General features: G+C 33.2%; 4 protein-coding genes and 1 long non-coding RNA gene across 7 annotated transcripts; 2 read left to right on the forward strand and 3 right to left on the reverse strand.

Moving 5' to 3' along the window:
• The first annotated feature begins 8763 nt into the window (after positions 1–8763).
• Positions 8764–13729, forward strand: LOC131601314 (auxin transporter-like protein 4). 2 transcript variants are annotated; one of them, XM_058873098.1, is made up of 9 exons: positions 8764–8890; positions 9137–9320; positions 9416–9601; positions 9792–9904; positions 10011–10194; positions 10285–10382; positions 10839–11046; positions 11357–11614; positions 12925–13729. In XM_058873098.1, the coding sequence occupies exons 2-9, from the start codon at positions 9162–9164 to the stop codon at positions 13177–13179; spliced, it is 1461 nt and encodes a 486-aa protein (XP_058729081.1). In that variant the 5' UTR covers positions 8764–8890; positions 9137–9161; the 3' UTR covers positions 13180–13729. The 2 variants fall into 2 exon arrangements, with proteins under 2 accessions (XP_058729081.1, XP_058729082.1); XM_058873099.1 differs by having other exon boundaries at positions 8798–8957.
• Positions 13730–29319: 15590 nt separating this feature from the next.
• On the reverse strand, positions 29320–30406 carry LOC131604186 (uncharacterized). Its single transcript, XM_058876646.1, has 3 exons — positions 30322–30406; positions 30144–30245; positions 29320–29931 (listed from the first exon to the last, which is right to left on the reverse strand). Exons 1-3 carry the CDS (start codon positions 30394–30396, stop codon positions 29320–29322), a joined length of 789 nt encoding a protein of 262 aa, XP_058732629.1. The 5' UTR covers positions 30397–30406.
• Positions 30407–30483: 77 nt separating this feature from the next.
• On the reverse strand, positions 30484–31051 carry LOC131606251 (uncharacterized). Its single transcript, XR_009284781.1, has 3 exons — positions 30915–31051; positions 30698–30818; positions 30484–30612 (listed from the first exon to the last, which is right to left on the reverse strand). It is a non-coding gene; the product is annotated as an uncharacterized LOC131606251 (long non-coding RNA).
• Positions 31052–39566: 8515 nt separating this feature from the next.
• Positions 39567–54535, forward strand: LOC131601315 (auxin transporter-like protein 4). Of its 2 annotated transcripts, none has more exons than XM_058873101.1 (9): positions 39567–40136; positions 40634–40843; positions 40942–41127; positions 41330–41442; positions 41537–41720; positions 41832–41929; positions 42100–42307; positions 42401–42658; positions 53867–54535. In XM_058873101.1, the coding sequence occupies exons 2-9, from the start codon at positions 40685–40687 to the stop codon at positions 54092–54094; spliced, it is 1434 nt and encodes a 477-aa protein (XP_058729084.1). In that variant the 5' UTR covers positions 39567–40136; positions 40634–40684; the 3' UTR covers positions 54095–54535. The 2 variants fall into 2 exon arrangements, with proteins under 2 accessions (XP_058729084.1, XP_058729083.1); XM_058873100.1 differs by lacking the exon at positions 39567–40136 and adding an exon at positions 40301–40434.
• A 12264-nt stretch (positions 54536–66799) lies between these two features.
• LOC131604188 (UPF0481 protein At3g47200-like) lies at positions 66800–68210 on the reverse strand. The gene is made up of 2 exons (XM_058876647.1): positions 67444–68210; positions 66800–67334 (listed from the first exon to the last, which is right to left on the reverse strand). Exons 1-2 carry the CDS (start codon positions 68208–68210, stop codon positions 66800–66802), a joined length of 1302 nt encoding a protein of 433 aa, XP_058732630.1.
• Positions 68211–72089: the final 3879 nt, after the last annotated feature.

Here is a 72089-nt window from a genome sequence, read left to right on the forward strand (position 1 = left end):
TATCATACGAAAGTATATTTTTGCATCCTACTGAACTAGAAACAAATGCAGAAACAAAACAGATTTTAAAACAAAGATAAATTAACATTAATAATATAAAAAACGAAACATTAAATAGATTTTTTTTATAAGCAATGAGATTCAATAGAAACAGTTGAGTACAAAATATACTCTCCCGACACATAAAAAGTCAACAATACATAGATAATCGTTAATATAAATCAAACATTACACTTTAACATCAAGATGGATGTTTCAACATCTTCATGATATCTTAAACCGATCTCGTAATCGTTGCATCCAGCTCGATCGGACCTTTTGTTTCGTAACGGTTAAATATATTTCATATAACCCTTAAATCTGTATCTATCTTTAGCTCAAAATTGCTAAAGTGAATCTTCTCTTTGTTGTCAATCGAGGATGAACGGTACTCAAGCTTCATAATGCTTCGATTGTCGAAGTATTAAAGGAGATTCTGCAGTAAAAATTTCAGATCTACAAGAGAGATGTACTTAGTGACCTTAAATATAATTGAGGACTTTACGCCATTGAAGTAGACATATATGCGACATGCAAAATTATGTTCATTGTAGTGTAATGTAATTTATTAAAAATTATGAGATGAGAGACTCATAGTTATACAAGTTGTAGGCCAATATGGATCTTAGAAATTCAATCTCGTACCAAGGGAAATTTCGAAGATGCATTTTAGGAACCACCAAATACTGAATTAATTTCAGAAACAACACATGTTTTGGAATAGCAAATGGTGAAATATTTTGGAAAATGAAACATATATTGAAATATTTGAAAATGTATATATTTGACATCATTAATATTAAAACAAGATTACAGATAAAACATGTATAACCATATAAATACATATTTGAATAAAAACACAAATGATTTGAAACATGTGTCACAGTTCAAATCAATATGTATGAGTGTTTGCGCTTTTGACTTTTGTTTATTTTATTTATTTCAATATTGCTCAACTTGGTGAATTCTTGCATCTTATCCAAAAATTGATTTAGCCAAGTTTCACCTTTTCTTGTTGAATGAGTTCTCCATTTTGATGATTTTAGTGGTATATGGTGTCCTGTTTCAAAAAAACCTAAAGAAGGTGTCTTGTTTCTTAAAGCCATTCAATTATCATAATACGATTATTTGGATTTTGAGGCGGGGCATTGCGTAATGAAAAAAATATTTCTAAGAAATCATATCTTTTTAGTTCAATACATACTCTTTCCTAGACACTAGCTATAAGATGAACCATTTTACAGAAGCACGTCTATTTTTCCTCTGGTTCCGGTTCAATAATGCAAGGAACAAGAGGTTCATGAATTGCATTAAAATTTTAATTTTTTCCGATATAGTTGTGTGTATAATTCTTTATGGCCTTTCACCTCTTTATAAGTTGTTGGCAGACAAATGGATGATCCTTCTCACCTTTACCGAGAAAAATAGAGACATCTCAAAAATCACAAGTACCGTCATCCTCAAAATTGACTATATGTTCAATGTATTTGTGCATAAAATCCAACATCTCGTCGATGAATTGGATTTTTGGTAAAGGCGGTGAAGGAGGTGGTTTGCTAATGCAAACTCCCTTGAAAGCACTTTTTTAAGATTTTGAAGTAGGAAAATCCGAAAAAAGTTAGTCAACATGTTCAAAATAGGAAGAAGACTGCATCAATGAGTTGTCACTCAGTGTTGGTTTGACCTTCTTAGGAGCACATTTTGTTTTTACCAGTTGAGACAGTGATTTAAAATGAGTGGTTCTTGGATAAACACTCTTCCTTGTTTTGTCTTTGATGATGAGTTTCATATTATCATCGAATTTCAAAATTCTCTTTTGTATCACTTATCATTCGTTCAAGATAGAGATATTCGATTTACCATCCTTCATCACACAATCATCATCAAACCTGGGCCTTTTTCAGTGAGTGTAAACCTCATCCATTCGTATTGGGCTATCAAGTTTCACCTTATTTGAAATTAGACAATAACATTGGAGACCCAACATTTTCCTAAATGTGGAGCCACACTTTGAGCTTCCAGAACCTACGTTCTAAGCCCGTTTGACTTTGTGAAAAATAAAATCCAGTCCTGCTCGAGATATGTTGCTGACCAACTCAGGATAGAGATTGTTGTTTTTGAATCTATGTTCTAACATTGTAATGTTGCAACCAAATGATGTTTTTATATCGTTATACTGATTTTGGATAATTTGGCTCACAAAGTCTCAATCTCTACAAAAATCATCCTTACTATTTTCCAACCAATTATTCAGTGTAGTTTGGGCAGACTCAATTCGGTCCGTTGTTGAATTTCCAAGATGTCTAACGTAGTCGGTCCAAGCACAATCAATCTTCATCTGGTCTGGAATTGTACTTTCAATATATTTCAACAAATCTAGATATTTCACACACACCTTCTTGAAATGTATAATAACAGAGACATATAATTATCTTATAGAAGAATGTATTATATAATTCCATGCATTAATTATTCTATCCACTATCACGCTAGGTTTGACAATTATTTTGTCTACACCCTCAATTTGTTTGGTCCCCATTATGAGTTTAACTCGACATTGAACATTCTTTGTGATGCGATACCTACAAAGTAATCCATATGAAGTAAGAAACACCTTTGCAACCAAATTCATCAATGAGGCATCGCGGTCGGTGACAATGATTTTCGGCGTGTCTTCTTTATCCTTAACCATTATCCGACACACTTCTAAGTTCCAAGTAATGTCTTACTCTTAACGGTTACTCCATTCTCACACGTTCGATACCTAGACATAGTTGTTATCACCCAGAAGTTTCAACAATTGTTACATTTCAGTTCTATCTCTCATTAACGCCTTGTTGTTAACGACATGAATATTATATACTTGCTTCATGTTTGGGATATTTTTGAATCTTTTACGTTTCAAAGTTGCAAGTATTTTTTTGGACTAAACCATATTGAATGACATGTCCGAAATGATTTCCTTCTATTTTGACATAAGGCGAAATGCAATGGGATGAATGGCTAACTTGCCACACATGTCATGGTTATGTAAACCAAAAACCACATTAAATTTTCATTTATTATTTTCCAAAAGATAACCACACAAATTAAAGGGACACTCACATTTTCTTTAACCGGTGTCATCTCGTTTGAATTTCCGGAGAGAATATTTGTACTTCCCACTTCTTTCACATCTGATTGTCACAAATGCAACTATTATACCTGAACCATTATCGGAGCTTTCGATTACAACACCAAACCCAAATTTGAATGCCTCAGCGTGAATTCAATGGAACATATGATCATGAAACTCAAACTCTTGTCCATTTATAAATTGTTGGCCAACATTTACCTCCTTCACATCAACACGTTTGGATCTTGTAGACACTATAGGTTTGGGGAAAACATCAGGGTGTGCCATATCTAATCCAAACAATAACAGAAAATATTCAAAAGTAGATTGAAATGAACACTAAACAATTTCAAAAATGCACTTCCGTATGAATTCATCTAGAATTCGGAAATGCATTTTCGAACACAAGATAACCTTTTCAGCTCAAAAACCAAATTAATGTGAGCAATGCAAAATGAAATAATTGATCTTTACCTTGAATTCTAGATTCTTATGTTCCTTTTTATGTGATGATACACGATAATGATGTTTTGGGGTACAAATCTTGATTGAGAATGGAATGATTTTGAGACAAAATTGTGTTTGATCATGAGGAAGAAGTGCATGCAGGGTTCTGTTTCATTAGAAATCACATTTGACAATTTCATAAATGTACTTTTGCAATAGATTGAAATGCAAAGGTGGCAAGTTTTCAAATTTCTGCTTCACAAATCCGAAATGCACTTCCGGATTTATAACTGAGTTGTTACATTAAAAATACTTTGATAAGGTTGAGTCCGGAGAAGGACTATATTTTGGAGATTTTTTGGGTGAGACTCAGTTGGGGCATTTTTTTGGTGAAACTTAGGGTGCGCTCGAAAATACATTTCAGGAATCATAGGGGCATTTTTGGATTTTCATATGGTGTTTTTCCACGACATAAGAAGGCATAAGAAATTTCCAAATATTTTCTCAACTAAACACTTTATACCAGAGAGAGGTTAGCATAGCACAATGGACATACAAGTGATTCATCGAATATCCAAATGACCTAAAGAAACCACACAACCCATCCAAGAATTAGGTGACACAATTATGAGCTTAGACTGATTTTGTCTGGTAAGCAAGTTATCCGGCCGCAACTGCCAAGAGAAGGCCACCGCTTTAGAAGGTCCCAAGTTTTCCAGACCCTAGCCAACCCTTAAATCACCCGAGACGACCTCCCATCCTCACCCAACATCAAAACAGATAACATAGCATAGGTTGACCACACTAAGAGCCCCCTCAAAGAATTTAGAATCCATACCTAAGCATCTGTACAACCCTTATGAATCAACCCTGTAATTAAACAAGAAACTTCTCTAACAACTATACCTCCTATACAAGGAAAGGACGTCCCCACCCAAAAACCCAAAACCAATCATCGCCTACCCAACTCCCAATCAAACTCACTATAAATTAATTATGCTTCGAGATAAGGAACATTCTCTTGAAAGACACGCACAATAGCGATGACCCGGATCCAGACATCATGCCAATCTGGTTTTCATACCATCCCCCACACCTTACAAGAAGCAGTGAGCCAATCTGACAACTGACCAAGAGACAACCTAGGATTAGAAACCTCGCTCAACCAACAAGAGACCTTCTTACACATGATATCACTAACACTTAACGAGGACCTACTCACTTGACCAACATACCTATCAGAGATAATGTCTTTTGACAAAGTGGACCTCTCCTTAATCGCTCTCCACCTCCACTTACTTAAAATAAACTATTCATCGGTTTCATGTCCTTAACCATTAACCTTTCTTCACTATTTGGCGTGCAATCATCTTCCCACTTCACATAAGCAACTTTAGAGCCCCCCTTTTCGACCCTCCTTACAAGAACCTCCTCTGAAGCCCAACTAAATTCTTCTAAAAATTGACTAGGATCTTTAGTAAAAAAAGAGAAATAAAGATAGGGATCAAAATGAGAAATGAATTAAAAAATATCACCCTCCCACCAAGGCTCACAAACGTATTCCCTAATAGGAAATACTTGAGGAAACCATCTTAACCAGCGGGTACCAACTCCCCTCATTTCTAGGGTTTTCTCCCACTAGATGCCCTAAGAACTTAAAATGAAGAACACCATATCTACAATATAAATAGCCCTCATCAAGCTCAATAAATTCCCTCCCCAAATTAACCCCAAAGATACAACTTTTAGAGAAATTTAGCTTAAGACCATAAGCAGACTCAAAACTACTCAAAATTTCCTTAGTAGTCAACTGATTATCCATTGAAGGGACACCTAACAACCATAGTATCATCCGCATAATGAAGATGAGGTACCTCTAAGCTAGCCGAATCGACCTTAAACCCTGCAAACGCTCCCACCAAGCTAGCTTTTTTAAACGAGGCTTCCAAACCCTCCAAAACTAAAAGGAAAACAAAGAGAGCCAAAAGTTCCCCTCGTTTGAGCTCTCTTTGAATAATAACCTCCTCGTTTGGGCTGCTATTAACCAAAATCGAGATATCTCTTGGAAAAACATGGGCTTTAACCCAGGCTCTCCATCTCTCATTAAACCCAAGTTTCCTCATCCTATAGTCTAGGAAGGAAAATCTACCAGAGCCATAAGCCTTCTCAAATTACACTTCTAACACTTAGCATTCCTTCTTAAAAGCTCTCGCTAGTTAAACCACTTCATTTAGAGCCACCACTTCTTCCAACAACATCTTACCTTTGATAGAGGTGGATTGTTCCAGAGAGATGAGATGATCCTTAATTTATTCTAATCTAGAAGCAAACACCTTAACAACTAACTTATACAAAGAATCTAAAAGGGAAATGGGCCTAAAATCACTAAGCATCAAAGGAGAATCCACCTTCCGGATGAGGGCAACAAATTAAGCGTCAAACTCTTTCTCAAAAAACTGGTCAAACAACCCATAAATCTCCTTCTTTAAATGATCCTAGAACTTCTTGTAGAAATAAAAATTAAAAACATTTGAACTCGAACTTTTGCTCCCATCTAAACTAGCAATTGCCAAATCAACCTTTAAGGGGACAAACCTACCAGAAAGTCTCATCACCTCCTTTGAGGAGAGACAAGATTACTAAACTCCTTCAGGAAAAGGCCTAACGACTCTGGTCTTAGAGAATTGAATCTTGAAGTACTTGGAGACCTCCTTACACACTTTAGCCACCTTCTCCTCCCACTCACCCCAACCCGAAGTGTAGTAAACTATTCCTACGAGCTCTTTACCTAAAATTAACAAGCATGAAAATACCTTGTGTTTGCAATATCTTCTTTGAGCTAGACAATCCTCGAGTGTTGGAAAAGCTAAGTATCACTACAGTGCAAAACCTCTCTAAACTCTTGACAAACAACCCCGCCCTCAGATCCTAAATATTCAACTTGTCCAATAACTTCATAATTCTAAACATCACACTACCAAACTCCTCCTTATCAACATTTTAAGCTTATCCTCTAGAGATAACAACTTATCACTTAAAATTCAAGTCATCCCAGTTGCAATCTCACCATACAGGTAACAGTCTTGAACCAAAACATTGAAACCAAAGAACCCTGACAATAAACTATTAAACCTGAAGGGCTTGGACCCTAAAGGCTACCCTGACCGGCCACACTTCCTTCCAACTAGGAGAAAGTATAACCTTATCTAACCTACTCATCGAGACCTTGTTAAGTAAAACATATGAACTTTCTCCTCAATAGTGCCAAGTCCAACAAACCCATAACCTCAACAAAATCCCCAAACTGAAAAAACTCTGCCAAGCCTGAAACACGACCGTTTGACTAACCCCTTACCTTTTATGTGGGTCTCAAGACAACATTAAAATCATCGAGAAAACACTGCACATCCCACTCCAAAATACCACACGCAACAACCAGATGATCCCACATAACCCTCTTATCATCCAAAAAACACTTATCATAAACATTCACCACATAACATGGCAGTCTCCTCTTATCCAAATCTAAACTAACCCCCAGATAAACTTAACCCGAACGACTTTTTCTTCCAATCTAACTAATCTAAGCAACTCCTCATCATTAGATCCTACAAAAGAATACCCTACCACTTTAATTTTAGCAAAGACACGGGCAATATTCAACTAGCCTGGAATCGACCCCAACACACCATCATCACAAAAATAGGAAAGCAATACGAAATCAATGGATGAACCGGAGGGAAAGCAAACTTGATTACCTAGACCCACCCTCTGAAAAGCTGGATCTATCATCACCCACCTTGAGGGAAAGCAAACCTGATTACCTAGACCCACCCTCTTGATTACAACAAAAAAAAAATATCACCCACCTTCCTCCGACAAGCACTTGAGCCGCCCAATCCTCAAAATAGAGAGAAGAGAGAATCGTCAAATAATAATAATAATAATAATAATTATAATAATAATAATAAGAATAATAATAATAATAGTAATAATAATAATAATAATAATAATAGTAATAATAATAATAGTAATAATAATAATAATAATAATAATAATAATAATAATAATAATAATAATAATAATAATAATAATAATAATAGTAATAATAATAATAGTAATAATAATAATAGTAATAATAATAATAGTAATAATAATACTAATAATAATAATAGTAATAATAATAATAGTAATAATAATAATAGTAATAATAATAATAGTAATAATAATAATAGTAATAATAATAATAATAATAATAATAATAATAATAATAATAATAATAATAATAATAATAATAATAATAATAATAATAATAATAATAATAATAATAATAATAATAATAATAATAATAATAATAATAATAATAATAATAATAATAATAATAATAATAATAATAATAATAATAATAATAATAATAATAATAATAATAATAATAATAATAATAATAATAATAATAATAATAATAATAATAATAATAATAATAATAATAATAATAATAATAATAATAATAATAATAATAATAATAATAATAATAATAATAATAATAATAATAATAATAATAATAATAATAATAATAATAATAATAATAATAATAATAATAATAATAATAATAATAATAATAATAATAATAATAATAATAATAATAATAATAATAATAATAATAATAATAATAATAATAATAATAATAATAATAATAATAATAATAATAATAATAATAATAATAATAATAATAATAATAATAATAATAATAATAATAATAATAATAATAATAATAATAATAATAATAATAATAATAATAATAATAATAATAATAATAATAATAATAATAATAATAATAATAATAATAATAATAATAATAATAATAATAATAATAATAATAATAATAATAATAATAATAATAATAATAATAATAATAATAATAATAATAATAATAATAATAATAATAATAATAATAATAATAATAATAATAATAATAATAATAATAATAATAATAATAATAATAATAATAATAATAATAATAATAATAATAATAATAATAATAATAATAATAATAATAATAATAATAATAATAATAATAATAATAATAATAATAATAATAATAATAATAATAATAATAGGATTATTAATTCACCTTTTAGAAGTTATTGAAACAACTTCTTTGTGACTATAAAGTTAAAGAGGATTCTTTCACTTCATTTCTTAGTACTCATTTGATCAACGTCTAAGTCTTTTGATCTCAAAAACTCTACTCTACCCCAAAAATCGTATCAGAATATAGAACAAACAGTGGTATAGATTCTCATCTCTTACTTTCTCCTTTGAGGATAAAAAACACTAAGAAAAAACCATCACAAAGGTTCATTTCTTAATACTAAATCGCTTCACTCTTCCACACAATCACTCTATTTTTTATTTTTTTTAAAGAATATTCTTAGAGTTCTGAAGACGAATTTGAAGCTATCTGAATCTGGGGTTGTGTTATGAGTTATGATCATGATTTTGACTCATCTAGTGAACCTTTTTTATGTGTTTCAGATCCACAAGGATTAAGCCAGTAACAATGTCGTCTCAAAACCAAGCAGAGGAAGCACTAGTAACAAATCTGAATGAGACAGAACAAGAAGATGGAGAACAAGACAAATCCATGTCCAATTTCAAAAACTTCTTATGGCATGGTGGTTCTGTTTGGGATGCATGGTTTAGTTGTGCTTCAAATCAAGTAAATTATCACACACATATAAAAAAAAAAAACTAATTCTTTTTGTATAGTTTTTGCTTTATTATATAAATCTCAATTGTATCAAATTTTTATAGGTGGCTCAAGTGTTGTTGACACTTCCATATTCATTCTCCCAACTCGGTATGGTATCCGGCATTGTGTTTCAGATATTCTATGGCCTTGTTGGAAGCTGGACTGCATATTTAATCAGTGTTCTCTATGTTGAGTATCGTGCAAGAAAGGAAAAGGAAAATGTTAACTTCAAAAACCATGTCATCCAGGTTCTTTTTCTTCATTTAACATGACATCTTCTTTCTCGTATTTTAAATTGCAGCCATAGTAATGGTTTCGCGATAATTTTTTACATTACAGAGAATCGCAGTCAAATACAACTGACGTAGTTTCAATCACGCTTTTTTTTTAATCTAATCTGCGAATAAATTGCAACCATATTTTTTTTGTGAATTTCAGTGGTTTGAAGTTCTTGATGGATTACTAGGTAAATATTGGAAAGCATTGGGGCTAATCTTCAATTGTACTTTTCTTCTCTTTGGATCTGTAATACAGCTTATAGCATGTGCAAGGTAAGATCTTTGATTCATTTTTAAGATGTACTTTTAGTAATAAAAAATTGGTTTTTATTTGATTATTATATGACTAATTTTCTAATGTAGTGATTACAATTTGCAGTAACATATATTACATAAATGATAAACTAGACAAAAGAACATGGACATATATATTTGGAGCATGTTGTGCTACAACAGTTTTCATACCATCTTTCCATAATTACCGTATTTGGTCATTTCTTGGTCTTGGAATGACTACTTACACTGCTTGGTATCTTGCTATAGCTGCGATAGTTAATGGCCAGGTAAATGTTGATTTACCTTAACCTAGTTAAGGATGTTTCAAATGAAAATTTTCATGTTATAATATTTTATTTTTGTAAATCATGTTACAGATAGAAAATGTGGTACACTCTGGTCCAACAAAGCTGATATTGTACTTCACTGGAGCCACTAATATACTCTACACGTTTGGTGGACATGCTGTCACTGTGTAAGCATACTTCATAATTGAATAGCTTACAACAAATCCTTATTTAGTACTATTATTTATTTTTCTTATTTAGTACTATTATTTATTTTTCTTGATTTTTTGGGATTTTTACACTAATGCCACAAAGCTGTAAAAAAAAAATATCAAATTGCCATTTTTTTAAATGAAATTAATCAGATGCCACATATTCCAAGCACGTGCTTGACCATCCATTGGCCGAGCGTGCACTAAATTTATTTGCCTTCATCTGCTCGTCCAATCATTTGTCGAGCGGATAATTTCAGTGTTTGCTCGATCAATTGATAGTCGAGCACGTGCATGTAATGTGACATCTGAGTAATTTTATTTTTAAAAGGTGGCAATTTGGTATTTTTTCCAGCTTTATGGCATTAGTGTAAAAAATCCTGATTTTGTTGTGTTTAAAGTAAATGATGATGACATAAACTTACGTTGCAGAGAAATTATGCACGCCATGTGGAAACCTCAAAAATTCAAGTACATATATTTTTTGGCAACTTTGTACGTTTTTACATTAACGATTCCTTCTGCTGTTGCCGTTTATTGGGCTTTCGGTGATGAACTTCTAAACCACTCCAATGCTTTTGCTCTTCTCCCTCAAAGTGGATTTCGTGATGCGGCCGTTATCCTCATGCTTATTCATCAGGTAAAGTAATTAATCTTATAGTAAGTTTCGATACTCATCACTTTGTACAAAAAAATCATAAAATCCTATAACTATTACCCAAGAGCTTAAAGTAGTGCACTGTCAGTGTAAATTTTTTTACACAGTCAGTGGATCACGACCCTTGAAAATAAATACTTTAAATGTTATTTAAATAAAAAGTCAAACATTTATAAAAATTAACGGTTTGAATTTCACTGACAGTGTAAAACTGCTTTACACTGTCGGTGTATTTCCATTAAATCCATTACCCAAACTAACTTCAACTTTTACTTCCCTAAAATGGATGCAGTTTATCACATTTGGATTTGCATGTACTCCATTGTACTTTGTATGGGAGAAGGCTATTGGAATGCATGACACAAATAGTATTTGTTTGAGGGCATTGGTAAGATTACCAGTTGTGATACCTATATGGTTTTTGGCTATAATATTTCCCTTCTTTGGTCCCATAAATTCAGCTGTTGGAGCCTTACTTGTTAGCTTCACTGTCTACATCATTCCTGCCTTAGCCCATATGCTTACTTATAGAACAGCCTCAGCAAGAAAGGTATGTCCTAACTTTGAAATTGATATCACAAATAAACTATTACGCATTTTTAAATAAATTTTCGTTTATTTTAAAATTCAAAAATAAAATTTTGAAAACGTTTGTAATTTTTTAAAAATTTAAAATGAGATACTATTTTTTAATTTATCAATTTATTTTCATTGAAAATACAAGTAACAGAGCGAGTATGGAAACTTAAATATCGGTAGAATATGGATACGCTTAAATATCGGCAGATATATAATACTCTATCCAAATCGTCATCATTGTCTACCTTAAGAAAAACAAAGCATCTTTCATAGGTTCCACCACCATCTCATGTTATGGTACTTGTACCCTAGTATTAAATAGTGTGTTCAAATTCAGAATAAGATATATCTTACACATGTGAATTTCCTCCACTTATTCTTATGCATTATTTTGTTGTATGATATCTTGCAAACATATGTCACTATATTCACATGACCTAAAGAAAATGGTATGGCAAAAATGTGCAAAAGCATTTAAAGTTTTGATTTTGAAATATTACAAGAATTATGGCTGGTGTGGTGGGTCATTTTCCTTTAGTTGATACAGTTGGATTATTGTACTATGTCTCATGCCAAGCTGGTTGAAGTGACTAATCTCTAATCCATTGTGGTGGAAATGTGAAAAGAAGTATAAGGGGTGTCAAATTTTAACTGTTAATAGAAATGAATCAAACTGTCATATAAAATTAAGTAAAAATATTTAAAAATTATATGATATTACTTTTTCCTAAAAATTGCTTATTGTTTAAGAAAAAAAATTGAACATTTGATTTATTCCTATTAACGACTGAGATTTGATATAAAATTTTATACTTATATCTGGTGTCAACAAATCCTCACTCATTAAGTTATATCTCCTTATTTGCCATCTTTGTTGCTCCTTCTTCTTGAGATTTTTGCGAGAATTACAATAGTAGTAAAAAGGACTCCTAACTTGTCATATGTTTAGGTATATGTAGGGTCATGCCAAGGAAATGTAGGCCAAAAAACAATAATTGTTCTCAAAATAATAGAAATGTGATAATTAAAGAATGAAGATATTCACTTAAGAAATAGTGTACTATTTTATTTTTTTTGGTAACAAGAAATAGTGTACTATTTTTGCTAACAGCATAAAATAGAAGACTCATAATTGCAATAAAACCAAAATTATAAGTGTTTAAGCAATTTAAGTTTTTGAGTAAAAAAATTATAAATTGACATGATATTTGTTTGATAATTGAAAACATTCAAATGTTCCCCCAAACACACCCTAACTTAATTTATCTTCTCATTTTGCAGAATGCTGTTGAGAAGCCTCCTTTCTTCCTACGAAGTTGGACAGCTATATATGTCTTGAATGCATTCATAGTGGTATGGATTTTTGTGGTTGGATTTGGGTTTGGAGGATGGGCCAGCATGATCAACTTTATAAAACAAATTGACACTTTTGGACTATTTGCTAAGTGCTACCAATGCCCACTCCCAACACCTCCCCAAGCACCACCCCCTCGGGTCTATCTTCAAAGTCCAAATTACACAGTCAATTCAATATAGTTAAGTTAAGCTACGATCACATTTTCTTAACACTTTGTATTGTACATGAGGGAGTGAGGTAATAGTTGATTTGTTATATTTGTTATGTGATGCTTGGGGTTTGAACATTTTGTTCCATTGTTATATAGTTTTCAATTCCTTTAAGTTATTAAGTTGAACAAAAGTAGTGTGTCAAATGTTGTAATTCATTTTAGGCTTAAATATAATTTTCGTCCTTGTAAGTTAGCGTGTTTTTGATTTTCGTCCCTGTAAGTTATTTTTTTGGGTTTTAGTCCCTATATCTTACTTTTTGCTTGAGGTTTAGTCCCTAAAGCCAAAATCCGCAGGAAAATCTGCAGGTTACCTGCGGATTTTCTTGTGAATTTTCCTACGGATTTTGATTTTAGGGACTAAAACGAACGCGAAACTAAAATATAAGGACTAAAACCCAAAAAAATAACTTACAGGGACGAAAATCAAAAACACGCTAACTTACAGGGACGAAAAGTATATTTAAGCCTTCATTTTATAAGGAATGTAAAGGTCAATGAAATTGCTTCCCTCTCTCAAATCTCATATTCAAATCTTGTTTATGTTAATAATTGTTTGTTATGTTATTAATTTATATGTTGGATTAATTCATATAAATTTTTGTTTTTGAATTAATCAAGCTTAGGGCTAGGTATTGAAATTAAAAAAGAAATAAAAATTATATTGTGTTTGATTTTAGGTGTTGAAAATTGATTTTAAATAAAAAGAATTTGTTTCGTTATGGAATAAAATTTATTGGTAAATTGATAAGTTTGATTCTTGATGTGGTGGTGGAAGTATTCGGAGTGGTTGGGTAGGGATGGACATGTAAGGTTAACACACCAACGTCAAAATCAGATAGTTAACAAAGAAGGTGTAGTAGGAATTATGAATAAAATCCTACATTTAGTTGTTCATGTGATGGTATTATGTAATGGGCGATTAATGGGCCTTTTTTGCCATGGATTTGAGGCCGACCCAAAACAATTTCCCCTAAGGCTTGTTGTGACGTGGTGTATGAGAAGCCTTCCAAAGAGCTAGGTTAGACATGTCTAGTTTGATCCAGTCTTGAGAAGTAGAAATGATGGGAGAAAATTGCATTAAATGTCCATCTCCTCATAGAGAGTTTCATAGGTTTTCTTCACATGTGGTCCTAAGTTCATAGGATAGGGCGTGTCTCTTTCCAATAGAGTGCATGAGTGCACTCAAGTGTCGTTATAATTTGAGGTGTCATATAGACCGTTAATTTTCTATCGTCCATTTTATCTCAGTCTGTAGTGTTGATTCACTTTGTCTCTTTTATTATTGAAAGTTTCTCATCCAATCCCATTGGGGTCTTATACACCACACAAAATTCCAATTTTGCCCCTTGCTTCCGTACATACACATCCGGATGCACCCCATATTTTGAAAAAATTTGATTCCTTTCGTAGATGCATCTATGGAAGCGTATAAAATAAAAGAAAAAACAATTAATTTTACCTTATTTTCAATTAAAAAATACTTCCGTAGATGCATCTACGGAATGTGGTGAAAATAGAGTGTTCCGTAGGTGCATCTACGGAACAATCTGCTATTTTTTGAATTCATGTCATTTTCATTCAGAAACTCGATTTTTAAAGACATACATTTTCAGATTCAGTAATGCATTTTAAAGACAACAGTAGGTAGACCAATAAAAATACAATATATAAATAATGTCAGTCAAAGTGTCGAGTACATCATCAAATACATACAAAAATAAAATATAAACACATCATCAAATATAACTACTAAGTATGTCGGGTATCATCCTGCGCATCTTCTCTACATCCGCCTCCGCGTCCACCAAGGGCTCTGTTTGCTCTACCCATAGCGTCAAGTGTCCCACGGGTCCTGACACGATGTCGACGGTACAGAAATGCACTCTCTGCCAGCTTGATCATATCATCCAGCACACGCATATAGGAACTGGATGGAAGCTGATACTTGAGTTGACAACGTCTTCCAAACTCGGGATAAAGAAATACGTCAATTTGAAATTAGAAGGTTGAGAGAGTTTGAGTTTGAAAATGTGAAGAATGAGGGAGGGGAAAGGTCTGACACGAATTATAACGTCAAACCTTTTCGTAGATGCATCTACGGCAGTCAAACAAAAAAAAGGTGCTTCCAGAGATGCATCTACGAAAGCACAAGGACAATTTTGTCAATTCGGTGGTGCGCCTCATTCCTATGAGATGGGTTAAGAAATCTTCTTATTATTTAAAGGTTTCTTCAGCCTTTAAAACAATTATGTTTCCCACTTATAACTGAACTCTACTCTTTGCAAAACTTTTCTTCTTCTTCTTTTTCTCTCTTGAACTTCGGTGATTCCTAATCTTGCCACATTCTTTTCCTTTTTGGGTCCATCTTTCCTAGTGTGTCCCCTTTATCAAGTTCCTCTCGCTCTAAGTAATTTATTCGCCTCATCTCTTATCCAGTTACCATTTTCTAACCCTTTACTTTGCATTTAAAATAAAATTTTTTAAAATGCAACCTCATTATTTCTACTAAAGGTAAGCATAAGTAATATATAACATACATAAGATAAAATAAATAAAACTAAAATAAAAATTCATTCAATTATAATAATTTATTGTAAACTTATTTATTTATTCATTGATTTGTATATTACTAATTATAACATAAATTAAATTGCTAATAGCAGCTCATGGAATTATCATGGCAACGAGTTAAGTTGTCATTAATCACCAACAGTCACTATGCTAAAAAGATCTACGAAAGCGTTTTTTTGGCTTTAAAAGCGCTGCTGTAGGTGGCGCTGCTATAGGTTTTAGCAGCGCTTTTTTTTTTAAGCAAAAGCGCTGTCGTAGGTAGGCCTAAGGCATCGCTTTTTCTTGAAAAGCGCTTTCATATATAGGCCTAAGGCAGCGCTTTCCCTTGAAAAGCGCTTTCGTAGGTGGGTCTTTAGCAGCTCTTTTCTTTAGAAAGCGCTTTCGTAGGTAGCCTTTAGTAGCACTTTTTTTTAGCTTTTATGCTTTCTATTATCATTTTAGGCAGCGCTTTTTGTTAAAAAGCGCTTTCGCAGGTATGCCTTTAAGAGCGTTTTTAAAAGTGTTGTCGTTGCTAAACACAATATTTTAAAGTGCAACCTGTAATTTAAGCCTCCCAGTTCGACCTGTAATTTATTTAGAAATAACAACCTGTAATATTTTTGGAACTAATCCCTAAACCTGTAATTCAAGCCTTATATATACCATTATTTCAACAAAAACCCGTATGTAGGACATTATATACCATTATATACCAATATAATACCATTATAATCCAAAATAAAATCTATACACCATTATAGATCAATTCACATATGTTTGCAACATATACATATAAATAAATCATCTCTAACATAACTAAATCAGAATAAGCCCGAAATTCTCAAAATCTGACGAGCGGACGGTCCAGGTCTTGCAAAGTATGAACAGAACAACACGGTCAATCAAATTAACTTTGCTCAAACACAATTAAAGGCTCCAACACAAAGTCATTATCAAAACCCGTCACACAATAATGTATTCATAACACTTTTCACACAATAATGTGTTCATACCTATACGATTCTTTGCTGAATATAAAATTGACACAATTCCTCTTTGATTTCTTCCAACTTATGTCTCGTGTAAGAAGCAGAATAGAATTCATCAAAGTACTACATAACGAAAACATAATATGCATGATTTAGTTAAATGTAATAAATTATAAGAAATTTTCCTAAATAAATCCATACCGTGATTGGAATCTCTAATTGATTCATTTGAAGGATTTCTTTCAAAAACCTCAAAATATAGTATCCGCAATATGTACTATTTCGCTGTTGCGGACACTACTTAGAAAAACAAGTAAGATTTTATAGTTGTCTTGTTTTATGAAGTAGCATAACTATTATAAGCAAAATTGTAAAAATTAATGTACCTGCACTTTGATCTAAGTAATGTTGTTTGATTTAATCTGTGATACATGTGCGTCTCTTTGACTTCAGAATACTTGTATTGATCTAACAAATTAAAAGCATATATTTAGATCAATATCATAAATAATTAAATATATAAATATACATGAATATTTAGAACGATCTCACTTACCTATCAATCATTTTCTTCATATCCGGATAATTAGTCCACTCACCATCTACCAAATTCAGATAATAGACCATTTCTTTTATAGGATCGATAGCAAGCAACAAGCAGTGTGCTCTATAAATTAAATCAAAAGTTTATATGAAAATTTTGCTACGCAAAAAAAACAAAGATTAGATGAACCAAGAATGAAAAACTAACCCTATTGGTCGAGTATTATACGCCCAAAGATACAAGCTTTCTGTATTGTCGGTGGCCATGAATCTCTCAACTAAGCGCTGTCTAACTGAATCCGGTTCTCTATCAATTGTCGCTCCGCTGACATGGGAGGAAGACACGAAATGGAATCTGTTTGACAATTCAGTCCAGTGAATCATTTTGTCATACAACAACCTTAAATAAAAACATAATAAACATTAGACTATTTTCATTGAAATGTGTAAATAAATTTTTCAACTAATTAAATAATATATTCATCGGATTACCGGATGTATGAGTGAATATTACCGACGCCTAATTGTTCATGCTTAAAAATCTCTTCGATGTCCTCTAGTGCAACTCTTTCGGGGAATTCAAAACCAAAGACAACTTCATCCATATTAATTTCACGAATAGTACCTGCCGTCAAATATGACATATCCACAAGTGTTCCAAGCGTCTGCCGGTATCGAGGCACAAAAGCACCTCTTTTTGCCAAGGCCTTCGGAGGACCCTTTTCCTTTTCCTTGGGTGGTACGCTACGAATTTGCTGGCTCACTTGTTGTGACCCTTGAGCAGATACCTAAAAATCATATAATTTAGGTAAATTATAAAATCATGCAGTTTTAGATTCAGATCATATAATTAACATTTTAAATGTACATCTTTTAGTGATGCAACAGACTCGTCGTGTTGCAAAATACCTTTACCCTTAATTGCGGGTTTTGAAGGAGTCTAAAATTATCATGTAAAAAATAATTAACGTAACGGTTCATAATTGACATTTGAAAACTAAATGATTCATAATGGTTTTCAACATACCTCATCATCAATGAAAATGAGTTCCAAGGGCCATGCAATAAATGACCCTATTGCATCTCGCAACAATGTTGTCTCTGAGACCATGTCAGGTACCGGTAGCAATGCATCATGATCTAATACAACATAAACTGATACTTTCAGGTGTCCATCCGAGAGCGGTCTATGGTGAAGTAAATCTCCCAAAGTGTTGTGCATTTTCCCTTACCAACTAGGCAATAATTCGGTGACGATAAGTATAGTTGGCAAGATGAAACGCCCTAAACCAATAATAAATATGTTACTGTTAATTCAATAACAGAAAGAGGTGGAAAAAAAGCGAAACTTGAACAATATAGAGTCATTATCATTACAGAAATAGAACAACTGTAAGAAAAAATAATTTATAATTACCTCGGGAAATTTTTTTTGATTGTTGATACTAGCTTTATCACTAGTTTCTTTCACCGATGAAGTATTGCACTTTTCCCTCACATATATCTCTTTATCAGTTTGCAATTCAGAGACTTGTGCTTGTAAATCCTACAATTTTTGCATCACTTCTTCGTTGGTAGGATTTCGTCTCCTAGGATGCTTATAGAAAGAGGTTGGAGTCACACCATGACCTTAACCCCTCACCCGACCGGGATACTCAGGAACATCTAGTGCTCTACTAAGTATATATGCTCCTATTGTCCTGGTCCTCACCGGTGGATACCGATTGCGACATGGTCTCCTGTAATTCATTTACATTTCGAAAATTATTAGTGGAGATAAAAATCAATTATATATTAATAAACATTTGATTTAATTAAAGACACAATGTAGCTTGTCAACTTTGCAGCATTAGTACCAATTGCTTGGTTATCGGGATTCCATTCTAAATTATATATTAACATTTTGTCTCTATCTCGAATGATTCCCTTCATAATGGTGATGCCTCGTGCAAATTCTCTTGCTGAAGTATCAACTGGAGGATTTTTATCAGGAGCATCTCTATCTTGTGAGTTTTGTTGTGAGTTTTCTTGATTACTAGCCATTTGACCTGTATCAAACAAACTAAAGCACATTAGTACACTATTACTATTTAAACATGTATACAAGTCAAATGGAAGTCAAAGTAACTATGTACAAGTAAATCGAAATCAAAATCGGAATAGGTTTCAAAAAAGAAAGTTGACGGAATTGAACGAAAGTTACATGGCTATGGTAAAATGTCCTCACGAACTAAAAAATGAAGTCGGTTTTCCGAAATTCAGACCCTAAGCCCGAATTTTGATTATGGACAGAAGAAAAACCGATAAAAAACAATCCTGAAATGCAAAGATAAATGCATGAGCAGCTCCGGAATCGTCAAAATAGTAAAGTTACATGTAAAGAAGTCGACAAACGGATACATGGTTCAAAAGCTATGTACAAAACAAAAATATGCACCAAAATTGGATATTTGTGTCATTTTCCGATTATCTCTAGTTGTGGGAAGAGATGAAGATTAAGAGCAAATTCTCCATGAAGAAACTATATGACATGATCATGGTTGAAGATGTTAATGTCAATTAAAGCCATTTGATACAACACAACTATGCAAGACCAAGAGTTGTCCTTTGCTTATGGTTGGCATGTTATGAGAGACTTGCAACCAAAACAAGATTGAAGAAACTTGGTATTCTACTGGAGAAGCAGTGCAGTCTGTACTGTTAGGCAATTGAGACTATATATCACTTGATATTTGTGTTGGGTTAGGTTGATATATATTGAAGAAGTCCCACATTGCTTATTTTTGTGAAGGTGGAGGGAGTCCAAATAATATATATATATATATATATATATATATATATATATATATATATATATATATATTCAAGTTTTTCTTTACAAGAAGCGTCAGTCAAAAGCACTTTAAGTTTGTATTTGACTTTCTCTGTTCTCTTATGCTCTTGTATTAGAGTGTTGTGAGATGTAGTTAAATACTTTAATGGAGGGTGTGTGTATACTAGGGGCATGGGTTAGTGGAGGTTATATTATGTGTTGTAATAATTTTCACATAATGTTATTCTATGGTAGTCATTTGACAACGGTCGTGGTTTTTTCTCCGATTTTAGAGTTTCCACGTTAATATCTTGTATTGTTATTTTGTTCCTCTTTTTTCTCTATGTTGTTATTTTCCCAACATCTGATATGAGAGTCTTTGTTTCGATATGGGGATAAGTGTTCTTAGTATGCTATGTTGTTGCAGCTTTGTCTGATCTTCCACATCATAAAAGAAGGATGATGTTGTGAAAGAGTTGTTTAGCTGCAGTCACATGTACGGCTGTGCAGTTTTGGCTAGAGAAAATTGATGGAAGAATTGTTTTTAACTTTTGGAAAGTTCAAGTCAAGATGTATTGATACAATCAAGATTATACAAAATGGAAGATTATGTTGATGGTTGAAGAGCTTCCTACCAACAAGGAAGTTGCACCATAAAGTTTCAACCTAGTTTTCGGCAAGTGAAAATTCTTGAAGTGGTTTAATTTCAATTGAAGTATACTCTTCTTTAGGTGGAGTATGATAGTTTTTAAAACTATAATTGTCGATGAAGAGAATGTGAAAATTCCTGGAGTGGTGTAACTTCAAGTGACTATACTCTTTATGGTGGAGTATGATTGTCGGTGAAGTCAATGAAACTTAATATATTATTTTTAATCAAGGTGGAGATTACTGAATTTCATTGAAAATATATATGTTGAAGAAGTCCCACATTGCTTATTTTTGGATGTATAGAAAAGTCAAGATATTTGACACTTTAGAGGATAATACAAAGATAGCTAAGAATACCATAAACATTATATTGTATAGAGGGTGCATGATGTCCAAATATAGGAGCAAACTTGCATTACTCATGATGTAAGAATGCTATTTTTTGTCTTTGTATGAGCTGGATCAATTGATCGTGTTGGTTTGTTACTGTTTCTTTTGAAATATATATAATCTTTAATTTATAAAAAAACATAAATTAAATTATTTTAAGTTAGTTAAACATATTTTAACAAGAAAAATGAAATAAAAATTACAAATAAAAATACATAATTATTAAGAATAGTAACATTCATTCCTTCAATTTGTAACAATTTGGTTATTGATTCATTATTGTTGTTGTTGGTACCCTAATATTATGTAGCATTAAATAAGTTTTTGGTCCCTATAAATATTGCAGTTTCATTTTTTTAGTTCCTCCTTGCCTTTAGACAATGATTTTTACAAAAAAACTGTTACGAAAACTCAAGATGGACTTAAAATGAAACTAGAATATTTATAGGGACCAAAATCTTATTTAACCCTATTATTTATTACTTAATTATCCTTCGACTTAAAACGGCTCTAATTCATTATTTTTTACTACAACATTATTCACCACTCTATCACACAAATTATTTAATTCTTTTATTGAATTAATATCTAATAATTTATATTAAATTTAATGAGTAGTCCAAAATATTTCTTTATCAAAATTTTAATTCATTAATTTTTTGAAATTTTAATTCACCAAATTTTTTAACACTCATGGCTTAAAGAAAATTTAGAAAGTAATAATTTTTTTTTTAAAAATATACAACCTCATTTTTATTATTTTGTAAGCACAAGTTAAATAATTCTTTTTTAAAACTACTCCCTCATTGTTATTATTCAATTACATAAATAACAAAAATATTCAAATATCATTGTTTGCTAAAAGTTAATTAAAAAATTAATTAAGTTACCAACAATTTATTACAACATAAATGATATTAAATTTTAAAGGTTAGGACATATTTATTATTTAATATTTAACCGACAAAATAAATGTACTCATGAGTTTACTATAAATAGATTTTATTCTTCTTGCAATTTAAAAATAAATATTTAACAAATAATCTAAATTATATACAAACAATTAATCTAAATGCAATTAAAAATACTAAAACAAATACTCTATTTAGCAAGCCATATTTTAAGCTTATAGCTTATAAGCTTGTATGATAATAAAAGCATATTCTAATTGTTATTTTAGGTCACTACACAAATTCAATGGGAGAAGGTATTGTACCACACACAATGGGCAAAAACACTTTCAACAATTCAATGGATGAAAATATTTTTTAAGAGCTTAAAGGTAGTGCATTGTCGGTGTAACATATTTTACACGGTTAGTGCATCACAACCCTTAAAAAGAAATGTTTTATATATGATTTAAAGAAAAATTCAAACGTCTACAAAATTTAACGGTTATAATTTTACTGACAGTGTAAAACTGCTTTACACTGTCCGTGTATTTCCATTAAATTCATTTTTTTATAACTATTTTTAGTTTTTTCTCAATATTTTACTCTTATATATATTTTAATATAAAATTTTAATTTAAGATAAATTTATTAAACACGGTACTATTAGTATTATCTATTAATATTATGTTATAATTAAAAGCTTATGTCTTTCTTTTAGTTGACACATAATTTTCTAAAATTATTATTTTTGTATTATTAAATAATCATTTTGTTATAATATTTCAAGTATAGCTTTTACGATTTTACCAAAGATCCGTGGTCTTGTATGTCGTAACTTTATTTGATTTGTAATTTCGTTTTATATTTGGACGGTTGTTGTTCGCTTTTGTGTATTAAGGTTGGAGAACCCTTAGTTCTCCTGTTAATATAATTCCTTGCTTACTAAAAAAATAATATTATTTTTTAAAAATATTTAATGTATTATAATCAAGTAGTGTGAAACAATGTTTCATAAAAAAGACGGGGAAAGAAAGGTAAAGGAACTGTCTTATGTTCCATTACCATCTCTTGTTATAGTGTACTTGTAAACTTACATTAATTAGCACATGAATCTCCTTCACTTATCCATTGTCGTATGATTTCTTGCAAACACACTGTCACTATAGTCACATAACGTACGGAAATGGTATAGCAACAATTGAGGGAAAGAATTTAAAGCGTGGATTTGAAAATAGGGTAGGCAATAGAACCATATACTATGTGGTACCCCTCGAATACGTCTTGAGATTGACGGACAAAATTCACTTTGATTATTTTTAAGTGGGAATTGTTTATCCCAATCAAAGTGCTGAAAAAATACTTTAGGAAAATCCTAACATTCGTCGCATTTTGGGACACACTCCTTTTTCACCAAAACACATTCAAATGTGAGCTTCACTCCATATTTTACATAACACAACTCATGTATTTTTCAATGAAATGTTTTCATTTTATCATAAAATGATCTGCAGATGCATCTCGATTTTCACACTAGACAGATCAAGAGATACATGTCTTTATTCACAATAGCCAGTTATTTTTTACTTTGTTTTTGAGATAGACTGATTTAATTAACGATGCATTATAACTATACTATTATAATCAATTTTATATAAATTTAGTCATACACTAATCAAAAGTTCTGGATGTTAGATGTTCTGATGCGGGTTGATCTTCTGATGGTTACTCAGAAGATAGTGTTGACCAGAAGTTCTACCTTCTGGGTCCAGATAGCGTAGCTGTTTAGTTAAAGGGTACTTTAGTATTTGTTAGTATTGTACTGTTTGTACCTTTAGACTTGTTCACTAAGTTTACTCTATTAGGGCTTATGTGACAATATTTTCTTTTGTATAAATAGCCTTGTAGTAGCTATCATTTAAAAACACAAAAATAGAGAACACAATAATTATTCTCTCATTACTTTTGTGTCGTTATTCCTTTTGTTTATTCTCTTTGTTATCATCTTTCATTCTTGTGCACCAACAATTGGTATCTAGAGTTCCGGTTCCAAACACAGGGAAACACGAGTGAACGTGAGTTTGTGTGACTGTGTGATTGATTTTGTTTCTGGGAAACAAAGTTGTGTTGAATCACATTTTTCTTGGTTGTTTGTGGGTTTGGGAAACACTGTGTGAGTGTGAGTGAAATCTATTTTTCTGCACAAGTTTGAAGATGAGTGGAAGCAACTTGAATACCAAACTTCCAGTTCTTGATGGTAAAAACTAGAATAGATGGATGATTCAAATGCGTGTATTATTTAGTGCTCAAGATGTTCTATATCTTGTCACTGAAGGATATGTTCTGGTTGCAGCGGATGCAACTGAAGAACAAAGAGAAGCGCAGAGAGAAATGAGGAAGAGAGATCAAAAGGCGTTGTTCTTCCTCCGTCAATGTGTGGATGTGAATGTGTTTAAGAAGATTGCTGATTCTATGACGTCAAAGGAGACGTGGGATATAGTGGTCAGGTGTTACGGTGGTGACGTATCAGTGAAGAAGGTGAAGCTTCAATGTCTGGGAAAGCAATATGAGAATCTCAACATGAAGAACAATGAGAAAGTTTCTGAGTATATCTCTAGAGTGATTTTGATCACTAATGAGATGAAGGCTTGTGGAGAAATCCTTTTTGAACAAGTAATCATAGAGAAGATATTGAGGTCACTTACTCCTCAATTTTATTATATTGTTGTATCTATTGAACATTCTAAAGATCTGGAAACCATGAGAATAAAAGAGTTGCAAAGTAGTCTAGAAGCACAAGAGTTGCGTCTAACTAAAAGAACTTCTGAAAGGGAAGTTGGGCAAGCTCTGAAAGCTTCTTTTGTCAAGAAGGACTAGAAGCATTCTTGGTCAGAGTCAGAGAATAGACGTGGTGATAGATTCCAGAAGGAAGCCTCAACTTCTGATGAGAAGAAATATCAGAAGGGAAAGGAGAAGAAGAAAGTTCAATATTACTGTTGCAAACAGTTTGGGCATTTTGCTAGAGATTGTTTGGCAAACAAAGGAAGGAAATCAGAAGAAGCAAATATAGGTAGAGGTGATTCAGATAATGAACACTACTACGTAAAAGGGCTTTAAAAGCGCTTTTTTTGGGCTACTAAAGCTGCCGTAGGTAACGAAAGCGCTTTTGATAGCGCTCTGGTAGCCCCCCTATATGAGCGCTTTTTCCAGAAAAGCGCTCTGGTAGCCCCCCTATAAGAGCGCTTTTTCCAAGAAAGCGCTCTGGTAGCCCCCCTATAAGAGCGCTTTTTCCAGAAAAAGCGCTCTGGTAACCCCCCTATAAGAGCATTTTTTTTGGAAAAAGCGCTCTGATAGCCCCCCCTATAAGAGTTCTTTTCCAAAAGCGCTTTCGTAGGTTGCGTTTTTTTTTTATTTTTTATGCTTTTTTTTTTAATCTTAGGCAGCGCTTTTAGTAATAAAGCGCTTTAGTAGGTGGCCCGTTAAGAGCGCTTTTTAAAAGCGCTGACGTTGCTAAATGAGGTATTTTAAAGTGCAACCTGTAATTTCAGCCTCCCAGTTCGACCTGTAGTATTTTCGACCTGTAATATATTTTCAGCCTGTAATATTTTTGACCTGTAATATATTTTCGACGATATATTTTCAACCATAGGTAGGACAATGTATATATATACTAATATAATACTATTATAATATCCAAAATTATATATATATATATATATATATATATATATATATATATATATATATATATATATATATATATATATATATATATATATATATCATTATAGTTCCTGTCAAACAAACTAAATCATGTAAAGTATGAATACAGAAAGTTTCACATGTAACTAACTCACATGTCAAACAAACTAAATCAGTAACATCAACAATATTATACTTCAAATATTGACAACAGCATGAACAAAGTTAGTAACCATCCTAGAGTACTATAATATTATACTTCAAATCGACACAAATCCTACTGCATGAATAGCTGATGAATATAAAATTGACACAAATCCTCTTTGATTTCTTCCAACTTAAGTCTCGTGTAAGAAGCAGCATAGAAGTCGTCAAAGTACTACAGAACAAAATCATAATATGAGTGATTTAGTTAAATGTAATAAATTTTAAGAAGTTATCTAATTAAGTTATAAATCTATACCGTGATTGGAATCTCTAATTCATTCATTTGATGGATTTCTTTCATAAACCTCAAAACATAGTATCCGCAATCTGAACTGTTTCGCTGTATCGGACACTACATAGAAAAACAAATAAGATTTTATAGTTGTCTTGTTTTATCAAGTAGCATAAATATTATAAGCAAAATTGTGAAAATTAATGTACCTGCACTTTGATCCAAGTAATGTTGTTTGATTTAGTCCGGAATACCTGTGCGTCTCGTTGACTTCAGAACACATGTATTGATCTAACAAAAATATAAAAGCATATATTTAGATCAATCTCACAAATAATTAAATATATAAATATACACGAATATTTAGAACGATCCCACTTACGTATCAATCATTGTCTTCATAGCCGGATAATTGGTCTACTCACCATCTACCGAATTCAGAAAATATACCACTTCTCTTATAGGGTTGATAGCAAGCAACAACCAGTGTGCTCTATAAATTAAAACAATAGGTTATATGAAAATTTTGCTATGCAAAAGAAACAAAGATTAGATGAACCAAGAATGTGAAACTAACCCTACTGGTCGGGTATTATTCGCCCAAAGAATCATACTTTCTGTATTGCCGGTGGACAGGAATCTATCGACTAAGCGTTGTCTAACTGATTCTAGTTCCGTAGCAATTGTCATTCCGCTGCAATGGGCAGAAGACACGAAACGGAATCTGTTTGACAATGAAGTCCTGCACAACACTCTATCATACAACAACCTTAAATAAAAACATAATAAGCATTAGATTATTTTCATTGAAATGTGTAAATAAATTGTTCGACTAATTAAATAATATATCGGATGAGTGAATATTACCGGATGTATGAGTGCATATTAGCGACGCCTAGTTGTTCATGCGTAAAAATCTATTCCAAGTCATCTAGTGCAATATTTGACATGAATTCAATACCAAAGATACCTTCATCCATATTGATTTCACGGAGAGCACCATCCTTCAAATCGGACATATCAACAAGTGTTCCGAGCGTCGTAAATGCGATAACTTCTATCAATTCCAAACCGTAGTAAATGCGATGCCAACTTATTCCCGTCTACCTTACCCCCATAACAGCAATCCAAGCAAGGACACGCCATTCGAATCGGGTCTTCAGCATGCGCAACCGCAAACTTAACGAATTGCCATACCCCTTTCTCGTACTCTTTCGACAATCGGTTTGAATTCATCCATGTTTTATCCATGTCTTAATTAAGCTAAACAAATGCTTTTGCTTCTTGGTTTCTCTATCAGGTACTAAGGAATTCCGTTAAGATAAGAAATAGCTATCATCATTATGTCTTGATCAGAATACCTAATGAGATCATATAAAGTGTGAATAATAGAAATAAATCTTGTCAAATCACTCAAGTCTTGAAATAGAATGTTATGCAACTATAGTACAAAAATATACCAATGTGAATAAGCAACACTTAAGTAATACCTAATGAGATCCTATAGCTTTCATATTGGTTAAGTTGGTAGTTAGCTAAAGATAGGAAGATACAGTTGTCTCGATTGTTTGACTCTCTAAAAGAAGACAGTACCTTATTTCAGCCTACCCCTGATTTCTTAAAGAAGACATTACCTTATTTCAAGGTAATATAAGTCCACAAACCAAAAAACTGATTGAGAGACACTAAATTGAAATTAAATAGAAACATAAACAATAAACTATAAGCAGAAAACAACAAACGATAAGCAAGAAGAAAGGGCTAGTAACCTGAGTTGGACTTGATGTGGGAGACGGGTAGGTTTGAATCGGTGTTGTACAAGTAGAAACCAGAGGCTTCAAAGTAACTGTAAAATTAAACACACACGATGCAGTTAAATACACCACTACTAACACAATATCAAAAAAAACCCAATCTAAAACTCAATTATTTAAAATGATATGAAATCAATTATCAATAAGCTAGAAACTACAAACACCCGAATTTACAAAACCGAAATGCTCAAATATGTTCTAGACTCAATTAGCTAGAACTCGATTTTTGAAAAATGCATTAAGTAGTTCATATGTTCTACACTTTTCAAATTTACAAAACCGAAATGCTCAAATATTTGGTTCTAGAAAAGTATGCTTAAAATGATTTTATTACGTGTTAGATTGAACATATTAAAGTTAGTTTCTATACTGCAAAATATCTAGATGCTTTGGCTAGAGTTTTCCTTTCAAAATATTATAACCTCCTCCTTAGACTTGAGACCGGTACACAATTGGAACTTAGCAACTTCAAAAAATTTACACTGTTTCATAAACCAATTTCAACTATTTCAACTATTTCAATATTTCAATATTAGAAACTTGTAATACATTTAGTTTTTATATTCTAATTTTATACGTTGTTTTTTTATTTCAGGTGATTCCGACATCATTAAGTCAATTCCTGAGCATTGAGAAATTTTGTCTATGCAATTTTTGTTTCATTGTGTTGAACAGAGCAAACAAAGCAAAACTCAGCAAAACAATCACTACAAAAAATCACGTCTGTAGCGACGTGGAATCCATGACACAACATGGAAATTAACGTCAGAACCTAAAATTAGCGACATGATCACCCACGTCGCATGGGAGTGCGTGTGAACTTTATTGTGTTGTGTTAATCACGTCACAACTTTGTGACATGGTAGGCACATCGCTAATTCTGCACAATTACCAACCCTTTATCTGCAGCTGGGACAGACCAAGTCTGCAAAAAGCAGGATGGCACAATATACGAAGAAAAGTTGTGGCGTGTTTTCCATGTCACTGACTTGTGACATGTAAAACACGTCGCTAATTTTGAAATTAATTTTGAAAGTTGCGACGTGTTTTACATGTCACAAGTCAGTGACATGGAAAACACGCCACAAATATTAAAATCTTTTTAAAAAAAATATGATTTTTATTATTAATATTATTTGTTGGAAATTAATAAATATTAATAAAAATATTTATTTAGTTAAATTAATAATAATAATAATTGACTAAATACAAAAACATATTAAATTACTAAAATAAATTATATTAATAATATAATATCCAAAATACTACCATATAATAAATAAAATTTTGTTATCTCACACAATTTTAATTTAAAATAAAAATAAAATTCATCCTAAAAAATCATCACCGGGATCGGGATAATTATCAAGGTTGAAATCATCATCATTCTCTTGCTCAGTGTCAGCTGCTCCCACGTTTCCTCTAGACGGTTGACCACCACTTTGTTGAGACTGCATAAATAACCGCATTTGTTGTTGCATCTCTGCTTGCATCTTCGCCATTGCCTCTATTTGTTGTTGTTGCATCTCTGCTTGCATCTTAGCCATTGCCTCTAATTGCTGTTGTTGCCCCTCCACTTGTGCTTTTAGCGCCGCCTCACGTTCATCCATTTGGGCCTTTAGCTCCGCCTCACGTTGCGCTAACTCGCGTCTCGCCTCAGTTAGAGCCAACTGTCTTATTGTTTCCATTACTTGCGGTGCCAATTGTGTTGGACGTGATGATCCTTCCCCATCTCTAACTCTTTGAAATAAATTTCGATCTCCACTTCTCAAGCTTCCCGCCAAATTCCCCGCACCAAAAAAACATCCATTAGGCCCTTTTCCGTCAATGACTTCACTCCAAATATAAAAATCAACATCTGGATGAAGCGGCTCTCCTTCTCTAGGAGTATATTTGGGATTAGCGACCAAAAAATCCACAAGCTTTGCTTGATAATCCTCCTACACATAAAATAGAATAAAAATTATGTATATATAACTTCAATTAAATTATATTAAATAATAAATTGAAAATTAGTTGCCACGTGATTTACATGCCACAACATCATAGTTGCCACATGAAAATCACGCCGGAACTTTTTAGTTGCCACGTGAAAATAACATCACAAAATTGCCATTAAATAAAAAAAAATAATAAAAATTGAATAATTTACCAAAGCTTTTCGAGTACGCTCGTCAACTAAATCACCCGATTTTTTGGTCCTAGTTTCTTTAACCAACTCGATCATGAGTGGTTGTCTCCCCAACCTTTTAGCCTAAAAAATAAAATTAACTTTAATTAAAAAACAAATAATTAATCAAAACATAACTTTAAAAAGTGACAATAATTACCATGCGTCGAGAATGTTCGTAAGTGCTTATACTTCCAACTGCATTAAGGTGACCTCCTTTTTCAGATGCCCTCATTTTTTTAGCATTTTCAGACTTGGCTTTAAATTCCTTTGAATTCCAATATGCAATAAGTTTTTCAAGAACTTCTTGCCCCAACCACGCAGGACGACTACCATCACGTTCCCAACGCTTTCTAACATTTCGCAACGTGTCAGAAAGTCTTTTTGATGTTCTGCTGAAATAATTTTTTTTAACAAGTTTCTCGCTCATTGGATCCCACGTACACTTTTCCTGAATACATTAAAATAAACTGTTAGAAAACTATAGTAAAAAAAATTTTAAAAAACAATGACTCGAAAAAATATATTAATTGTACCTTAAAGCAATTAAACCAAGCATCTTTATTTGTAACATCTCCAAAAGTCGTCCAAGCTTCTTTATACATGTGCTGAATCACATAGTACACACACCTGGCAGCAGTCCGACTCGGCCCAAACCTAAACAATTATGTTAATTAGCATGCATTAAATATAAATTTATATTAAAAAAAGGAAATGTAAACTTAATAAAAATTTAATATATAAGATACTTACGAATTTCCAGCGGGCCAAATATAATATCTACCGTCAATGATATGAATCTCACTCGGATCATCCTCCCCCTGAACATCGTCACCATCAGACTGAACATCATCTGCATCCTGCACAGTATCATCCCCACCAGACTCCACATGATCATCCTCACGTGCAGGAGACTGGCATACTACTGCTCTTGGGCGTCGGGTCTTCTGACCCTTACCCTTCTCAGATCGGGATGACATTTTACCTATTTATTGAGAATAAACAATTAATAAAATATATACATTCACACAAATATATTCAAACATGTTTTCATTAACACATTCAATAGATGGTTCATTAAGTAAAATTACAAAAAACACATTCTCTTATAAATACATTTATTATTCTAAATCTACAGGCTCTTCATACATATCATTATCATCATTTGATGTGATACTATCATCATTTGATGTGCTCTTCAGGATGTATTCGATCAAAGTGCTTCCAAGCCTCGCCATCAGATGGATGTCGCATAGTGCCCGGACTTGTTTTGTTTGTATGATGCCATGTCATCTGACTTGCACTATGCATTGAAGCAAACATTCTTTTTAACCTTGGTATGATCGGAAGATAAAAAATGGACTTCACTGCGACACGTGTTTGCTTACGGTCAATAGATTTACTTTGAATTTGATATCTTGGACTCTCACAAAACTTACATTCCTCCAACAATCCATCATTAGTACCAAACTCATTGTCATAAAACAACATGCAACCATTAGTGCAACAATCAATTTTTCTTACATTTAAACCCAACTTCGACACCAACTTCTTTGCATCTTTTAATGTTGTAGGTAAGTTGTATTTCATAGGAGTTGAGTCCAACATCATTTTTGCGAAGAATTCCAAACACTGATCTGGAACATTCCAATTTGCCTTAGCAGCCAATAATCTCACACACATCGATAATTTTGAATCTGACGACCCCTCAAACAACGGTATATTCATCTCATTCAACAACTGATAAAATCTTTGCGCTTCCTCATTTGGCAACTCTTCTCCATCAAAATCTTCAGGTTGATCATAGGCCACGTTCACGCCAAAAGCATCCTCAACCATCTCACCGATCATATTAAAGTTTTCCTCATATTCCATAGTCGGTCTACTGCTTGAAGCATGAGTATTACTAGTCTCTGGCACGTTCATCGGCAAATTTTCAACGTTAGACGTCCACACCCAATAATTTTTAATAAAACCCCTTCTATGCAAATGACGTGTTACTTCCTCTGGATCACTAATTATACGTCTACATTCACATTTAAGACAAGGACACCTAACTCCCCCTTCACTTCGACAACATTCCTGAACAAATGCCCACTTGATAAACCCATCAACTCCTTCTATGAAATTTGGTTTAAGTGCACGTCTTCCTGGTTCCAATCTATCGTACATCCAACTACGATAGTACAGATAATATTCCATACTGCATATTTGTACAATCATTACACTAATTAATCTATAACATTTATGTAAACTATATATATATATATATATATATATATATATATATATATATATATATATATATATATATATATATATATATATATATATATATATATATATAACTTTTTTATCTAACATATATATTCTCACATAATATATAACATATTCTCACATACATTAGCTATTATACAAAATCTATAACATATAACAAGCATATTCTCACATAATATATAAACTTTATTCTTTTAAAAAAAATAGAATGTATAAATCATGTTTTTAATAACTTACATATAAATAAAAATAAAAATAGAATGTATAAATCATGTTTTTAATAACTTACATATAAATAAAAATAAAAATAGAATGTAGAAATCATGTTTTTAATATAAAAGTATAAACATTATGTTTTTAGAAGTAAAATATATATAATATAAATTGTCTTTATAACCTAATAAAATAAGAACTTACAATATACATATTAAATTTTCTTTTTACCTTTTTAACATATACATATATTTAATAAATTTTTGTTTTAACATTTTAAAAAATATTGTATTTTCCAATACATATTAATATATAATTATATTTTTTTTACCATTTTTCAACATCATAACATACTATATACCAATTAAATTTTCTTTTTACCTATTTACCTTTTTAAAAAATATTTTATTTTCCAATACATAATAAACCTCTATTTTTCATTAAATAATAAATATTAAACTTTTAAAAAAAATTGTATATTATAAATGTTGTCTATATAATTTACATATATATATATATAAAGTATGTTTAATTATATTATATATAATATCTTACATGTATATAATTTTTATGTTTAAAAATATATTTCGTTTTAATAAATTATATATATTTTTTAGAAATAATATTATAGATTTAAAAATAAAAAACATAATAAAATAAACTAAACAAATATTTCTCTATTAAACACAATCTATTTTAATAAAAAACATAATAAAATATATAATCTGTTTTATTAAAAAACATCAACAATTACCATAAATTACTACATAAACATAATAACATTCAATCTAATTAATATATCACAAAAATTTCAGAAAAAATTTAAAATTTATCTACTATCACAAATATTACATATTAAATTAACCTAATAATATTCAATACACTAAATAATATATCACACATATTACAGAAAAAGTATAATATTTATCTATTAACACAAATATCACATACAAAACAATCTAATTTAAATCTACCAATAAATTAATTAATATATCAGATTTAAAATTATAGAAATACCTCAATCTCTAAACTCCTCCAATCTTCTTGTTCAATTTTTATACCTCCTCAATCTTCAAAACATACTTCAAAATCTTGAAAAAAAAAATTAACATAATTTGAATCCTAATCAATACAAATAACAAATAATAAATAAACTAAATATAAAATACAAGTAGAATAAATATACCTTCAAATATGGTGTGAGGAAGAGGAAGAAAATGTGAAGAGTTGAAGAAGAAATTGTTAATGGAGATATGGGAGAGAGGAAGAAATTATGCAGAGGAAGAAGAGAAGTGAAGAGAAGTGAAGAAATATGGAAGAGTTGAAGAGAAGTGAGAGAAGCGCGCTTTTGAAATAATTGGGTAAAGGTTAGCGACGTGATGGCCCAGTCGGTACCTTCCCACGTGTTCAGCATGTCACAAGATCCAACGGTCAGAAAACTTCCGTTAGGCAGACCACGTCGCTAATTTCTGACAAGTAGGCCACGTCGGTAATTCGCAACGGTCATAATATTTACTTTTTTCTTCTGCCCTCACCTGCTCTGGTCAATTCAAAGTCAGTCTTTATTTTTTCCGACGTGACAAACACGTCACAACAGAAAAATTTGAAAAATTTGTTTTCCCACCATTTGACTTTGCTGTTTCCAATGTGTGAATATTTATTTTATAATTTGCGACGTGGCTTGTATGTCACAAGCATATTTTTTTAATTTTTTTTACTGACACCCCATGTATTTATCTGATTGTTATTATTAAACATTAAAATATTTTAGTGACGTGGTATACACGTCGGAACACCCTCTATTTTCCCACATGAGTATCATGACACAAAAAAAGGTCGCTGGGTGCATGTTTCTTTGTAGTGAATGTATCAAAACATATGCCATAGACCCTAATATACAAACAAAGCAAAACAGGGTTTGAAACCTCACACTCTCATCCTTGCTACCTCACTTTCATCTTCAACCTCACATTTCCAAAATTAGGGTTTCAAATAACAGCGAAATAGTGACAGATGATAGAAGATTTACCTCCAAACGAATTCAAAGTTGTTGTTGCTGAGAGGAGATGTTGATAACGAACGGCACCGGCTGTGAACGAAGTAGAAAACGAACGGCGACGGCAGCGGCGGCTGGCAAGAAGAACGATGACGGCCCTGTGGAGGTTTGCGTCGGCGGTGTCTTGTGAAGAACAGTGACTGGTTGTTTGTGAAGAAAAACAGTGAAGAAACGATGGAGAATGAAATACAAAACGCGTTTGTTTTAATTTGTTTTAAAAAATTTAATTTTAAAATGATCTACGCCAGCGCTTTTCAAAAGCGCTTTCATAGGTATACCTATACCGGCGCTTTTTCCCTAAAAGCGCTTTCGTACCATATACCTAATGTGCCCTATACCAACGCTTTTAGAAAGCGCTCTCGTACCCACCCTTTACCAGTGCTTTTTAGAAAGCGCTCTGGTACCCCCCCTTTACCAGCGCTTTCTAGAAAGCGCTCTCGTACCCCCCCTTTACCAGCGCTTTCTAGAAAGCGCTCTCGTACCCTCCCCCTTGCCAGCGCTTTTTTCCCTTGTTTTTTATTTTTGTTTTTTGCGCAACCTATAGCAGCGCTTTTCCCAAAAGCGCTTTCGTAGATGCGCTGCTAAAGGACAAATTTGTTGTAGTGCATGTTCTGGGAGTAATGCACTCTGATGTGTGTGGACCATTTCCAGAACCTTCACTTGGAGGAAATAGGCATTTTGTGTCTTTTGTGGATGAGTTCACAAGAATGACGTGGGTAACACTTATCAAGTTTAAGAATGAGGTGTTCACAGAGTTCCAGAAGTTCAAGGTGAAGGCTGAGAAACAGAGTGGTCAGAAGATAAAGATTCTCAGAATGGATGGTGGGGGTGCGTATAACTCTACAAAATTCCAGAAGTTCTGTGATGATAATGGAATTGAGCATGAGGTTACTGCTCCTTATACTCCTCAAAAAAATGGTCTGGCTGAACGAAGAAATCGTACTTTGCTTGATATGGCGAGAAGTATGCTAAAAGAGAAGAAGCTTCCTCACATTCTCTGGGGAGAAGCTGTTGCTACTGCAGCATATGTGCTCAACAGGTGTCAAACGAAGAGGCTGAAGGAAATTGTTCCTTTAGAGAACTGGACTTAAGAGAAGCAAAGTGTTAGTCATCTGAAGGTTTTTGGTTATGTGTGTTACAAATATGTTCCAGAAGCTAGAAGGAAGAAGCTGGATGATAGGAGCAGAGTGATGTTATTGGTAGGGTACCACAGTACAGGTTCATACAAGCTCTATTGTCCAGGGACTAATAAAGTTGAAGTCTGTAGAGACGTCATTGTGAAAGAATCAGAAGTTTGGGATTGGAGAGAGTTTCAACCAACTTCTGATGTAGAGATAACTTTTGAAGAAGAGTTAGAATCAGAAGATGAAGAATCGTCTAAAGATGAGTCAGATGGTGAATTTGATTCTGATCCAGATTCTGATGATGATCTAGAGTCTGGTGGTAATCATGATTCTGGAAGGGAAAACTCTAAAGATGTAGAGTCTGGAGGACAAACTTCTGGAGATGATCATGAAGGTGGTGACTCTGGATGTGGTGACTCTGGAGTAGCTGACTCTGAAGTAGCTAAAATGCCACAAAGAGTCATAACTATACCTAGAAGGTTTGTAGATTTTGACATGTTGCAAGACATAGAAGTTGACTCAGAGGGAGATGTCATTTAGTGTGCCATGTTAGTAGACTCTGAACCATTGAGTATTGAAGAAGCGCTCAAGAAGAAAGTCTGGATGAATTTCATGAAAGAAGAACTTGAGGCTATAGAATTAAATAAGACTTGGAAGCTGACAGAACTTCCAAAGAAGAAGAAAGCCATTAGCCTCAGATGGGTTTTTAAGGTAAAGCTGAAGCCAGATGGATCAGTTGGTAAGCACAAAGCAAGACTAGTGGCCAGAGGTTTTCTTCAGAAACCTGGACTAGATTACTTTGAGGTATTTTCCCGTGTAGCTAGACATGAAACAACCAGACTGGTGATTGCGTTAGCTGCAAATAGGAAATGGTCCTTGATGCATCTGGATGTAAAGTCTGCATTTCTGAACGGTCAATTACAAGAGGAGGTATACGTGTCACAACCCCCTGGCTTTGTGAAAAAGAATCAGGAAGGGATGGTGTACAAATTACACAAAGCTCTGTATGGATTGAAGCAAGCACCCAGAGCTTTGAATTTGAAGATTGATTCATTTTTCAAGAAGCAAGGGTGTCAGAAGTGTGAGATGGAATATGGAGTTTATGTGCAACATTCTGGAAGCAATATGATTCTGTTGTGTCTTTATGTTGATGACATATTGCTTACAGGGAGTTGTCCAGAAGATCTAATGAAGTTCAAGAAGGTGCTGATGAATGAGTTTGAGATTACAAACCTTGGAAAAATGTCATATTTTCTAGGGATGGAGATTCTGTACTCAGGAGATGGTATCATTCTACATCAGCTGAAGTATGGGTTAGAACTTCTGAAGAAGTTCAAGCTGGAGAATTGCAAAGCTGTTGTTACACCGTCAGAAACAAATCAGAAATTGGGCTTTGACTCTGAAGGTGAAGATGTTGATGCTACGATCTTCAAACAGCTGGTGGGTTCTCTGAGGTATTTGTGTAATACCAGACCTGATATATGCTATGCAGTTGGATTGGTTAGTAGGTTCATGAGTAAACCTAAGTGGTCCCACTATCAAGCGGCTGTCAGAATCTTGAGATATATCAAGGGAAATCTGAAGTTTGGCATATTGTTTCCTTCTGGGAGAAAGGAAGAATCAGAGTTATTGAGTTACTCTGACTCTGATTGGTGTGGAGACAGAGTTGATAAAAGGAGTACCTCTGGATATTTGTTTATGTTTCTGGGAGGTCCTATTTCTTGGAGGTCCAAGAAGCAAGTTGTTGTTGCTCTATCAACATATGAAGCTGAGTACATTGCAGACGCTGTAGCTGCATGTCAAGCTGTGTGGCTTTTGAACTTATTAGAAGATCTGAAGATTAAAGCGAAGAAGCCTCTGAAGCTGATGATTGATAACAAGTCTGCAATCAATCTTGCCAAGAATCCTGTGTTACACGGAAGAAGCAAGCATATTGAGACTAAGTATCATTTCTTGAAAAGCCAAGTCCAGAATGGAACATTAGAGGTTGTGCATTGTAGCACCCAGAAGCAGATGGCAGATGTTCTGACGAAGGCAATGAAGATGGATCAATTTCTGCTCTGAAGGAATGGAATTGGTGTTGTCAGCTTTGATTGAAGAATATGAATTAAGGGATGGTATTGAAGAGTAATTCAATATTCAGAAGATGAGCATCAGAAGCTCTCGATGTTAGATTTTCTGATGCGGGTTGATCTTCTGATGGATACTCAGAAGATAGTGTTGACCAGAAGTTCTACCTTCTAGGTCCAGATAGCGTAGTTGTTTAGTTAAAGGGTACTTTAGTATTTGTTAGTATTGTACTGCTTGTACCTTTAGACATGTTCACTAAGTTTACTCTATAAGGGCTTATGTGGCAAGATTTTCTTTTGTATAAATAACCTTATAGTAGCTATCATTTAAAAACACAAAAATAGAGAACACAACAATTATTCTCTCATTACTTTTGTGCCGTTATTCCTTTTGTTTATTCTCTTTGTTATACTCTTTCATTCTTGTGCACCAACATTCATGATACAAATACTATATACTAGTGCATATGTTGCTTATACCTCCTCCATGATGGCATCTAGAATCTCCCTTGCCTCAGTGCCATCACGGAAATCTTCTCTGTCTACATCAGCATGGTCAAGCTCCATGATACCGCGACATCTAGGCAACACAACAACAATATGATCTGCCCTGTCTTGTTTCTCCTCTAGTATATTCTGATGAGCTGGCCTAGGTGGATCTCCTAGATCATCCTGTGTCATATTTGGATGTAGTCGTATGCAACACTTTAGTTTCTAGGAGTTAGGTACCATGTGTAGCATTCAGAACCAGACGATTAAGGTAATCATCATACATGACATGACATCTCTGCATATCATAACCGAAGGAGCAAACACATAAGGTTCTTTCGAAAAAATTGCATGAAGCCAAACTCCGACATGACACACTCGGGCAGATGTGGATACATCACACATGACTCATAAACCAATCATCAAGAGTAAAAGGTTATGTGTTCCAAGGGATGCCTATCAAGGAGATTTAAGTACGCCTGGAAGTGTATATTCTCTAGTACCAAGTGGTCAAGATACGCTTTGAATGACTTAGTCTCCTAATTCCCTCTAAGGGGAACAAATGCAGAAGCACGTGGCATATCCTCAATGTAGTTCGGAACACATGACCATCCAGATATGCGTGTGAAGTGCTGGAGAATCTGAGAATGGAAATGGTACATATGAATCATTAGTAATGACGAAGCATTAAGGGTATGTAAATGACATGCAAACACTAAAAGATGTAAATGTAATAACAGTGTGCTACTTCATGTCATCTATTTGGTCTTCCAGGTAATAACTTTAGCTAACTTAGAGTACAAGTAGATCAAACAAGCGGCCTCACAGTTGTACTCATGGATCCGCTCCAAGTCAGGGATGTATATCAAATAAACAACACCCACACAAGTGGTACTATTGTCCACCAAAATTGACGTGCCAATAAAATACAACAGGAATGCTCTATGTTGTATGACTTGCTTATCATCACCAACGACCTGCTCTACCACATGAAGTTTTTGTGCATACAACCTCTCGAAGAATCGAAACCTATCAAACACCCTCTGGTGGCTTCTAACTCCTAAATAGAATCTTGTGAATCAACTCCCAGATAGGTCTCCATCATCTCCACTGGCTGTTCTCTATTAATCCTGGAAGCTAAGGGTCTAATGGTCTTCTCCATCCTCTTTCACCAATAGATTCAGTAGCCTTCTTTAACATGACGGGAGAACGAGGCGCAACAACGCCCACCAACACAGATGCGATCTTCGACACCATAATAAGAGGGTTCATTGGAGTTTGAGAATCCACCATTTCCCGCAGAATGAATGCTTGATAGTGTTTGAAGGTGAGCATGATATCTACTAGCCATGAGGAAGATTCATAAGTGGAGGAAGATCTCTAAATCACCTTTTCTAGTAAAGATCCCACCGACATCCTCCTTCATAACAATGACCTATTGGTCATCACAGTGTAGTACAAAAATTAGGACATAAAATAAGTATTGATTGACCCTAGAAGCTCATCAGACGTCCTATTCTGGGACTCTTGTAAGGGGCCTTCGACTTGATCTAGATGACATCCATGAATTCCAAAGCTCCCTAGTAAGTCTTTCTGAAAAAACACGTACAAGTGAAAGGCAACTTAACCTTCGAGCGATGTTCTAGTTAGAAGAAAACGTGAAGACGACAAGATAAGATACCACGTAGTAGACGCTCCATAATCGTAGAACATCATTGTGGGGCGACCCACCCTCAATCTATTGGAGGTATATTATCAACTTTACAATTAAGAATGAAGTACCCTCTATATTATCAACTTTATAACGAACAAGTTAGAGTAATCCAAAGAGACCAAGAGATCGCCTAGAATTGTTATCTAAGCGTCCTTGATATGAGACGAGTGGGGATGGCTGCCGTGACCATTCTTTGTGACTATAAAGATAGAGACGATTCTTTCACTTCATTTTTATTACTTATTTGATCAATGTCTTAAGTCCTTTTAACCTCAAAAGTCAAAACTCTACTCTCCACCAAAAATCGTATCAGAATTTAGAACAAACTGTGGTCTGATTCTAATCTCTTGCTTTCTCCCTTGAGCAAAAAATTCTAAAAAAAGACCATCACATTTCTTAGTACTAAATTGCTTCACTCTTCCACCCACTCACTCTAATTTTGTTAGAAAGGAATTTTAAGCTCTCTTGATCCTGGTTTGTGTTATGATCATGATTTTGTTTTATATAGTGTACCTTTTTATCTATTTCAGAGCCACAAGGATTAAGACAGTAACCTCTACATTTTGTGGCTATAAAAGACAATGTTGTCTCAAAACCAAGCAGATGAAGCACTAGTGACACATCTCAATGAGACAGAACAAGAAGATAGAGAACAAGACCAATCGATGTCCAATTTCAAAAGCTTCTTATGGCATGGTGGTTCTGTTTGGGATGCATGGTTTAGTTGTGCTTCAAATCAAGTAAATTATCACGCACACGCACAAAAATATAAAAAACTTATTCTTTCTTATTAATTTTATTTTATGATGTGATTTTCAAATGTAACAAATTTGTACAGGTGGCTCAAGTGTTGTTAACACTGCCATATTCATTCTCTCAACTTGGTATGGTATCAGGCATTGTGTTTCAGATATTCTATGGCCTTGTTGGAAGCTGGACTGCTTATTTAATCAGTGTTCTCTATGTTGAGTATCGTGCAAGAAAGGAAAAGGAAAATGTTAACTTCAAAAACCATGTCATCCAGGTTTTTTCTCTTCTTTTAATTTCACAATATTTACACAACCGTCGTAATGTTTGATATTATCTGTAGATGAAGTGGAAATAACTTCTATAAACTCACATATACAATCGTGAGAGTCAGAGTTCGAACTGTAGTGCTGCTGACATCAAACCTAGCAATATTAGTTTTGACTAAATTGAAACACTATTTATTTTGTGGGTTTCAGTGGTTTGAAGTTCTTGATGGGTTACTAGGAAAATATTGGAAAGCTTTGGGGTTAGTCTTCAATTGTACTTTCCTTCTATTTGGGGCTGTCATTCAGCTTATAGCATGTGCAAGGTGAAATCTTTGATTCATTTTCAAGATACACTCTGAGTAATAAAAAATTGGATTTTGATTTGATTATTATAAGTTTTTTTCTTCTATTATGCAGTATTATATATTACATAAATGATAAATTGGACAAAAGAACATGGACATATATATTTGGAGCATGTTGTGCTACAACAGTTTTCATACCATCTTTCCATAATTACCGTATTTGGTCATTTCTTGGTCTTGGAATGACTACTTACACTGCTTGGTATCTTGCTATAGCTGCTATAATTAATGGCCAGGTAAATTATATTTATGATCCTTGAAAAGTTGATTTACCATAACCTAGTTAAGGATCTTTCAAATGAAAATTTTCATGTTATAATGTTTCATTTTTGTAAATCATGTTATAGATAGAAAATGTGGTACACTCTGGTCCAACAAAGCTGGTATTGTACTTCACAGGAGCCACTAACATACTCTACACTTTTGGTGGACATGCTGTCACTGTGTAAGCATATTTTTACTATGAAAATATTTGCTGTAGAATATTGAGTTCGAATCCGATTGCAAATCCTATAATTGATCAACTAACAACAAATTTTTCTTTTGTACTATTATTTGTCGGCCGAGATTTTTGTGTTTAAACTGAATGATGACGAAATAAATCTACGTTTGCAGGGAGATTATGCACGCCATGTGGAAACCTCAAAAGTTTAAGTACATATATTTTTTGGCAACATTGTACGTTTTTACGTTAACGATTCCTTCTGCTGTTGCCGTTTACTGGGCTTTCGGTGACGAACTGCTAAACCACTCCAACGCTTTATCTCTTCTTCCTCAAAGCGGATTCCGTGATTCCGCCGTTATCCTCATGCTCATTCATCAGGTATACTAAGGCTACTCTTTTTTTATTTATTAATAATGGTTTGATTTCTAGACTTTATGGTGCAAATTATTATTTTTTCTTTGATCATTACAGTTTATCACATTTGGATTTGTATGTACTCCACTGTATTTTGTATGGGAGAAGGCAATTGGAATGCATGAGACTGATAGTATTTGTTTGAGGGCATTGGTAAGATTACCAGTTGTGATACCAATTTGGCTTTTGGCTATAATATTTCCATTCTTTGGACCCATAAATTCAGCTGTTGGGGCCTTACTTGTTAGCTTTACTGTCTACATCATTCCTGCCTTAGCCCATATGCTTACTTATAGAACAGCTTCTGCAAGACAGGTATGTCTCAACTCCTAACCATATTTGAAGTTGACTGGAGTTAAAATCGCACTGTCAATAACATGATTATTTAATATAATAATGAAAATATCTAGTAATATGTATTTCATAAAAGAGACCGAGATGATTAACGTCATCTTAAATTTTTGGAGGTTCTATGAGTAGGTTAGTCACAGCTCAAATATAGCAAATTAAATATAGGTCCATTTAGCCACGGTTTAATCCTTGAAAATCTATTATATTAAAATGTTATTTAGCATCGGTAGAAAATTTTGAATTTGTAACGAAACTCGTCTTGAACACCCTTAGAGACCTATCTTATGTTCCACCATCCTCTCTTTGATATGGTACCTGTATAAATCAGAATGAGATATTTTTTACTGTTGTGTGTATGATCTCTTGCAAACACACGTCAGTATAATCATATGACCTAGAATAAAGGCTGGTGTGGTGGGTCATTTTCTTTTAGTTGATACAGTTGGATTATTGTACTATATCTTTAATGTCTTACTCCTCCAATAATTCATATAAGGAGAAAAGTGGTGGAAATGTGACGGAAAAAAAACCCAAACTTTTCGACCTTCTTAGATATTGATGGAAATATTTGAGTAGATTTTTAAGAGAATAATGATTTTTATTGAATTCATGACTCACAACGTAGCATTACAAAGTCTTTATATAGGCTAAAAGAAAACTAAAAGAGAAAATTAATTTTTTGTTGTTGATAAAAACGACATTCAGTTATTCAAATAGATAGAATATATCGAATAATAGAAATTTAAAATTGTTATAAATTGAAAATGATGAATATACGAACAAACACATAGTATCCACATTAAAAGCATATAATGACAAAATGCCTACAAATGTTACAAAGTCTACATATATGACGAAATTTAAATGCTCGGAATATTAATGTTTTCGAGTCCGCAACGTTGACGACATCAAAGTCATTGATTAAATCTACATTGAGTCAAAACTAATATGTCAATCTGAACTGAACAAACATCGCACCAAGCCGGAAAAGCAAAATAATGTCGCAATAAGACGATGGTCCACATAATGTCGCACTAAGACGATGAAATCAAGAAGAAAAAACTAAAAATATATGTGAAATCACTTATTTGAGTGAAAAGGAAAGGAAAAAGAATTTAGTGGAGTGTTTTTGGATCAAAAATTGACCCTAAAACCACCCCTCTTTAGTGGATAAAGAAAAAGATAAATCTAGGGTTGAAGAAAGAAGAGAGGAGTACTCTTCGTTTCTCTATATCATAATGATACAACTTTACCATGAATCTAAATAAAGACAACGATTATAATGTGATCATTACAATTTTCTCATAATGCTTAATAAAGATAGTGAGGGTTACAACACATTAATTTTAACATTCTCCTGTATTGTCAGATTCTGAGTTTTGCTCGAAGCTGTTGAAACCTTTCTCTTGGAAGTGTTTTTGTGAATCTAACACTCTCCGGTGTTATCAAAAATTAATTTCATCCACTATAGGTGGATATATTTCATCAAAATTAATCTTAGGTCTTTGCAAAAATCATTGAGCAACAAATCAAACTTTATATCTCACAATTTCATCATTCTTATTCTGATTTTTCACTTGTAAAGTGAGTTTAATTCTTCTTTATTTGGTTTTATTTATTTCAATCAATTCTCACATTATCTACAACTTTTGATAGACTTTGATACATGAACCACATTGTCTACATTTCAGTCTATTTTCTATATAAAAACATTGTCAACATTGGTTTTATTTTGGTCCCGTCTTATTCCATTCTTGACATAATTTATCGATATCTCTTTATTTTAATAAATTTCAGATACCTGATTAGTTCTTCGGGAACTCAAAAATAATTTATGTCAATGTACTCTAAGTTTTCATACCCTCACTTACCTGAGTCATATTTAATTTACCTACATTTCTTGTAAAGGGCTTTTGATATTGGAACCGACTTTTTTACTACGCTTCATGCATAGTTTCAACTCATCTGCAATATTAGATTTTCCAATAAGAGAATCTACTTTTAGAAACTTTGCAATTGAGAAATATATTTAACTTTTTGTTCATATACGTTTATACGAGGATCAAGCTAAAAGTTTATTTTATATCGTTCGTTTGAGATTTTGATTCACTCTTCATCCTCATAACCTCTCCCCCTAATTCTAGAAAAATCAATTTCTTAATTGATAGTCAGTCTACCTAACTGTAATCAAATATTTAATTTTCCCCAAATTATATCTTAAAAATGGAATTCATATGAAATATTTTTCGGTACGTATCTTAGTGTATTATATTGAAGCAATTGAAAAATACACAACTCATCCAAAAGTTCATTTAGATGAGAAGTGCCCGGTATTATACATCAAAGTATGAGAAACTTACAGTAATGTGTTTGTTTAATGCGACAATTAATCTCATGAAAAACACAATTTCTCGGATTTTTAATTTTCTTTAGAAACACGCACAATTTATTGGATTGAAGAAACTTTTGATTCTTCTATACTAGTTTTCGCATCATAATACATATGCATTATCTTTAAGTTGAGACACAATTTCACAAACTCCTAATTGTGAATACACAGTAAATAATTGATTTAAAAAAAAGCGAATGGTTCTCTCCGGCTCGTTGGTAGGGCGGCCGCCTGTGTAGCACCGTAGGCTACAGTCTTTTCCGGTGGGGTTTCAAGAGGCTTGTTAGGGTTAAGCATCATCTCTTCAATTTCGGTTTAAACTCCTGCCCTTAGGGTCAGGGACCTTGTTGAGGAGGTGGGTTGTTATAGCTCTGATTTAGTCTTGAGAAACTTCACGGTCGTTCTCTTCTTGGTGGCTACCTACTCTTTCGCTCTGTTTTCAGTTCCAAATCTTGTTTCTTCCCCTTCTTTCTTTTCTTTTGGAGCGTTTATGGCCGTGATTGGGTCCGGTTTCGATGCATCGTGGCGGATGGACAGAAGTTTCTTACAAGAAACGATTTGTTCCGAAATGGGATACCTTTCCCTTTGGTGGGCGAAATCGCAATTCGCCTGCTTTACATGGAGAACATGGTGAGGTTACTTCTGTTTTTGTGTCTGAGTTTCCAGAAGTATCAACAGCTAAGGACTTGTTTCAGCTGTTTGGGTGTTATGGTTCTGTGGTAGAGGTGGTGATATCACCGAGGAGGAACTCGTTTGGGAAGCGATTTGGTTTTGCTCGTTTTGTGGGGGTCACCGATGGTAGGCTTTTAGCAGTGCGTTTGGATAATATCATCATTGGAGGCAAAAAGATCCATGTTAATTTACCAAGGTTTAATAGGGATCTTTCTAGGAGAGCCGAGATACATGAGGCCCATGTTAGTGGTAAGTTTGGCACTACCTATAACAAGTTTCACTCGTTCAGAGGGGGTATCCCTAGGCCTGAGTATGGGAAGGGGCATTCTTATACGGAGGCTGTGGGTGGTAAATAAGAGGTTAATGTCTCGAGTGTGGCGGCGAAGTTTCTGGTGCATCAATCATCGGAGGCTTTAAAAGGCAGATTAGCGAGAGCTTTCATGGGCAAAGTCCGTATTCCCGGTTCAGCTCGTAGTATCCAAACTCATTTCGAAATGGAAGGAGTTTTCGCCGTTAAAGTGTCTCCTATGGGTAGCAATTGGTGCCTGTTAGAGGAAAGTGAGGTGGGTTTTATTGAAGATCTAATTGGGGATGGTGAGGTGTGGTGGAAGAGTTGGTTTTCGGAAATTAGAAAATGGGAGCCTGGCGCGGTGGATCAGAATAGAGATGTGTGGATCCGAGTTTTTGGAGTTCCCCTCCATGCTTGGAGCTCTGATTTTTTTACTGCATTGGCGGAACGCTGGGGGAGATTCATCTGTATTGATGAATCTACGGCCAAAGGAGAGGCGTTCGACGTTGCGAGAATTATGATAAATGTGCCTTTAGCTTGTCAATTTCATGATTCTGTGTCTATTAATCTTGATGGAAGGGACTTCAATCTTTTTGTGAGAGAAGATGTACAAGGACAGTTTAGAGTTTTTTCTAAGACTCCGGCCGTTACGTCACGTGCTAGCAGTTCTTCCGACTCGGCTGCAGGTTGGTGGAGTGACCACGATGGTAGAGTGTTGAAAGTATTTTTGGGTAAATATTTTTCGGTAATATATCGTATCCACAGGGATTGGTTAATATCACTGCCGTTCTATAGTTGTTTATTTTGAGTTAGGAAAATTGAGTTTGGTTTGTTTTATACTTCTAATATCAAAAGCAAATAATAAAATAAAAGCAAGTAAAGGACTTTGTGTTAACAATTAAAGAAAGATGTTGAGCCTTTAGGGTTCATCAACCTAATCCTATACAATTATTAATTATTCACAATAGAACAATCCTTTGAATCATTATCTTCACTTATCCTCAAATAAGATTCCATGTCTGCAAATCAAATTAGATAACTTTCACCGGTATGAGATTCGATATCTCCAAATCTCAATAACGATAATAGTAATTAAGAACGATAATTATGAAAACCCAATTACAATTCCATCTCTGCAAATTGCAATTGAATCAATATAGTAACCTAGGGCAAAAGTTAAATCCTTTCTTTCGATCAAAGATTCAACGATAATTTAAGAATAAAAACAAGGTTTCTTATTGATAATGAATTCAAATAATTGTTCACAGGAATTAATCAATGGTATTGTATATTCATAGGTTAACTACTACCTTAGACTCAACAAAAGGGATTTAGCTCTCCATAGACATGAAGAACACACAAAGATTAATGGAAGAATTCATCTTCATCAAAGGAATGTCTTCGCTTGATAGAGAATTGGTCTTCTATTGATGATTGTGGCTGCACCTTCAGATTCCTCTCCTAATTTCGCTCTTCACAAAAAGTTCTCTCCAACCACACTTTTTCTCTTGGAAGCTAGGGCTTTTAAATAGAAGTTTTGGGCTTTTAACGCCGAGGCCGCGGCGCGGCATCGGACTGGCGCGGCGCTCTCACAAACAGAAACTTTGGCGCGGCGCTGACTAGAACTCCCGCGGCGCGCCCTTAAACAGAGATATTTTCGCGGCGCCTCACACGACTTTCGCGGCGCGCCCTTTGCAAATTCCATCTTTTTCTTTTGCCTTTGAAACTTCCAGCTTCCTTTCCTCCTCATGTTCTTCTCAAGCTTCAATTCAGCTCTAAACCTGCAACAATAACACCCACAAGTGATCCGATTTGCTTTACACATGAACTAAACTTATTCAGTTCAATTCTTAATAAAAACCTATGGATTTATCACATTTTACATTGGTTTGGAGACTAAATCACTTATATTAACACATGAATTTACCATTAATTTACTCCTAACATAGAGAAGGAAGTCTATCGGACAGTATAGAACAGTTCACTGATAAGAGTTTGGAGGAGGGTAAGGTAATAGCAGCCGGAGGTTTACAGTCTGAACCGGAAGCGGATAGGAATCTAGTAGTGATTATGCCTCCAATTGAGAAGGTGGTACAGGATGAAAATTTGGAAGTCAGGGGTATTTTCGATGCAGCCATTGATAATGTGAGAGGAAGTTCTCAGAGTCCTCTTCGTGAATTTAAGCATGGAGGGAACACAGAATCTGAGCGCAAGAGGTCTGTTTCTCACTGTGGGAGGGGAAATTACTCTAGGTCAGGGTATGGTTCTCAGGGTACGGAGTATAACAGTTTAGGCTCTTATAGGCCGGTGCTGGAGGGCCATAATTTCGCTGGCAGTGAAGCTTTTTCCAGGACAGTTCTGATGCCAGTTTTGTTAGCGAACAAGGAGGACTGTGTAGTATCGTCCCAGTCCAAGGTTTGTTGTACTTTGGAGGGTGGGGGATTTAACTCTTTGAGGAAGAAAATTAGGTACAGGTCACTGGATGAAATGGGATTTAGTAGCAAGGCAGAGGGGCGGAAAACCAAAAAAGCTGGCTGTGCTCACGGTCACAGTAGGCCTAAGTTGATTACAGATAATCCACCGGGCATGAATCTTGAAGAAGTTAATGGAGGGGTCTCTTCTACGTGCTATGGGTATCAACAAGAGGCGTCAGACATTTGTAGGAACAATAATAGACAATGGGATTTTCTTAAAAGGGATGTTGGAGACAAATTATTGGAGGCGATTGTGGCTTTAGGGGTGGTTGACGATAAAGGTAGGAACAATCTTGCTAGGAGGATTGAGGATTTGGGGAAGGGAAACAAAGAATCATTGGAGAGTAGGAAGGAGCATAATATAGTGGTTCAATGATTATCGGTTCCTTGAATATTAGAGGGGGAGCTAATACGCTCAAAAGAAGGAGAATTAGTTCTTTGATCAACAAAGGTAACGCGGATATTTTTCTTTTGCAAGAAACTAAGATTCCCAATATGATATAGGAGTATGCTAATAGTTTTTGGAGACACTCGGAGATTGGTTTTTCTTTTTCTAACTCGGAGGGACGGTCGGGCGGTTTGATTACGCTTTGGAAGAAAAGTATTATGGATGTTTTATTTAGTTTTAAGGGGGAAGGTTTTTTGGGGTTGAAAGTTTGTTGGAAGGAGAATAATTATTACGTGGTTAATGTTTACTCTTCTTGCGATTTGACCAAGAAGAAGGCCTTGTGGGAGAGATTGTTAGACTTGATGAGTATTTACTCTGATGGGGAATGGATAATAGGTGGAGACTTTAATGCTATAAAGAATGGTAGAGAATGAAAAGGGAGAGTGGGAGGTGGTTACAAGAAGGAGACGGAACTCTTCGCGGAGTTCATTCATAAGAGCTCCTTGGTGGACATTCCGTGCAAAGGGAAGAAGTTTTCGTGGTATAGCGGATATGGTAAGTCCATGAGTAGGATTGACCGTTTCTTGATATCCAACGCGGTGGTGAATCGGTGGGAGGTTATCGGTCAATTGATTGGCGATAGAGATATCTCGGATCATTGCCCAATTTGGATCATGTCGGATAAATGTAATTGGGGTCCGAAACCGTTCAAATTCAATAATGAATGGTTTTCCTTCGATTCTTTTATTCCTTTCGTGGAAGGGGAGTGGAAGTCTTTGAAAGTGGAAGGAAGAGCCGATTATGTTTTGAAAGAGAAACTTAGAATTTTAAAAGATAAACTCAAGAAGTGGAATAAGGATGTTTTCGGTAAGATTGATTTGGAAATAGACAAAGGAGTTCAAGATATCAATCTTGGTGATGAAAGGTTAGCTTCTTTCCCTAATTCTATTTCTTATCATTCTTTTGAAGAGAGTGTGGAGGCTAGAAAAGAGGCATGTAGTAGTTTTTGGCGGAACTTGAGAATTAAAGAGAACATGCTTCTTCAAAAATCTAGTTTGAAATGGCTAAAAGAAGGTGATTCTAATAGTCGTTTTTTCCATAAGGTGATGAAGAGTAAAAGAAGGCATAATCATATCGGTCCGATTCTCGCATCGGGTTCCTTGGTGGAGTCGGTGGAGGAGGTTAGGGAGGAGGTTTTCAAACACTTTGGGAACAAATTCATTGAATAGGAGGAGGTGAGACCGGTTCTTGATGGCATTTCTTTCAAGTCTATTAGTAGTGAGGAGGCGAAGGATTTAGAGAAACCTTTCCTTGAAAGTGAAATTAAGAGGGCGGTATGGGAGTGCAGAGACACTAAGAGTCCGGGGCCGGATGGTTACTCTTTTCTCTTTATCAAGAAATGTTGGAGTTTTATTAAAGAAGATTTCATCAATTTCTTTAATTACTTCTTTCTTGGAAAACCCATCTCTAAGGTAATCACTTCCTCTTTTTTAACTTTAATTCCGAAGTCTAACAATCCGATCGGATTAGATGATTATAGACCCATTTGTCTTGTTGGTTGCATGTATAAAGTGGTGGCGAAGTTATTGGCGGGAAGATTAAACGGGGTATTGAATTCTATTATTTCCACTTGTCAAAGTGCTTTCGTTCCCGGTAGGCATTTGTTAGATGCGGTGTTGGTGGCTAATGAGTTGGTGGACTATGCGAGAAAGGAAGGAAAGGATTGCATTTTATTCAAAGTGGACTTCGAAAAAGCTTACGACAAGGTAAGTTGGAATTTTTTGAGATATATGTTAAAGTGCATGGGGTTCGGTGAGAAATGGGTGAAATGGATGGATTTGCTTGTCTTTAATAGTAATATGTCGGTGTTAGTGAATGGTTGCCCGACTAAGGAGTTTGTGGTGAGTAGAGGATTAAGACAAGGAGACCCTCTTTCTCCTTTTCTTTTTGTTATTATGGCGGAGGGATTGTCGGGACTTGTGAGAAAATCTATTGAAGTGGGGCATTTCCAAAGCTTTTCGATTAATGGATCTTGTTCGGTGGATTGGAGAGTAATTGGAATCATGTATGGGAGTTAAGGGCGGTGCTCCGGGCTTTTGAACTTGTGTCGGGGCTTGGAATTAATTACAATAAAAGCAAGTTGATAGGTATTAATTCTAATATTCACTTTTTAGATGCGGTTTCTCATTTCTTCTCTTGCAAATTAGAAGATAGCAACTTTTATTTTCTTGGTATTCCTATTGGTTTCAATCCGCGAAAAGAAGCTACGTGGTATCCTCTTATGGCTAAGTTAAAGAATCGGTTGGAAGGGTGGTCGAATCGGTTTTTAAGCTTAGGTGGTAGGATTACTCTTCTAAAGTCCGTGTTGAGTTCCTTGGCTATTTTCACTCTTTCTTTTTACAAGATCCCGAGAAAGGTGGCTATGAAGATCACTAGTATTCAAAGAAAATTTTTATGGGGAGGAGTAGAGGAAAAAAGAAGGATTCATTGGGTAAAGTGGGATGATGTCACTCTTCCAATGCATAAAGGGGGTCTTGGAGTCAAAAACATTAATTTGTTTAATATGGCTCTTCTTAACAAGTGGAGATGGAGGATTATTCAAGGACAAGATTCTTTGTGGTTTAATTTTTTGCACTCGCGGTATGGAGACATGACTTCCAATATGTTCGGAGGTGGAAGTAACAAGAAAGCTACAAAATTCTCTTTTTGGTGGAAAGATATTCAAAAAATTATTTCTTATTCTTTCCGTGATCCTTTGGTTGACTCTTGTAGGTTCTCCGTTCATAATGGTTTTGCAACCTTTTTTTGGGAGGCTAGGTGGTTGAACGTTACTTCTTTCAAGGATTTGTTCCCGGATTTATACGGCATTTCTCGGTTAAAGTTTGTGTCGGTAGCGGCCATGGGAGGTTGGAAGGACGGAGTGTGGGTTTGGGGAGATCTCGGTGTGTCGGAGTTAGAGGTGGGAGAACTCGGCTTGGAGGCGGAATTTGCGGATTTATTAGGGCTTGTGGAGGGTTTCAAAGGTTGGAAGGAGGGAAAGGATTCCATTGAGTGGGATTATTCCGAGGATAAGGTTTTTACGGTTGCATCTTGTTACACTTTCTACAACAATCTTCGTATTCATCATGGCCCACCTAATAGGAATGACGAAGCTTTTGGGTTGTTGTGGAAGTTGGATGTCCCATTCAAAATCAAGGCTTTCGGTTGGAGGCTTTTTCTTGATAGGCTTCCGGTGAAAGATTTGTTGAAGACTCGAGGTATTTCCATTCCCTTGGATGATTTAAAGTGCTTTTCTTCTAAATCATGTATTCATCAAATTTTACGTACAAAGTTTAAATTACAAACTTTATGCGACAAATATAACACCATAAAACATATGTTCATCCAACTATAAATTTAATTGGAATAAAACAAAATAAATATGTGTTAATTAGAAAATAAACATGACAGAATGTATATGTATCCTATAAAATGTATATTCGTCAATCCATACGCTTGCCAGCCACCAGCACGACCTCTCATCTCACGTGAATTGTTCTCCTAAACAACCTCAAAAACCACCACATAAGGCTATTTTGTGCCGCATGCTAATTGTCACCCCCAAACGTGTAATATACCAACTAGAGCTTTTGAGTCTCACCGCCTTGATAGGAGAGCACACACACTTCTACATTTTGAACAGTACAAAACAAATATTGCAATTAAAAAATTGTGATATTAGAGATTCTTCATATAGAATGAAATTTCTATATAATAAGAACAATGTGTGAAATAATAACATCAATATTAAATATAATAAAAAATAATGTAAACGTCAAATTTATCTATATCAATATGTTCTTTATTTGTTTCATACCCCGTCTTTTCTAAACTCCTTATTAAAACTTTTGGTTCTTTAATGAAATATTGATTAAAAAAAAGTTTTTTATTTTAAAATGACTATCAATTTTAATAACCATTAAATACTAAAATAATGTAATAGTTTAATGAAAAACTAATTTTGACATTAACAGACACCAATAATTCAATACATTATTTTTAAGTCGTATTATTAAAAATAGTTTAAAATGACAAAATTTTGTAAAATTGCTATAATTATGAAAACAATCATTTTAATGTAATATAAATTCAAATTAATGTCATAAAAATTTATTAATAATGTTGATTTAAAAAATTACATTAGTATATCGATACACCTCTATATCATTTCTTGTTAAATGATCATATTTTGCTTAATTTAAAAATATAGTTCATTAGAAAATTACAATGAATTTTTATTTAATTTAATTTTAAGTTATAATAAGATCCAATAAATTTTTTAGATATGAATCAGGAATAAAATATGCAGTAATTCATAAAACTTAATCACTACATAATAATTCTATTTATAACAAATATTATAATTTAACTCTTAATAAAGATTACAAATTCCATTCGCGAAAATATTTAACTTTTTTCATTAGAAAATTTTTCTTGAAAACCGTTTTGATCTCCCTTCCTAAAAATTATTCCAAGTTTCTCTATTTGTCTTATTTCTTTTCTTCATTTAACATACTTTGCCATTTGTCTTATTTCTTTTCTTCATTTAGCATACTTAAATAAGGCATAATCCTCTCGATGTGTTGTGTCTTTTTCTTATTTTTAATATTGATTTAATTTGGAAAAAAATGTAATTTAAATTTCTAAGTAAAAATAAATAAATTGACTTAACATTTTAAATCAAACTGGTTTGATGATTAAAAACATTCAAACACATATCCACTTCAATTATATTTTGCAAAAAAAATTTAATAATAATAATAATAATAATAATAATAATAATAATAATAATAATAATTACTTCAGTTTTACCTTTATCTTTAACTAAATTAATTTTACAAAATTAAGTTTACAAAATTTTTTTTAACAAATGTTCCTCCAAACACACCCTAGCTTAATTTATTTTCTTCTCATTTTGCAGAATGCTGTTGAGAAACCTCCTTTCTTCCTACCAAGTTGGACAGCTGTATATGTCATGAATGCATTCATAGTGGTATGGATTTTTGTGGTTGGATTTGGGTTTGGAGGATGGGCCAGCATGATCAACTTCATAAAACAAATTGACACTTTTGGGATTTTTGCTAAATGCTACCAATGCCCACATCCAACACCATCCCAATCACCACCCCCTCTTTGGTTTCCGGATTAATCGGTCCTTGAACCAGTTATCAAATATTTAAAAAATAAATAAAGAAATATTGTGTTTGATGTTAGGTGCTGAATATTGATTTTAAATATAAAAAAATTGTGGGAATTGATCTATGTTTCAATCCAATCATGTTACAATAAGTTAACGAATTAATATAATGTTTAAAAGATTATTTTACAAACAAAAAGTTACTTGTTCTGATTTATCCAAAAAACCCTAAAGACGAAGGTCTAACCGTTAGTCATTTGGCTAGTCCATAACACAAAGGTTTTTTAAACTCCTTTATTTGCACTTTATATTTTAAGACATTTTACACTTAAAAAAAAATTTCATTCCAAGTTTTATAACTTCTCTTACTTTTAAATCCAACAATCATTCATTAAAATTATATAATTTTCTCCCAAATCAAACAGTAAAACCTTTTTAAATCTAATTTCGACCTTAAAACCTAAATTTAATTTCAGGATATTTTCAAAACTTAAAAAAAAAAAACATATTGCTTCAAGTTAGGCTTGTTCAAAATCTTGTATTCACTTTGATTTTATAAATAATCATTTGTTCTTCAAAATAGAAGAAATTTTGGAGAATGTGTTTCCCCTTACGCTTTTTAAATTGTTATCCACACTTGTTCGAATGCTGGGAATAGTTGAAGATGTATCATCCCTTATAGTTTTGAGACTATTATCCACACTTGTACGAATGCTTAAAACATTGGATGATGTGTTCCCTCTAATACTTTTGAGACTATTATCCACATTTGTACGAATGCTTAAAACATTGGATGATGCGTTCCCTCTAATACTTTTGAGACTTTTATCCACACTTGTACGAATGCTGGAAACATTGGAAGATGTGCTCCCCCTAATGCTTTTGAGACTTTTATCTACACTCATATGAACGGAGAGAATGTTGGAAGATGTATCCGCCATTTTAGTTTTGAGAATATTATCAACACTTGTACGAATGCTAGTAGCATTGGAAGATTTCTTCCCCCTATCACTTTTAAGACTATTATCCATTTTTGTACAAATATTATATAGCTTTAGAAGATGTGTTTCCCTTTCAATGTTGAGATTATTAGTATCTAAAAATGTAAAATAGTTAGAAATAGTGAAAGTTGTGTTCCTCCTTTTCAATTTTTTCAAATCTACATAATATGCCAGTATATAGCAGCATGAATAAAAGATGAAGAACTACACATATTAACTAAACATATCTGATAACACCAAATACCTGCAAAAGTATACGTTGAAACTATCTTTGAGTTGTTTTTGTGTTATAAGGGTTGCACCCTGTGCGATTTCTTATATCAATTGCTTATTGAAAAAAATATATATATATATATATTTCTACTGAGATCTTATTATACTGGAAAGTTGTGAGCTTTTGCTAAAAAGGTTTGATTTGATGAATATGTAATATGAATGCATCTATGTTAGCTTTTATAATATGGAAATTGCACCTCTTAGTCTTCCATTTAAATACTTTTATGCACTAAAAAATTCTGAAAATTTTATTATATGATCCAATGATACTCTATCACCTATCTTATGTGATATATCAGTACCATTAATGTTTCTTCCGCCTTTTTGGAAAGGATTTTGAGAAAAACGTTAATGGTGCAAACGTTAGTTAACATAAAGGACTAACATGTAGCGAAAAAGGACTAACTTGTTACAATTAAAACATAAAGGACTAACGTGTTACAATTAAATAACTTAAAGGACCCAGGAGGTAATTTAGCCTTGAATATATTGTAATGCAGATATATAATTTATTTGTAATATAATGTTAATTATTCTGTTGGCAAAGAAGAGGAAGTTGCACATGACTTCAACAACTATTCAACTTTATCAAATTCTAAAATCATGAGAGCGAACCATTTGCAATTTTAAAATACCCCATTTTTCTAATAATAAAAAGATAAGTAATATTCCCGAGAGAGACTCAACCAATGATAGCAATTTATAATGTGAAAAGAAATTAAATTTCCATTTATTAAACACCAAAAGAATCAACAACCAATATATTGTCGTCTTTCCTAATTATTACTAGTGTCCCTATTTAAAAGGCTTTTTTTTTTATTTTTAAATTCAGTATCATTAATTATTTATACTGATTTATTTTATAACTCTTCTGTTCCTGTCGCATCTCATTGAATTTTTTGTTTTAAAATAATTACCGCTTCAATGCAATTCTAATTTTTATTTTTCAATTTTATCCTCTACTTAATACTCTCAATTTATTATTCTATCACTCTGCATTTATAATAGTTTGAATACACCTATACTAATAAGCAAGAATAGTTTGGTTAAAATACTATTCTCTCTTTTATTTATTACATTTTTTTTTTAATCCGTGTGAAATGATCAACTATGACAATTATTTTAGGACAAGTAGAGTATCTTTTTTTTTACTGGGTTTAGAAATTTAGTCATACTTTTAAAACCCAGACCGTTCGAGACAGTCAAACGGCTTAGACCTTGAACTAAGGGTAGAACGGTCTAGTAAGGTCATATGTCAATTGCATTTGAGCATGTTTTATTTATATTATTTTATTTATGACCTATTCCTACAGTTAAGCTAGAAAGCAAGGAGAAAAGTTATGATCAAACCTCCTTCTAATCCCAATAACGTATTTTAGTGCATTTTATTTTTTTAAATTTTTATTTAATACACATTTCCCCAGTTGAGTTGGCAAATGAGGGGAAAGATCTTGTTGTCCATTTAGAAAGTAACAACCTTAATTACATTGTCAACTCATTACCGACAAATATATTAGAACATAAATGTCACAATCACTTAATTTGAAATGCAGAGTGCAAAGTGCTTAATGCAAATACCACTAATAATTTTTTTTTAATAGGCAACACCATACTTCGGAATGAATTCAAGAGTAGAGAAATGTCTCAAGGTAGCTTTCTTAATGAATCTTCTCCTATAATTTTTAAAAGTGTTTTCTTAGATGTGTACTTGTTAAAAATATTTAATGTTAGTTAAAGATATCAGCTCAACAATGTTGTTGTTTGTTAAAAATATTAAAACGCAAAAACAACAACTATATCCCTGCTTCCTTAATAACATTAAACATATTTATTAAGAATGTATTGAATATTTTTTTTATAGAAATTATAAAGGAAGAGAATACATTAAGAAACCAACTTTAATCATAATGCTTCTCTACTCTTACAATCCATCCAAGACAATGATTTTTTAGTTTTCTAGTATTTTCCTCAGTTGAAAATACAAATACCAACCGGAAAAAAATTGTTGATTTTATAGTTTAGATTTCACCATAGTGGTAAAATATCGACAGAGTAGAATGGAGAACTTTTCATTATCTCGCTCATTAAACTGAGATAAAAATCTTCTTTCAACCGAAATAAAATAAAAAAACTTGTTTCGTAGTGGTGTGGTCAATTTTAAACTTCTCTTGTCCCGAAATTCCAATGGTTTAAGAACACAAACCTCACCCTGCATACAGAAACCAAACGAATATGTGTAACTAACTTTGTAACTTTTACTGAAATTTGCAAATCACAAACACTAGATAATTAATTAATAAACAATTATTTGAATAATAGATAGATAGCATTCAAATCAGTTTTCGACGATTAAAATGAGAGAAAAATCCAGGGAGCAAAAAGTAAAACAAAGATAAATAGAAGATACAACGAGCTCTAGTAAAGAAATAGTACTTTATCTTAGCAATGGTTGCTAGACATTATTTTGATTAACTAAATAGTTTAATAAACACGACAACAGTTTCTTTGAAAAAGTGATCCTTATTTGGTTTCTTCTTTGACCCTTTGCCTTGTTTTGGCTTAACAGCTCATGTCCCAGAAGATGAGCCCTTCGTAGAAGTTGTTGTCTTCATTGCTTTATCCTGTCTTTCTTTAAAGGACATTAGGGAAGAATATTGGTCTGTCCCTGAAGATGTTGTGTTCATTGCGTTTTCAGGTCTTTCATCAAAGGATGGGACAGATGATGAGCCTGTCAAATAAGCTGTTGTCTTCTTTGCTCTATCCAGTATTTCTTTAAAGGATGGGATGTAAGATTGGCTTGTCCCAGAAGACGAGCCCGTCGTGTTTACTCCGTAATTTGATCTTGTAGCAAAGGATGGAAGGGAAGTTTGTACTGAATGGGGTAATAGTGATGTGGCACTTTTTAAATAAGATAAGCCCGTCTCACGCAATCCGGTATTTTTTGGTCCCAAAGGTTCTTCAGTATTCAATGTTTTTCTTTGTGTCCAGAATTCATGGAAGGTAGATTTTTCGGGGGTTTTGTTTTTATCCGAACGCATGCTGGTAGTTTTTTCTGCCACAATTAAGAGTAGATAGATCAATATATTTGCAGGTAAAGCTAACTAAATAAATGCGTCAAAGAAAACATTCATATATAGCACCAACAAAAAAAACATCCACTCCAAATTTTAACTAACATGTGAAAAGAAGAAACAAAAAAAAAAAATAAAATGAAGTAGTAAAACATACCAAATCTTTGACAACTTTGGATCAAGATTTCCTCCTCTGAAAGTTTGAGCAACTTGTTCTTTCCTTTGGTAAATGTGTTTGGAGGTTTTATAATAACAAAAGAAGGGATACACAAAGGCAACTTCGCTGCAAGTTACACTTAGTTGACTAATAGGCCATGATTAATTAATACTTAATACAAAAGTTATGAATATAAGAGCTATATATTTGTCTTTTGTAATTTTATTTAGTCTTATTTTAAGGTAGGTGACTTTCGGTGTATTATTAATAATTGCGGACATCGTACAAACAACAAACTTACAATGAAAATAACAATTAAAAAGAATATTATATTAGAATTTACAACTACAACAAATAAACTTCATTCTACAAAGTTAAGTTTGTTATGTGGCTTTTGGCAAATACTTGCATGAAAATACACTTAAATCTATATTCTTATAAACATACAATAAAAAGAGAAAAAATTTATATTTATTTAAATTTTTTTTTTAAAATTAGATTTATGGGGTGGTTGTGATAAGGAAGAAAATAGAAAATTGTTTATTTATTTTTTAATTAATAAAAGTTCTGATTGGTTGTGTATAAATACAGGTGTTATGGTTGTGTCTACCTAAGAATTTTTCCCCACGATTATGAACATTGATGCAGAAAAAAACAAATAGCATCTATTCACTTGGTTGTGGAAAACAACCAATAGAAAAAGTGGATAAGAAAATACGCTTCGAATCCTCATTTATATTGTTTTTAGTTTTTGTTTATTTTTTATTTGGTGTCTTTCTAATTTATTTTATTTGTAAAACAATTAAATAGTTTATTTTCTCAGTTGTAGGAACTAACCGGTAGAAAATGTGGCTTAGAGACCAAACTTCAAAATCTACATTTTACGTACTTTCTTATGAACTAGTATCTTTTTTATTATTTTTTATTTATATACTTTATTTATTTCCTCGGTTAAAACTTACAACCGAGTGAAAATATCAACTTTGTATTTCAAATGACACATTTTTTATTTATTTATCTATTTCGTCGGTTGGAAGTTGCAACCAGGTTGATATATCGTTTTAGTATATCATATGACGCTTATTTATTTATTTATACACTAGTTGGATGGTCCATTCCAAGAGAAATCTTTTTCGCGTGGATTTTTCAGAACTAAACTTAACTTTTCATTTACTGTTTAACATTCATTTTTTCTTCATTCACAAAAGAAACTGAACCGTCACTTAAAATAACATACTCTGGGAAATTTTCCTATTAATCTTCTCCATCTAAATGATTTAATGATTTTCTAAACTCAGCTTCTCATCTATTCCTACACATGTAGGTATTAGAAACATCATCCCTTCTAACACATATAGGTATTCGAGACTTGATTTTCTCCCTTCAAATGGAGCTAGAAAAGAGACTGTGCTAGAAGAATGGAGAAGGAACGAGGGAAGGGCAAACAAAGAAGGAATGAAATATAGAAAGAGAAGGGGGCAGAGAAGAGAGAGTGATGACGAGGAAAATTTGTGAACACGACAATAAAAAGCAAAGGCATAAGATATTTTTTAATTAATTAAAACTAATTTCTTATCAATTAATATGTCTATTAATTGCCAATTCTTTTTGTTTTTTTAATAGGTAAGATATCTATTAAAACATAGTAGAAGGGATATTCAACCCAAAACACAAAGCGGAAAACATCTACGTCCAAAAACATAGTAGAAATTTTTTACAATGACATAAAATTTTAAGTTCAAATGAATGTCTAATAATCTTTCTAACTTACACAAACTTGCAAATCTTACACAAAAGATAAATAATAAATAAACAATTCAAGAAAAAAATTTAACACAAGTAAAAGAGATAAAGATCTCCATTATTTCATTTCTGAAACTTTGAGCAACTTGTTCTTTCCATAGGTGTATTTGTTTAGAGGTTTTATAATTTTATAATAACAAGGGAAGGGATACGAGGCAACTTCGCTGCAAGTAACACTCAGTTTACTAATTGGTCATGGTTAATTATTACTTAATTCGATAAATATAAGTAACAACAACTATAATGGGATTTAAATATGTAAGTTGGACAGCTATATATTTGTCTTTTGTAATTTCATTTAGTCTATTTTAAGTTGACTTTCTATCTTTTGTACACACAACAAGCTACAAACAAAATAGTAAGTAAAAAGAATATAAGAATTTACAACTACAACAAATAAAATTATAGGCAACAGTTACCCACGGATTAGGAATACCGATGCCTTAAACATTACTAAGCCTCACTTTAGTCTCTAGTTTTAGGCACGGTTTGCTATAAACAACGAAACAATCATCGGTGGAACTACATAATACCACGGTTTACTTTAAGAAGCACATATATAACTGTACCTAAATATAGAAAAGGCCACGGTTTTGATTAATTAAGACATAAAAACCGCGCTAATTAAAATTAAGAATTTTTTTAGGGTTAATAGTAATTTATCCCTGTAATATGAGCGTGTTTCGGTTTACCTCCACCATTGCCAAAGACAGATTTTGGCATCAGTTTTTTTGAAAAAACCGTTGCCAAAAGGTAGAGACGGGGGAAAAGGAAAATTCACTAACATTACAAGGGGGTGATTTACTATTAACCCATTTTTTTATATATACTGTCACTATTTGAAAGTGATGTCAAATAAAAATGTTCACATGACATTGGTTTCGTACACAAGAATATTAGAGGTATATATGTACTACTCATCTTGGTCATTTAGTTATTTAGTTATGGATTCATCTAATTAAAATTGTCAAGAAAAATAAAACATAATTCAAATGATTTTTCTAGTCTTTGTCATATATAATTTTTTGCCAAGCAAATGAATTAATATCCGAGTACAAGGGGGTAATCCACCCTAATACAATCAAAATACAGACATAGACATAGTACACCTAAGAGACAAGAGAACTACTCTAGCTTTCAAATAGTTCTATGCAAATTCTTACGCATATTTTTTGAAATTCAAAGATGTTCCGGTTAGGTGCTAAATTTACATGCTTTGGGACTAATGGTAGTGCCATGAGCCATTTAGGCATGTTTCTAATTTTTGACGGTTTAACTGATAAATGGAAGGTGCACTCTTAAGTTGTGCAGAGTAGGGATTTTTCTGATCATAGTCCTATCTGAATTATAAGTAGAGACATTAATTGGTGTCCTAAGTCGTTCAAATTATTTAATGATTGGCTTTAACATCCTGATTTAATTCCCTTTGTGAAATCTACTTGGGTTTGTTCAGTGGTTGATGGCAAAGCATCTTTTATCCTTAAGGAAAAGTTAAAAATTGCTCAAAATACAACTCTAATTTTAAAATACAAGTATGTTTGGTTCTTTGGATTCACAGGATGATGATGAAGAAGTAAAAAAGATAAATGACTTGGACTCTTAAGTAGCTGCCTGAAGGTTAAGGGAGGAGTGTTTAAATTTAATGGAGGACCGAATTCTAACTTCAAGCAAAGTGTGGATAACAATACAAGGGTCTTAAACATAAGTTCAGGATTAAGAGGACTAGGGTCTAGATGGGTTCAACCTAGATTTAGAAGGAACATGATAGTAGAGCTTGATTCAGGAATGGGGAGAATTGGCCTAGTAGAGGATTACATGGTTGAAGTCAGGAAGCACTTTGAGAAACGATTTACAGAGTGAGATTATAGGAGACCTAAATTATATTGGGTATATTTTAAGTGTGTATCATGGGAGGAAGCTTCATTTTTTTAATCTCCATTCTTGTATATAGAAATCAAAGATGTAGTATTGTGATGTAGAAAAAAGCTTGGGTTTGCATAGTTCAACCTATGTTTTTTGAAGAGCTGTTGGGACATTATTGAGAAAGAGGTAGTACGCATCATGAATGATTTTTATTGGAATGATTTTCTTCCTAAGGTAGTGACAACTACTTTTCTTGCTTTAAATACTAAGGTAGTTAATCCTTAATGTATAGAGAAATACAAGCCTATATGTTTATTAGTTTGTATGTATAGAATTATCTCTAATATTTTGTAAATTAGATTTAAGAGGGCTTTAGGGAATGTGATATTCATGTGTCAATCAATTTCCATTCCCGGTAGATAAAAGATGGATGGTGTTCTAGTTATAAACAAAAGATTGGTTATTAACGGTCAAAGTAGATTTTGCCACAACTTATGATTGTGTCTCGCGGGGTTAATTGAATGATATCATGAAAATGATGAAGTTTGGAATTAGATATCTCAAGTGGATGGAAGCTTTTGTTCTCTCCATTTCTGTGTGAATTTTAATTAATGGAAGTCGTACTCCTAATTTAAGTGTGAAAAGAGGATTACGACAAGATGGCCCCTTATTTCCTTTCTTGTTTTTATTTGCTGAAGAAGGTTATCAAGTCAGATGAAAAATATCATCCAGTTGAGGAAGTTACAAAGATTTGAGTTTAATTAGGAAGTCCAATTTTAACTTCTTCAATTTGTTGGTGACACTTTTATTATTATTGATGGCTCTAGGTAAAAATTTTGGACCATCAAAGTGATATTGAAAGGATTTTAGCTTGATTTACTATTGCGTGTGAATCTTTGCAAAAGAAAGTTTATGGATATCAAATTGAAGGAAGATTTCATGCACGCAACTTCAAGTTTTCTAGTTTGTTCTACTGACAATGTTCCTTTCAAATTCCTATGTATATCTATGGGAGTCAATCCTAAGAGAAGAGACTCTTATAATCCCATTGTAGCGAAGCTTAGGATTAGATTATCAAATTGGAAAGGAAATCATATATCTATTGGAGCAATATTGGTTATGTTGAATACAACTCTAGCCAACAGTCCTATCTTTTAATTTCCATTCTACGAAGGTCCCAAAGTAATGATTCATGAGATAGTTAAATTGTAACGGACTTTCTTCTAGAGTGGGGGAAAGCGGAAAAAGAAGGTTAATTGGGTGATTTGGACAAATATATGCAAACTGAAGCAACAAGGGGGTTTAAGAGTTAAAGAATGTGAGAAATTAAATTTAACTCTTAGTAGATGGAAATGAAGGATTTTGACAGAGACTAACTCAATTTGGGTTGGGCTCATTTCCTTTAGGTATGATGATGTGCATTGACATATGATTGAGTCATTTACTCTTGATGTAAGTAAGAAGGACTACATTTGGTTGAAGGATTTAGGTTCTCTTGCACTACAAGAAAAAACATAATCAGCCAACCCCTCACCAATGGAAAAAACCCCATACAAATGCGAAGTTTGTGAGGGGACAGGTCCCCTAGCTAAATAGGGGGTCGAAAATTGTTTGCGAGGGACCATCCAGCCCACCATTTTTCTTGGGGTTAACCCCCTCGCAAAGTGCAATCCATGCAAACGTAGGCTCACGCTAGGGGTTCAGCCACTGGTACAGTGCGTTGGAAATTTTTCTTGGGGTTAAGCCCATGGAAAAATGTATACATTTTAGGAGTTGCGAGGTGTCCATCCCCTGGAAAATTATAGTATTTTCTTTGTTACATGTAACCCCTTATGAATAAAAACATACAAATTATACAAAATACCACTATATAACAACATACATAATATTTCATACATATTTATTTTTTGCATACACAAAATACAGTAACAAATTACAAAATACCAGATTATTCACATGATATTTATTTTCGAAAATTACAAATATACATTATATTTTTTGATAAATAACACAAACTCAACATATCAAACAACAATAACAAAACTAATATACATAAAAATAGTGAGAAAAAGATGTACCTTAATGAAACAAATCGACAACTACAAACTTATTTTGGATTTCCTCGCAAAAGCTAACTACTCTGTAGCTATATTGAATAGAAAATAATTGAAAATAAATTAAAATTGCACTTTTAAATGAACTGTAAATCAAAAAGGAAAAGAAAATATTTATTTATACCTTGAAATTGAAGAGAATAATTTGAGAAGAAGTGGACTTGGTGAATAAGTGGAGAAGAAAAAGAGAGTTAGAGAATAAGATGGAAGAAGAAAAATGGAGAGAGTTACAGAATGGGGAAGCTGAAGCGTAATTGAAGAATTTATGGTGAGTTTTGTGACGGGGTTAGTCCCTTGCAAATTGTCAAGTAATAAATACATGGACTGTCACACTTAACGGTGTTGGGTTTGGGTGTAGAGATTCTCTTTTTAGCTAGGCGAAGCCCCTGACAAATTGTCATGTAGTTTTGTGAGGGGGTTAGCCCCTTGAAAATTATCAAGTATTATGGCGCGCTTTTTCTTAGCCCCACACAATGCAGAATTTTGAATTTTTAAATTCCCTCCAACAGGGGAGTCCCCACGCCAAAGTACAATTTTTTTGTTTTGTGAGTTGCGAGGGGTTGATCACTTGGGAACGTAAGTGGTTGGGTTCCAATTCTTTATCTCAGCGGTTTCGACACCTTTTCTCCTTCAGCCTAAAGCCTGAGGAAAAGATATTCGAATCAGATATTTGGAGGAATGATCAATGGGTGTGGGAAGTTAAGGTGGGATGGGGGAGTTGTCTCTTGTGGGAACCAATCAGCTCAATCAATTATTGATTATTCTACATGACTTAAAGATGCATTTTGGAGTGGAAGATGAGGTCATTTGATGGAAGCATAATCAATGTTTTTCGGTGAAAAGTAGTTATGATGTTTTGCAGGTTTCATATAAAAAAAGATACAAGTGTGTGTGCTAAAGTACTTCGGTTTTTGGATTTGTTGTCGAAGACTAATCTTCCAAGCAAGGTCCAACTATTTGGGTGGAGGTTTCTACTTAACAAATTGCCAATTATGTCTGAACTATCAAAAAGAGGAACCATCAATCGAGCGCACATTACGGTCTGTCCTTTATGCTTTAATAGCGAAGAAGATTTTGTCAAATTGATCTTTAAGTGTCCAGTTAGCAACAAATTGTGGAACTAGGTGAGCATTTTAGGTTCCAGACCGCGGAGTCTACCTTTAAAGGAAAGTTGTTTTTTTGTTTTTCGTTTTGGATTTGTTGGTCCAGTTGGATAAGCTGGACCATTCTTTTACTTTCAGGAGGATTTGTAGTCTTAAAATATATTTTGAGTTCAATTAAAGTTAGATTGTAAGAATAGTTTACTGCGTTTTCTAAATATTGTAATGAGTTTCGCTTGTAAGAATAGTGTAATTCCTTGAAGATTTGTTTGTCTTAATTCGTGATGGTGATTTATGAGGTGGCCTAGCTTCGTATTGTTGGGATGGAGTACCCCTTTTTACTCCGTTATATTATATTCTTTGCTTATAAACAAAGAAAAATGCTATTCTTAAAGTATATTCCTAAATTTTTTTTAAAATTATTAATTTTTTATTTATTTTAGATTGAGCAATTACAGAAACAAAATTATGTGATAAATTAATTTCATAACTTTAATAACTAGCATTTTAAATTTCATTAACCAACTTCATAACTACTAAAAATTTTAGTAGTCTACTAACCAACTTCATAATTTCATTAACAATTTTTTTACATTTTGTTAACCAACTTTGTTTTACTACTAAATATTATTTTTATTATCTGAATGTTTATTAACCAAATTTATCACTTCATTAACCAATATTTTAAATTTCATTAATCAACTTTATTTTGCCGTTAAAAACTAATGTTCATATATTGTTCACGAACACTGTTCAATGACTCTGTTCACGTACATTGTTCACTGGCACTGTTCGTGTACAGTTCATAAAAATATTTTTATGTTAAAAAAACCATGTTCGCCGTATAAATACGGTAAAAAGTGTTTGGTGTGAATATTTGGATGTAGACTTGAGTGTAAGAATAGCACACCTCTAAAAAGAATAACACACTTCTGATCGTATTCCAATGGCAGACCATGTTAGTTTTAACAAATTATTATATTTATTTCAAATTTTTATTATTATTAAATTCATATATTTGGATAATTTTTATGGTCTATACTAAATTGACCCATGACTTATTTGTTCAAGATTACTTTTATATTTAATAAAATATAAGAGGGAGAAATGAGTAAAAAACTACCCATCCCTTGCCAAAAATACAGAAAGTCATCCAAACAACAATAAGAGCCTATTACTCTTTGAAGAAGAAAACAAGCACCAAAGAACAATGGCAAGAAAGCACACCAAACAAAAACACTTAGTACAACTCCTAGACTGGAAAATGCTCCACAACCATTACAATATGTAACTAAATCAAAAACTTTGATTCATTTAGTTACTTGATGAAAATTAGCCATTGTGGGATGAATAATATGTCTGCATGATGGTGAGAACAAGGAGCATTGCAGCTGCCAAAATTCCTATGAACTTCCACACCGTTGGTATATGGTCACGTATCAAAATGTTGTACCAGTTTCTCCCATAGTACTCAACCATCTCAAAAATACACCTACATTTATGCCATGTTCTTATTGGGATTTTTTGCAACACCTTATTAATTTTCATTCCCTTGTAGTCATACACATTCAACCTTGCACATATTTCACTAAAACTCAAATCCATATGTTCAGCTCCATTCGAAATGGTGCGAAATAGTGCCAACAAATCTTCATTGCTCTTGTTCAACTCATTCACAATAACCCCTTTTTCCAAAAGCAACTCAATGTCATGCCCACAACATATCAAACCACTGAAAAAAAGTGCATAAGAAGTGTATTGGCATCTAATCCAAATCTTGCTTTGCTCCCAAGCAATCAAGTTTCTCCATTTCACTTCTGTTGTTTCCTTAACATGTAACGGTGGAATTTCCAACACTCCAAAATCACTAAAACTTATACCAAAATCAAATATATCCACCAACTTATGTTGATTTTGATTTGTGCTATTTGATTTAGCTCGAATACTTACACCAGAAGCACGAAGTTTTGTAGCACAGCACAATAATTCTAGCTTCGCCTTTTTTCCCTTCATGTTGTTGGTTTTGTTCAACAGTAGAGAGATGCATCAAATGAAGTATATGAGCACCCCCCGAGTTACTCGTCAAAGGATAACCAAAGGCCTTACGAACAATATTAGCAACGCGATGATCATCTTTGATCTCAATTCCATCAGGAAACACCTTTCTATATAATTTCTTAAGAACAATAAATGGAATTTGATTCTCAAGCATTGCTATATCGTTTAAGACCGATAACACCTTTTCCTCGGTTTTAAGGATTGGATCGCTGTTATAAGAAGTTGTTGATTGGTTATCCATGTAATCTCCAAGCCTAATGAGAAGCTCCAACAGAAAACAACCATCTATTATCATTATTTTAGCGATTTCTTGTGATTCTATATCTTCAATGATCTTGTTGTTGCTTCCACCATAACTAGCACAAATGATTTGATCTAACTTGAGAATGTCAATTCCACATTCTCTTAACCTTATTTCCGATCTTCTATTTTGTTCCGGTTGTGTTCCTTGCCGTTCAAGAAACTCACGCATGTAATGCCATTTTGGTTCTTCCATTAATTGAAGGTGTCTTGTGGCTCCTCTATGTAAGGGACCTATGGAGATTTCTTTTGGTTGGTAAGCATCTTTGTTTGCTTCTCGAAGTTTGTCTGGAACGCTGGAAATGCTGCATGCTTGGACTTCTCCATGATTGAGAGAACCCAACATCACTTCAATGGGAACCATCCATTCAAAATCAGATTGCATCTTCAATTTCAAGAAGAAGAAAAAATAAATTTGTTGGAGAATTGAGGTGAGCACTAGAATAAGAATTTTAAGGTAAATTTCAGAGATAAGCAGATTGTATGTAATGAAGAGCAGATAGAAAATTATAAGTAAGGAGAAATAAATGATTAAAAACTAAATAAATTTCAATGAAGCTTCCTACTTTGCTTCATAATTTTTAGACGACAAATAAATAACCAAAAGAACCACCAACCTCAACATTAACTAAGGTCTTCAATTCTAATAATATACAAATCTTTTGAATAAACAAAAATTTGATACAATACAAATTTTGAGTCAATGAAAAATAAATATATAAATCAGCCATGTCTTGTGCGAGAGAATCTAAGTCTAGAGTAAGTGATTAAAAATTTATCAAAAGAAGAGTTGATCATTAAAATGTCTTTAGTGAAGTTTCTTCCCACTTGCCATTCTCGCCGAACGAAAATTTAAAACAAATGAATGACAATCATCTTATATTCCCACTTGCCACAAGACTTTTAAAGATTGACTTGAGGTCTCCTCTCCAGGAATAAATTAGTAGGAACCAGCGTAGATGGTGCTTAATGGTTACTTTTATGGATGACATATATTTTATAAAAAGAATGAGTCTTATTATTAGAGACAAAGTTGATATAAGTAAAGTTAGTTATTTCTTAATGTTTTGAGATAAAATTATTTAGGCTTAGTGATTGTAAAATTTGTATGTCTTTATGTAACAATACAAATAGAAGTAATAAAATTTGTGCTAACAAAAAAAAATGTAATAAAATTGGTTTGTCTTTATGTAACAAAACAAAGAGAAGTAATGACTATTAGTGCAAAAAGAAAAATATATTTTTAAAATTTATACCTGTTATATAAAAAATGGGTGTAAATAAGAAACACATATCACAATTTAATTTTTATTTATTTATTTACCGCGTTATTAATTTTTTTTTTTTATTATATTTATAAAATAAAATTCTTTTATTATTAATTACTAATAATTAATAACATAAATACATATACATGAATTATAAAAAAGAAAAAGAAGAATAGAAAAATTCTCTTAAAATTTGATTCGTCTAACCATTTTTCACAAAAGGAATATTTGGTGAAGAAGAAAGGATTCAGCACTTTAAATTCAATTCCAACTCGTCAAACTATCTTATCGCCCTTTTGCGACTTTAAAAAAATTTCATAAATGAGATAAGCAATTTATCCATGACGATGCAAACAATGATTCCACATGTGAGGATCAAACGTTTTCCACTCGATTGTGGTGATGACAAGAATCTGTGTCGATTCAGGCTCAGTCATTCATTCTTGAAGTGATGCAATGTCAAATTATTCATGTTCTGCGTAGCGGTATTTTCGGCTTGAATGCGGTCGATTATCTCTCTCTAAAATCAACCAACCCACAAGCATTTGATACCAAGAACTACGTTGCCTTAAATTCTCCATTGCACCTAGAGATGCGTAAGAACGAGACCCAAAGTCTTGTCAGGCATAATCATAAAATAATCCAAAAATATTTTCTTTCTTTTTCCTCGCACAATAAGTAGAAGATAACAACTAAATATCACGTAACATCCGCTCACATGACAAACTAAATGGATCACGTTGAGTACAAGGGATGCGAGGGGTTGCTAATACATTTCCCTTGCGTAATCAACTCTCAGATTCTAATTTGGTTGCGATGACCATCTTATCCTTTCATTTGTCGTCCTTTTTGGGTTTTATCCATTTTTTTCTTTCCTTTTGAAATAAATAAAGTTTGGGGGCAACATTGTTGTATTTTGAGCGTATCGTACGCCCGGGTAATTTTTCGCGTCGCGACACACTGGCCACCAACAAGGCTTCTCACCTCATGTGAATTGCTCCTTCAAATAACCACCAAAACACTGTACATGGCTACTTGCTGCCGTGGGCTAATCCTTATCCCAAAACTTGTAATATACTTACTAGGACCTTAGAGTCTCCCTGCCCTTGCAGGAGAAACACGCACATCCTATACTTTTTTAGACAGTATATATATATATATATATATATATATATATATATATATATATATATATATATATATATATATATATATATATAACGAACTAGTTATATGTTCGCCATTCTTTACGAATGACCGTTGGATGTGCTTTACAGTTGAGATCTTTTACAATCACCTTTGAAAGCAATTTATAAATGCTCCCCACCAAGCAAATAGGACGATATTCACTCAAGTCTTGAGGGTTGTTAGTCTTAGGAATAAGAGCTAAAAAAGAAAACTTGATCGACTTTACAAGCTATCCTTTGGAATGAAAATCCCCGAAAAGATTCATAACATCTTCTTTCACTAAACTCCAAAAGCACTTGAAAAACTCCATCGTATAACCATCCGGCCCCGGACTTCAACTCCCATCACAAGACCATAAAGCCTCCCTCACTTCTTCTTCCTCGAAAGGACCCTCCAAATAATCCTTATCCGAACTAGACAACTTAGCGAAACCCAACTCCAAAGGAACCGGCCTACCACCCACTTCCTCTTTAAAGAACCCTTCGAAATAGTCAAACACGAAAGCTTTAACCTCTTCCACCTCTTCAACCAAACCCCTGCTAGAATTGAGGGAACATAAGGCACTCCGATCCTTTCTACTCCGAAGGGAGTTATGGAAACACCGAGAGTTGCTATCTCCCTCCTTTAGCCAAGTTTGTCTGGACTTTAACCGAAGCAACCCTTCTTTTTTAGAAAGACTATCCCAAAAGATTTCCACCTCTTTAGCTCGAACTTCCAATGGTTTGTCTGGAAAAACTTGATTTATAGTTGTGTGGTTATTTTTATATTTCTCACATCCCGAACTTCCAATGGTTTAGGAACACACATCTCATTTTGTATACAGAACCTAACCAAATGAATGTGTAACTAACCTTGTAACTTACACAAATTTGCAAATCACACGCACAAGATAAATAATCAATAAACAATTATAAATAAAATAATAATAACACAAGTAAAAGAGGTATTATTTGTATAATAGTTAGATAACATTTAAATCTAATTTCAAGGATTAAAATGAGTGAGAAATTCACAGAGCAAAAAGTAAAATAAAGATAAATAGAAGATAAAACGAGCTCTATATAAATTTTTTTCAAGTGACATTGGTTGTTACACATTATTTTGATTAGCTAAATATTTTGATAGACATGACAACAGTTTCTTTCATAAAGAGTTCCTTATTTGATGCTAAGTTGTAATAGCAATTGCAATCATTGATCCTCTTGGCGGTTCAGTATCTTAAGTCGAGTTTTTGTTGTCATTTTCTTTTTTTTTATCTTGGATTTTTTTACTCTGTGTTAGCTTTACCGCCCCAGAAGAAGAGGTCCTCCAAGAGGATGTTGTGTTCGTTGCTTTATCCCATTTTTCACGAAAGGTTAAGGAAGAATATTGGTCTGTCCGAGAAGACGATGTTTTCATTGCGTTATCGCGTCTTTCATCAAAGGTTGGGATAGAATACTGCTCTGTCCGAGAAGATGAACCCCTCGAAGAGAACGTTGTGTTCATTGCGTTATCCCGTCTTTCACCAAAGGTTTGGATGGAAGACTGACTTGTGCCAGAAGATGAGCCCCTCGAAGAAAATGTTGTCTTCATTGCGTTATCTTGTCTTTCACCAAAGGTTTGGATGGAAGACTGACTTGTGCCAGAAGATGAGCCTCTCGAAGATAACGTTGTCTTCATTGCGTTATCTCGTCTTTCACCAAAGGTTTGGATGGAAGATTGACCTGTGCCTGAAGATAATCCCGAAGTTTTTAACACGTCCTGAATTATCTTCCTAGCACTTTTTACGGTAGATGAACCCTTTTGGACAGCTTCTTTTTTTCTGGATT

This window comes from Vicia villosa, linkage group LG5, assembly GCF_029867415.1.
Source record: "Vicia villosa cultivar HV-30 ecotype Madison, WI linkage group LG5, Vvil1.0, whole genome shotgun sequence".
Classification (NCBI taxonomy): Eukaryota; Viridiplantae; Streptophyta; class Magnoliopsida; order Fabales; family Fabaceae; genus Vicia; species Vicia villosa.

Bases quoted from the DNA above. Each gene is read 5' to 3' on its own strand.
- LOC131604186 (XM_058876646.1), bottom strand. From the start codon at position 30,396: ATGAGGGCATCTGAAAAAGGAGGTCACCTTAATGCAGTTGGAAGTATA. The intron at 30,246-30,321 runs GTAATTATTGTC...TTTATTTTTTAG, and splicing joins ACGAACATTCTCGACGCATG to GCTAAAAGGTTGGGGAGACA. The intron at 29,932-30,143 runs GTAAATTATTCA...TTTTATGTGTAG, and splicing joins AGCGTACTCGAAAAGCTTTG to GAGGATTATCAAGCAAAGCT.
- LOC131601315 (XM_058873101.1), top strand. From the start codon at position 40,685: ATGTTGTCTCAAAACCAAGCAGATGAAGCACTAGTGACACATCTCAAT. The intron at 41,128-41,329 runs GTTTTTTCTCTT...TGTGGGTTTCAG, and splicing joins TCAAAAACCATGTCATCCAG to TGGTTTGAAGTTCTTGATGG. The intron at 42,659-53,866 runs GTATGTCTCAAC...CTCATTTTGCAG, and splicing joins GAACAGCTTCTGCAAGACAG to AATGCTGTTGAGAAACCTCC.
- LOC131601314 (XM_058873098.1), top strand. From the start codon at position 9,162: ATGTCGTCTCAAAACCAAGCAGAGGAAGCACTAGTAACAAATCTGAAT. The intron at 9,905-10,010 runs GTAAGATCTTTG...TACAATTTGCAG, and splicing joins CAGCTTATAGCATGTGCAAG to TAACATATATTACATAAATG. The intron at 10,383-10,838 runs GTAAGCATACTT...CTTACGTTGCAG, and splicing joins GGTGGACATGCTGTCACTGT to AGAAATTATGCACGCCATGT.
- LOC131604188 (XM_058876647.1), bottom strand. From the start codon at position 68,210: ATGCAATCTGATTTTGAATGGATGGTTCCCATTGAAGTGATGTTGGGT. The intron at 67,335-67,443 runs GTGCTACAAAAC...TATAAGTTTTAG, and splicing joins GAAGCTAGAATTATTGTGCT to TGATTTTGGAGTGTTGGAAA.